This window comes from Salminus brasiliensis, chromosome 8, assembly GCF_030463535.1.
Source record: "Salminus brasiliensis chromosome 8, fSalBra1.hap2, whole genome shotgun sequence".
Taxonomy (NCBI): Eukaryota; Metazoa; Chordata; class Actinopteri; order Characiformes; family Bryconidae; genus Salminus; species Salminus brasiliensis.
The window spans coordinates 27,717,393-27,789,481 of NC_132885.1; the positions used below are offsets into that span (position 1 = coordinate 27,717,393).

The 72,089-nt window shown below is 40.1% G+C and overlaps 4 protein-coding genes across 5 annotated transcripts; 1 reads left to right on the plus strand and 3 right to left on the minus strand.

The window, feature by feature from the left end:
• Nucleotides 1-1,651: 1,651 nt before the first annotated feature.
• casq2 (calsequestrin 2) lies at nt 1,652-10,204 on the minus strand. Its single transcript, XM_072685223.1, has 11 exons — nt 9,754-10,204; nt 7,052-7,136; nt 6,764-6,864; nt 6,576-6,687; nt 4,345-4,418; nt 3,510-3,640; nt 3,350-3,395; nt 2,667-2,721; nt 2,479-2,579; nt 2,290-2,364; nt 1,652-2,138 (listed from the first exon to the last, which is right to left on the minus strand). The coding sequence occupies exons 1-11, from the start codon at nt 9,988-9,990 to the stop codon at nt 1,899-1,901; spliced, it is 1,257 nt and encodes a 418-aa protein (XP_072541324.1). The 5' UTR covers nt 9,991-10,204; the 3' UTR covers nt 1,652-1,898.
• An 8,429-nt stretch (nt 10,205-18,633) lies between these two features.
• LOC140560711 (potassium voltage-gated channel subfamily E member 2-like) lies at nt 18,634-51,367 on the minus strand. 2 transcript variants are annotated; one of them, XM_072685225.1, is made up of 3 exons: nt 51,280-51,367; nt 49,159-49,193; nt 18,634-19,142 (listed from the first exon to the last, which is right to left on the minus strand). In XM_072685225.1, the coding sequence occupies exon 3, from the start codon at nt 19,140-19,142 to the stop codon at nt 18,768-18,770; it is 375 nt and encodes a 124-aa protein (XP_072541326.1). In that variant the 5' UTR covers nt 49,159-49,193; nt 51,280-51,367; the 3' UTR covers nt 18,634-18,767. The 2 variants fall into 2 exon arrangements, with proteins under 2 accessions (XP_072541326.1, XP_072541325.1); XM_072685224.1 differs by lacking the exons at nt 49,159-49,193; nt 51,280-51,367 and adding an exon at nt 20,264-20,284.
• A 3,009-nt stretch (nt 51,368-54,376) lies between these two features.
• Nucleotides 54,377-64,033, minus strand: slc5a3b (solute carrier family 5 member 3b). The gene is made up of 2 exons (XM_072686373.1): nt 63,707-64,033; nt 54,377-59,275 (listed from the first exon to the last, which is right to left on the minus strand). Exon 2 carries the CDS (start codon nt 58,988-58,990, stop codon nt 56,849-56,851), a length of 2,142 nt encoding a protein of 713 aa, XP_072542474.1. The 5' UTR covers nt 58,991-59,275; nt 63,707-64,033; the 3' UTR covers nt 54,377-56,848.
• A 797-nt stretch (nt 64,034-64,830) lies between these two features.
• On the plus strand, nt 64,831-69,030 carry atp5po (ATP synthase peripheral stalk subunit OSCP). The gene is made up of 7 exons (XM_072686377.1): nt 64,831-64,914; nt 66,017-66,067; nt 66,261-66,371; nt 66,592-66,721; nt 68,234-68,346; nt 68,433-68,519; nt 68,791-69,030. The coding sequence occupies exons 1-7, from the start codon at nt 64,891-64,893 to the stop codon at nt 68,899-68,901; spliced, it is 627 nt and encodes a 208-aa protein (XP_072542478.1). The 5' UTR covers nt 64,831-64,890; the 3' UTR covers nt 68,902-69,030.
• Nucleotides 69,031-72,089: the final 3,059 nt, after the last annotated feature.

A 72,089-nucleotide genomic window follows, 5' to 3' on the forward strand; every position in this document is an offset into this window, starting at 1 on the left:
TTTACAGGTGAGGGCAGCTGTCTATGATTTCAGGCTGAAAACATTATGATGATTTAACGCTTACAAATAAATCAACTAAAGAATTTGTGTTTTGGAGAAGTCAAGTTCAACCTTAACAATGTTGATGATGCTACAAAAAATGCTTTTCCTTGAACATAGTAATACTGAAAAATACATTTTAGGCTTGTAACATTAGTGTAAGAATTTCTCAAGCTTCAGGCAGTGTACTTTGTGTAATAACATTTTGTTATGTAACTTTTAAAGGCATGAATGCTTCAGATGTCTGGTTCATATCAGCATCACTGTTAACAATTCTGACTTGGCAAAATTCTCTCCACACTGAAATAAGAGATGAAGAAGCAATGGATGTTATATGTGTTCCTCAGATGTCTTTCTTATCTGGTGTGGTGTTTTTTCTATTGGTACATGTCATGCCTAAGAAATGCATGAAAAAGTGAAAAGAAGTAACTTATTTTAGATGGCATGAAAACAGATTTGAGGATCGAGGACAGACTATGAATATAACATTTTAGAAAAAATATCTATTCTTCCTCTTTTTCTCTTTCTTTCTGCTTTTCAGGTGACAATGGAGTTTACCTTAAAAATGAATTCACCTCATACATTTAATCAGAATGTAACAGTTTAAAAACATTAACAGTGTACAGTGCTTCTTGAATGGGTCCTTTAGCACCTGTGCAGTGTTTCAGACCGTTTGGTACTTGTTTACAAGACTCAAATATCAAATTGAATGATGGCTCTCTATGCTCTCATTCAGGAGGTTATAAAAACAGACAGTCTGTAGCATTACTGTGGTAACAGGAAACAAAACAGGGGAAACCAGGGATATGCCCACCATTAGCAGGATTAGCAGGAAGAGATTAACACAGTTAATTATAGAATGACAGGTGCCCTGTTTATCATTAACATCATATTCATTTATAATAAATAAATACATAATAATTCCCTTAATAATAAAAATGTATCATTACTAATACTTATTTATATATATTAATTATAATATAAATTATAAATGATTTTGTGAAATATTATGTATTTATTTATTATAAATTAATTTAAGAAATGAATCAGTTAGGTGGAGAACAGAAAGCAGATTGACCCCATGTGTTTTAAATGCAGAGCCGAGCTATTATTCTTCATTGATGTCATTACAATTTCTTGTTAACCAGTTTTCGTGTCATAATAAATGTCATAATTGTCATAAATCAATAATACATTCAGAATCATCTTATGTCATGGATATTGGCACAGGTGTGATAATCTTCGGCAATCAGCCTTCAGCCTCATGCCTTCAACCACAGTACAATCATGCGAATTTCTCACGATATAGGATGACTTTTTGGGGTGTTTTTGTGTAATTATACTGCATGTCCACATTGTATATTTTCATTATTAATAATAAATACAACAATGGCCAAATCAAAATGCAAATGTAACAATTCAACTACATTACAATTATTATAATTAGATCATGGAGTCTTTCTACTTTGCCAAAGATCTAACACGATTGCAACTGTAACAACTGCAATTTCCCCTCCTGGGATTAATAAAGTATTTCTGATTCTTATTCTGAAATCCATAAGATGTTTAGATATGAATTGTAGACTGGTTGCAAAAACATTTTGTGTAATAATGTTTAATTTGAGATGATTTTCACAATGTTCATACAGTTTGACTGAGCAGTAAATAAAATAGAGTTGTCTGTTTGTAGTCTCAAAATCAGCTCCGTATCAGAATGATGAATATGAAAGTTTGTCATTTGTCAAAGATGACCAGATATAGATGAACATACAAAATGACTTTAGTGTTATGGAGTTCATTCAGGATCTAGTTATCCATTTAAGAGTCTGTTTGGTTTCCACAGAATTCATATATATTAATTACTCATCATCATCGTCATCATCATCGTCATCTTCATCATCATCGTCATCATCATCATCATCATCGTCATCGTCATCATCATCATTTTCATCATCATCGTCATCATCATCATCATCATCATCGTCATCGTCGTCCTCTGTGTTGACCTTTCCAGAGAGCACATCTTCTATCCAGTCCTCCAGCTCCTCAGCAGAGGGCAGGTCCTCATCGTCATCCATTTCCAGCCACACGCTGTCCGCCTAGCAAAAGATCAGTCAGAAGTCAAAAAACAAAACCACACTCAAACTAAGTAATAACTAATTAAGTAATAATGTTTTTAAGTCCACTCCAAGTTTAAACACTTGAATCAGCACTGGTAGTGGACCTAAAAAAGGATGATGTTACACTTACATCTGTGACATTAACTATTCCAATCTGAGGCCTGAAGAGGTCAACCTTAAAGGTCTTCTCCCAGTAAGGAATTAGCTGAGAAAATAAAAAGAAATAGGAAAAAAAGAAATGAAGGAACAGAACTGTCTCTTCATTTTGAACAGGTATAGCACATTAGAAAGCGATCATTGTTCCTAATCAGGTGCTTACCAGTGGGAAATCATCAGGATCAATCCAGACGATACTCAGCTCAGGGTTTTCAGTGTTGTCCCTGGCAACTTCTTTCAGAATCTCTAAAAACTCAAAGCCATCTGAAAACAACATAGAGAGATTTGGCACACATGTAGTTAAATGTTTACCAGCCTACATGCTTTAAGCTTTACTTCTTTGACAGGTACCTGGGTCCTCCTCTTCTGCAAAGGCAACAATGTGAATTCCATTCAAATCATCCTCCTGAAGAGAGAGGAGATGAGAGAGAGGAGAAGAGAAGGGAGGAAATGTGAGAAGAGAAGAGAAAGGAGAGAAGAAAAGAGAAGAGATGAGAAATTGTGAAAAGAGAAGAGAAGAGAGGAAAGGTGAGGACAGAAGAGAAGAGAAGAGAAGAGAAGAGAAGAGAAGAGAAGAGAAGAGAAGAGAAGAGAAGAGAAGAGAAGATAGAAATTGTGAGAAGAGAGGAAAGGTGAGGAGAGAAGATAAAAGGAGAGAAGAAAAGAGAAGAGATGAGAAATTGTGAAAAGAGAAGAGGAGAGAGGAAAGGTGAGGACAGAAGAGAAGAGAAGAGAAGAGGAGAGAGGAAAGGTGAGGACAGAAGAGAAGCGAAGAGAAGAGAAGAGAAGAGAAGAGAAGAGAAGAGAAGAGAAGCGAAGAGAAGAGAGAAAATGTGAGGAGAGAGGAGAAGAGAAGAGAAGAGAAGAGAAGAGAAGAGCAATTACTTCAATGGGATACATTTTGAACAGGGTATAAGTACATATTACACATATTATTACAACACTTGTGATGATTATGCTGGTCAGTGGCCAATAAAACATATAGAGTGTTGCCAGGAAAGGTTCAAATATTGCAACTTTCAAACATTTCTCACCCAGGTTTCAAACATATCCTCAGCCCTCAGTTTTCTCAGTGTTGGCCTATAAAAACATGATGAGAAGATGGATATGTAGAAGGCTGCACAATTTATGGTAATGAATTGATCCAACACAAATATCCATTCATCCATCCGTCTATCCAGCCACTGCAGTTACCTCCTGTGCTCAGTGATAAAAGCCACAAGCTCCTCCTCAGTATGGGGCTTGTCTGGAATGGTGACTGGTTCCTCCATGAAGGGCTCGTAGAAGTCTACCTCATTCATCTTCAGAGTTAGCTCCTTAGCAACCTGAAACATAAAAAAATTAAAAATATTATTAAGAAAACAGAAGTAGTATTAAAGTGCCTATACAGTGCCTCAGTCAGAAATGCTCTTATAGCCATTAATGTTCATGAATGCCTCAAGGACTCTCAAGAAGGTGCCTCTTTTTTCATCTATCTCTCTATATATCGTCATTGTCATACCAAAACCATTTATCTCCAAAATGACAACTTTCTTAACCTTCAGTGGAAGCCAATATAAAACAATTTTATTTAAATAAGTAATTTTGGAGCATTTTTATTGGTCGTTTCAATTCCAACCGTGTAAAAAAATGACAAAAATGGATTTACAAGGTTTTTCTGTAACAGCAAAGATATACACTGTAGGCCAGTTCCACAGACTTAGATAATTCTTTTTAGTCTGCACTTAGGCTTGATCTGGGTCTGGGTAATTGGTACCTTCCTGGGTAGACACCTTCCAATCCAGTGTTTTTTTAACTAAGTTTTAAGACTAAATTGTACATAAAAATAATATGTTTTTGGTAAAAGAGATGTGTGTGTAAAGGAACTTTTAAAGGTTTAAAGAAGTTGATGTAAAAGTTCTTAACCAATTTCAAACTTCTTTACACTAACAGCTCTTACAAAAATGGTTCATTTTGGACCCTAGGATAGTTCTTCTAAGGTATGTGCGTGTGTTTGCTGTACATCCTCACAGCTTAATGTGGAACTCACAGATTTCTCAAAAGTGGCAAAAAATTTGATAAAGGGTTGGAACTGTTCAGCCGCTTCCTGAAAAGCCAGGAAATCTGAGAAGAGCAGAGAAAAGAAGAGATAAGAAGAGAGGAAGAAAAATATAACAGAAAATATATTTATTAGACAAGAAAATTCACCATTAGACAGATTTTGGCCTCCGCCTTTAACCCATCCATGCAGTGAACACTCACATACACACTAGTGATCCAACACACACAGTGACAGTGAGCACACGTGCCTGCTCAAGGGTCCAACAGTGGCAGCTTGCAGAGTCCAGGTATTGAACCCATAACCCTGCCACCAGTGCTCTAACCACTGAGCCACCACTGCCCCAAACAAAGTGGTCCATTCATGGAAATGAACCTGGGTCTCCCGCATGGCAGGCGAGAATTATACCACTGATCCACCAATGTACTGTTACACTGTTAGAACTCATTGCTAATATATTATAATATATTATAACTGAGTGGATCAAAGGTACAATACTGTGTTTGCATAGTTGCATACAACCAGTTCACATAAATTAGGATTGTCATAATAGTATGAGATTATGAATATCAAATTAGTTATGAATATCAAATAACTATAAATATATGTAACAAGCTCCAGCTCATCAACAATAAAGTGTGTCACTAAATAAGCAGTTTTAATTTGAAATTTTAATAGAAGCTTCAATCAAAGCTCATGTTACAATTAAGCAACTAATGGCTATTAATAACCCTTTAGACAAAGCCTGCTATTTATTATAAAGTATAAAGAATTTGAATCAGATTTATTGGCCAAATATGTTCACACACACAAGAAATTTGTTTCCGGCTGTTAGTGAATCTCTAGTATTAACAATATACAGCTACTCTACACATCATTCACAGACAATACACAATATTCAGAGAACAATAGTATACACAGTATACACAGACTTCACGAGGACATTTCTATACAGTGTGCTTTACAGTGTTATTCGCAACAATGTACAGATTTAATATGTATATAAATATATATATGTAATAATAATGGAGTAATTGTAGGATAAGAGTGATAATAGCTGATCAGTAATATCTATGGCCTATAGCTGATGATGATGATCAGCTGTTGATGAAGGTGATGGCCTAAGAGTAAAAACTGTTCTTGTGTCTGATAGTGGACATAGTTATGTAGCGTCTGCCAGATGGGGGCAGCTGAAAGAGGTTGTTATTAAAATATGCATACATTGTTTACAATAAAGGTGCTACCTAGAATTCTTTTTAGCATCTTTTAGGGAACACTGACAGTGCATGCATGTGTTAAAGTGCATATGCATTTATGTATGTGTACATATGCCTTACTTAATGTAATAGTAAATGGCAAATGGCTAATGAGAGTTTGCTTTCTGCTCTGTTTGCTGACAGTCTAAAAGAGTAAAGACTTAAATAGCTGACCTCTGCACCCTGGCTCTTTGCTATATATATTCATATACACATGTAAGCAATAGAGTAACAGAAGTGTGTACACCCCCACTTCTTCCATAAAACTTCAATTAAGTAGATATATTGTGCATTATAATTAGGTAACATCTACATGAAATCTACTTATAAACAAACTGTCTGGTGAAATAATTGATTCTGTTGGGGCCAGTGTTAAATTTGGACTAGGATTAGGGTCATGTTTTGACCTGCGGGCCTACATGTAATCTACTGTATATAAGGCTATCCAAACAATTGTAAATAAATATTTAATACGTAAAAATGTCCGTTATTGCAACAAGCAATAACCTTAAAAGTTATTGCAACAACAAGCTTAAACCTTATGTTAAAATCCAGTTACTGAATGTTGTCAGTATCGTTGAGTGTCTTATCTTATGACTTGTGTTACCCTTTTTACATGTTCAGTAACTTTTCGAGTAAACATGTAAACTTGGAGGCTCCAAAATAAAGTTAGAAATGGGTATATTTGGTAGACTATAAACATAAGTCTGTTTATAATCTACTGAATTTAAGCATCACTGAAAGTCTATCAGTAACATTAGAAAAGGACGACATAGTGCTAACTGAATTTCTATTAATATAGCATAACCTACATCAGTAAAACAGCTAGCTAATATTAACAAATATTAACCCTTTAAGTTGTAGCTAAATGTAGTGCAGGGCCTCAGTACATTGTTACACCCCTGTGTCACTAAACACAGTAATTATAGCTGACTACCGCTAGTTTGGTAGTTAGCACACACTCACATTCTGACTCCGGATTCTTGAAGTAGCCAACGAGTCTGATGTCCTCATCCATGCGGTCAAAGGCCTGGAGCTCCAGAGCATTATCAAGGACCTCAACTGGATCCTCCAACAACTACAAAGGTACACAGTTCAGTACTGTTGTAAAAAATAGAGCACAGATATGGGACAGTATATAGAAAAAGTCTTACATCCAGCAGGAACTCCACAAGCGTGTCTGCAGAAAGTAACCCATCAAACTCGATCACACGTTCGTCTTTAAAGACATACACACTGCCTTCTTCTTGTAGACCTAAAAGAATACATACACATCTACATTAGTCAGCACTGCTGCTGCTAATACAACACGGTGGAGGCATCAAACATCACAATTAGTAAAGTAATCAGTCATTTAATGTAGACGTGGCAGATTAAGTAGACTATGCTAATGCTAATGAGCCCATTATAATGCAGTCACCTAAAGGTTCTCTCAGTCTTACCTAATTTCTTAGCGACTTTGGCATCCTTCTCAGAGTCCACCATCCCAAAACCAATGTCCTTCTCTTCCAAAACCTGAGCAGCTAGCTGCAGATACACACACAATGGAAATGTCATTTTAAAAAATTCACACAGTTTATACTATTAGATGCCTATTAGATGACTATTTAGATGCCGACATTTAGCGATTTTTTCCATTATTATAAGAGCATCGCTGCAAACAATTCTGCTGTTGAAAAGCAAGCACATCATGAATCTGATGTAGACTTTTAGTTAGGAGTTTTCTAAAGAACTCATTTTAAGGAAATTCTTTGGAAGATATTGGTGAATGATGCCCATTGCTTTTTTTTATTGCAGAGTTTAGATAAGCTACAGTGCACCAGTGTCATAAATAATAAATAATTAATAATGTGCATATAATAAATAAATAAATAAACCCACTATGCTACTGCTAACTGCTAACCATAAGTGTCAATATGTTGACATGAATTATGAAAAATAGTCTGTTTATGGAGATCAAATCATTAATGGCATTACTGTGCCCACAGTCAAAAGGTCAAGTGTGCTCAAGTCCATTTTATAAGCCCATCAATAAACTTGCTGTTTCCTCATAAGCATCATCCATCATCAATTATGTTTTTGTCACATTCTATTAGGTGAAGGATAAAACTCAGAAAATCCTGTCAAAACACATACACTATACGTCCAAATGTTTGTGGACACCCCAAATGCAGATCCAGTTCTGCTGATCCTGTAATATAGCTCCAGTTGCCAAATACATCTGTCAGTTTCTGACCTCTCAAAGTCACAGTCTCAGAGTTACAGAACTGTCTACACACTATTCCTAAATCAGCACTCCAGTGGAGACCTGTTTTTATTTCAAAGACTACCTGAATTCAAGATTTAGTTGGTATTCAAGTTTCAAGATTCAAGTTTAAGATGGTATACCTTAGGGGGACATCTCTATTTGCACCCATTGCTGACATAGATGTGTAAAAGCACACACACACAAATCTTGTCCAGTCCCTACTGTATACACCTTAACCCATTGCCACCATGCCAATGGTGCAGCCTATAGTGTATATAGGGGAAGCTTGTGTATCCTCAGGGGGCAGTCCATACAATCCATATATAGAAATGAATCTGCTAAAACAGCAAAGTTTGAATTCATAGTTTATGTGAAGTCAAGAAAACAAATGCATTTGCATATCGGCCTATTTGGTCTATAGCAGTTTAGCTCCACCCATTAATGCTGAAGTTATAAGGAGTGTTTCAGCCCAGACCGCTTTTTAAACGAGGTACAATATACATACAGTAGCCAATCAGAACATGTACATAAGTATTAAATACACAGAAACAGACTAATTAGTTTCAAGAGTAACCAGCATGCTGTGAAAAGGTTGTATATACATTCATTAGGATTGTTTTGGGAGCATACATCCATACCAATATCATTTGTGGATCTCAGGGGAACAAATACAAGACAAATAGTCTGAATAATTGGTCTGAAGTTGGGCACACTGTCACTAAAGAATCCCCACTGAAACATACGCTCAGCTTAATCTGCATCTGGAAAGAGAGAAAGTGTTGTCCACTGTAATTACATTGATAGGGTGACACTAAAGGATGTCCCTTTGTGTTGGTCTATTGCTTTACTCCATGGGCATACATTAGAACAGCAGATAGTTGAGAGGTACGATCTCTACCAATTTAGGGTGTCCTAAGGATAAAAACAGGTCTCAATTGCTCCAGTGCAAGTGATCAAGAATAGAAGAGAACTATGTATGTAGCCAGGTCTGTAGCTCCAAGACAAATGACTTTGAAAGGTCAGAAACTGATGGCCGTTTTTGGCGTTATCTTGCAGGCTCAGCAGAGCTGGGTCTCTTTGTACTAACTAGGCTTCAGGTTTGCAGTGTTTCAGTAATAGGAAGGAGTTTTAGTGTAAAGCAGCATTATCTAGACTGACTATGTGAAGGTACTGGGGTATGAAAAACACACTAACCACCAACCACAATATTTTCAATTTGAGCTGCTGGAAGACCAAGTCAACTGAGACTTGAACTAGAGAACATCTTAAACCCAAATACAAATCCCAAATCCCATCCATATGATGAATGCTAAAGCAGCCTGAGAAAATTGAGACTCTTACATAGTGTCATGACCGAAGAAAAACAAAGAACACAAATACCCTCCACATTGCCTGGGGGCTGCAAAGTTTGTAACGGTGCAACCTCTGATCTGAGTGTCATTTCCATAGTGGATGAGATACCTTACTACTGGACATTGAATAATATGAATATTATGAACCTGCAGAACTGGACCCCTGATAGTGACCTTCACACACAATAAGCACAATTAACAAAATAAGCACTTTTAATTGCTTATTTCAGCTTCAACAAGATTATTTTTTAATAACGCTAAGCAATTTCCTAAGAAAAGTTTGTTAAAATTGCATTAGATCGAGGGTTGAGCCCTTTGAGCTTAGGTCATAGCGGTCCTGCATGATCTGTAAAATTGTCTTTACAGTCATTTTCAGTGATTTCAATCGGTCTGTTTATCATGAAATGTTCACACACTGGTCAAACTGCTGTCTAAGTGCCTCAGTTTTGCTCAAAATCACTCCATCTACTCCATCCACTCTCAATCAATCTCCACCTCTCCTTCTCTCTCTCTCTCTCTCTCTCTCTCTCTCTCTTTCTCTCACCTCCAGCACCAGCTCAGTCATTTGGAACTGTTTCTCCAGCTCTTTGCTGGCTGGTGCAGGTGGGTGGTAGAGCAGGCACAGCATGCGGTGGTTCTTCAGAGCCTTGCGGTAGTTCTTCCCATCGATGTCCAGTACGCGGTCCTTGCCGTCATAGCGGGGAAACTCCAGGCCTTTCTCTGCCCAGGCCAGGGCCGCCAAACTCAGACATACCAGCGCCAAGAACCAAGGGCTCCTCATGGCTCCCGACACTGACACAAACACACTGCTAAAACTCACACACACTCTGGCCTGTCTCCAGCCACTCTTCTGTGAAGCGCCACACGAGCCAGAGAACAAGTCTGACAGAAAAAAATCCTTCAAAAAGAAAAGCAAAGAGGTCAGAAGAATATAACTGAGGAGGACAAAAGATCAAGCCCTCCTTCGTCCATGAACATATACGAGGAAAAGATCCCTCTAGCCACACTTTCTCTTTCTCTCTCTCTCTCCTAGTCTCCCTTTCTGTCTCTCACCCTTGCTCTCTCACAACTTGTTGGAGACAAAGCCCAGGGCTAACGGTTGGTGCTGTAGTTAGGATGAGGGAAGGAGAGAGAGAGAGGGATACCTTACATAGCAGTGGCCTTCTCTCTGTCTCTGTGGGCCTTTTTTAGGAACCCAGTTGTTTCAGGGCTAAAAATACTCTAGTTAAACAGCAAGGGGGCAGGAACAGTGTGGAGGACTGAACACAGTTTGGTTACACAAATTTATCATTTGTGGAACAAGAGGGAGATTGATAAGGTTAACGTGTCCCGGGTCTAGTGCCCCATGAAGTAGCACTGGAAAAGAGAGAGAGATGTGCATACACTATTTTTTTAAAGTGTTTTTTTAAGCTATTAAAAGTAGTTTTTTCATGTTTTTATAAATATTATTATTTACATTTGAAAAAGTCACTTTGATCAGAGAATCACTGGTTCGAATCCTGGTCATGCTGCTAGCCATCGGCAGCCGAGACCCTGAGAGAGCACAGTTGGCCTTGCTCTCTCCAGGGTGGGCTTTGCTAAGGTGCTAGCCAGGTATGCTGCGTTTCCCTCCAGGTGCGCTGGTTGTCCGGTGTTGGGGTTGGGTATTCGGCGTGTCAAATTTGGGAGAAAATGGGTGAAAAATCAGATAACATTTTATATTATTTTATTTTGAAACCTACCTACTTTGTTGTAAATTGCTCTTGGCCCACCACATACATTACACATACAAGAGTTTGGGCACTGTTCTGTAGCACATTAGGAATGTAGGTGTAATAAAATTTCTATTAAGAATATATGTCAAAATTGTGTTATATTGTGTTATAATGTGTAATATTAACAGTACATGTTATTATTACATATTAAACATTAAAAATAGTTTTAGAATAAAAAGAAATCTTTGTTCATCTGGGGCTCCTGATACTGTATTTGCCTTTATAAAACTCATTGTAATCAAACCCATTGTCCGATCACCAAGACACATTCAGGAAGTGGGTTCAAACATTTTGAAGCTGTTACACTGAAGGTCCTGCCACCAACAGAGGACAATCTGAAACAGGGCACCCCAAGCAGACCACTGCCAGAGCACCTTAGTGTGTGGGCTGGTGTGTGTGTGTGTGTGTGTGTGCAGCATAAAAGACATTGTGTGTGCATGCATACTGTACTGTAACCAGACACTTGTGTAATGGAATTGAGCAAGGAGGGGGCAGTGTGGCCTTTGGCTTGCCACCACCATTTACACGAATGCAGCTTTTCTCCACTAATCATCCCATATCTTACATATTCAAACTGTTTGCAACATGATTCTGCTAAAGCGGAAACATCATTATCAGTTTGCTGTTTCGAGCAGCATGTGTGTGTGTGTGTGTCTGAGTGGAGTAGTCCTGTAGTCCTGGAATATCAAAACGAGTTTATCATCATCCATGCATGCATGTGTGTCCGTGTAGACAGACAAAAGCAATGCCTTCTCTATAAATAACCACGTCCACAGGACAGCTGGCCAATTAGCTCCTTAATTGGGAGGTGTAGAAGGAGGAGGCATAGATACGGTCATTCCCCCAGCAGCCTGCCGCCCTGACCCTTGCCTATGACCCTCCTGCCTGGAAAAACTTGGAGCCCTTCTGAACTGAGACTGGCTCCCAGCAGTCAGACAGCTGCAACTGAATAAAATATTATTAGTACTACAGTAGAGAGAAGGTACAGTACTTGCGTGTCTTCTACAAGGTTCATTCATTATTTATTATTCATAGTTTATTGTCATCATTGGCTGCCATCACAACTACTAGTTACTTGATCTATCTTTTCATCTTTTTTTTTACTGTTGAGGTGAATGACGTGCAGTAATCCTGACAAATACCTCCGCTGTTATTTGTGGCTTAGCACGCAAAGGAAACCCGACGCCCAATGCTAGTAATTGTCACTTAGCTACTACTGATGGACTGTTTGTGCATGATCCATTCTTTCAATGCACATAAAATAATATCTAATAGCCATTTAAAAACACTTAAATGTTATATTTATTCACTGATGATATGAGAGTAAAAGTCATTTTTGTATTCTTGGGTTTCAGCTAGTATGCCGGTTTGTATTAGATATATATTACATTATATATATATATATATATCATATTTTAGCCACACCTTGCCTTTTTGTATTGCAATATGTATCAAAATCGAAATTAAGACATCAGTGTATTGTATTAAACTGAATTATCAATTTTGCACATTTCCATTATTCACCACACAATTGTTCTAAATTTAGCCATGTCACTCCACTGTTGCATTCTCTTCACTGGCTTCCTGTAGCTGATGCTGAGATTCAAAACCCTGACGCTGGCCTACAAAGCCAAGAACAGACCAGCCCCTCCATACTTGATGGCAATGGTCAAAAGCCAATCTGCACTAAGAGCCCTTCGAGCTTTAATTACGGCTCGGCCTGACCCACCATCCCTCAAAATCCACGGAAGACAAGCGTCCAGGCTTTTTCTGTCCTGCACCAAAGTGGTGGAACGAACTTCCCCTGGGTGTCCAAACAGCAGAGTCTCTCACTGCCTTCAAACAGAAATAGACCCACAGAATAGACCCACCTCTTCAGAGAATACTTGGGCGAATAGCAGAGTGGTCACCTTACTGACTTGTGTTTAGTAGTGTCTAAACTTAGAGGTATTTTTGAATTCAGAATCAGAATCTCTTTATTTCACCAAGTATGTTACCCATACAAGGAATTTGTCTTGGTGAGAGCAACACGTATGACAAGTAACAAAGAAACACAGAACACAGTCTTAAACTAAAGGAAAATGACACTAAACAATAAATAGGGTAGGGGATAAATTAAAAAAAGTAGAAAGTACTAAAGGTAATAAAGGTAATAAAGAGCTGAAAAATATATTTACAGAAAAGAAAAGAATTATTAGTATATTCAGACTAGCTGAGGTTTTTCTTAAGTAAATAGCAAAGCACTTTTGTAAGTCGCTCTGGATAAAAGCGTCTGCTAAATGCCTTTAATGTAAATGTAAAATTGTGTATATTATAAAAATATGCACAAAAAAATAATATTTTTTCTCTGCTAACACTAGTTTGAGCCTGTCATTTTGGGCTGTTTCATTAAGAAAGAGCACTGGTGGACCTCTGGACCTAAATCTATGAAGTAAAATCACTTCAAATAAGTTCACTGGGGCATAAATTAACAGCATCCTTTTCCCTCCATGTCTAATTTGCCCTGTTCAGAAAGGCTGCTTTGAGTGCCTGTGCCTGTAAATAACTAGGGTGACCATGCATCTTCTTCTTTTCAGACATGTCCTCTTTTTTGGATGTGAAAAATGTGCCGGTCAGGAATTTCTAAATTGCCTAAGATTCGGCCAATAAAAGGCCGTAAATAATCACAAATCAGTTTGACTTTACATGTCTATTTTATTAATGTATTTATTAATAATTTTTACACAGGCATGAAAATAAAACCATGTTGTAAAAGGTGCTTTTTATTTATTTTTACTTGTCTGATATTCAAGCTGACATGAATGCCCTCACGCACACACACATACACACACACATTGCCATGTTCCTACAACTCAGGTCTATTTTAAGCCCCCCAGCCACAACATCCTAACCACAATGGATGGCTGTGTCCACTGTGGCGCTAGATAAATTCATAGACTTCAATTATTCTCACTTTTCCTTTTTTGCACTAGCTAGCAAATATTTACTTTACCTTGAGTTCACATATCTTTTGCTTGCTCCCACACACACATTCTCTTTCTCTACCAGCTCTCCGGAGAGTGCATCATCTGGACCAAGCTCCCTGGCCTGCAGATCTACCAATGCCAGGAAGACTGTGAAGGACCTCACAACAGACCTTCTCATCCTCTGATCCTCATCAACACTGCACACTAAACTGTGCACTTTAGTGCTTAAATTCTTAAATTCTTCATATTTTATTATTCATTTTTATGGATTTGAGCTTTTCACATGGCCAGACAGTCATCAAAGCACTGATCTGATTTGACTGATATGCTTACAACATGGACACAGCCAGATACAGTGCCCTCCATAATTATTGGCACCCCTGGTTAAGATGTGTTCTTTAGCTTCTAATAAATTGAGTTTTTTTCTAAATAATAGAGGACCACGATGGAAAAAAGAGTAAAATCCAACCTTTAACTCAAGTGAATTTATTCAGTAGGAAAAAAATCCCACATTAAGAAATAATTGTTTAACATCAAATCATGTGTGCCACAATTATTGGCACCCTTGATGTTAGTACTTTGTACAACCCCCTTTTGCCAACAAAACAGCACCTAATCTTCTCTTATAATGTTTTACAAGATGGGAGAATACAGATAGAGGGATCTTTGACCATTCCTCTTTGCACAATCTCTCTAAATCATCCAGCGACCTGGGTCCTCTCCTCTGCACTCTCCTCTTCAGCTCACCCCACAGGTTTTCAATAGGGTTGAGGTCTGGGGACTGAGATGGCCATGGGAGGAGCTTGATTCTGTGTGTGGTGAACCATTTCTGTGTAGATTTGGCCATATGTTTTGGGTCATTATCTTGCTGAAAAACCCAGTGACGACCCATCTTCAGCTTTTGGGCAGAAGCTTTCAAAGCATTCATGATGCCACACACCCTAACAAGGTTCCCAGGGCCTTTGGAAGAGAAACAGGCCCACAGCATCACTGATCCTCCCCCATATTTCACAGTGAGCATGAGGTGCTTTTCTGCATACTCAGCTCTTGTGTTACGCCAGACCCACTTAGAGCATTTGTTGCCAAAAAGCTCTATTTTAGTTTCATCTGACCAAAGCACACAGTCCCAGTTGAAGTTCCAGTACTGCTTAGCAAACTCCAAAGGTTTGCGTTTATGATTGTGAGTGAGAAAAGTTTTTTTTCTGTGCATGCCTCCCAAACAGCTTGTTGGCATGCAGATAGCGCCTGATGGTTGTTTTGGAGACTTTGTGACCCCAAGAAGCTACCATTTGTTGCAATTCTGTAACAGTGAGCTTTGGAGACCTTTTTATTTCTCTTATCATCCTCCTCACTGTGCATGGTGGCAAAATAAACTACGGGTCAGTTGGCCCGTCTCTACTCAGTACCTTAAGTGTGTGCAGAGATTCTTTAAGGCCACTGTGACATTTTCACCCAGCTAGCTGGCAGAGATACAACTTACAGCTAAGAGTGAGCCACGCACACACATATATCAGAGGGTGGGCTGACACAGCTCACACTTAGAGAGAGGTCAAGTAAGTACAGGTGAAGTCTATTATACTGAAGACATTTGTGTTATTAAATAGGAATGTTTGGTGATTAATTGCAAAATCTATCAATAATTAATAGATGTTACATTTTTGCAGCCATACCAGCGAGATCCTTTTTTCCATTTGTCTTATTAATATGTATTCAAACATATTCTTCATATCTTACTTTTTTAGCATAGCTTTTTCAGTATTCTGACCCATAAAGCAGTGCAATTATTTTAGATCTATTATTTAGATTTTTTCTTAATGCTGTATTTTCTGATATTCTTTTGACTTACTGACTCCAGTCAGCTACTCTCTACAGACCCAACAACTTATAATTTATATAATTTTATATGATCCTTATGTTTTGGGCTTCACTTTGATTTTATTCTACAGTACTTTTATAGTTTTCTGTTCAGAATTCTTACCGTTTGAATAAAGGGAGAATTGTGGTAAAGAGGACTGCTGCAGTGTTACATGTGGCCACAAGATGGCAACATGAACCTTCTTTTGTGACCACGTGGCTCTTATCTATTGTTATTGATGGCTGGCCCACACCACAGGATAATTGGGCCTATTTAGAGTCTGATTTGCTTTTTCTGGACAGTTGCAAAAACTCTCCAATCTACTCCCAGTGCAGTCAGGGCCATCACGATCGTAAATAAGAAGCATTTACGACTTAGTATCCTGAATTGCGAGTCTGAGGTGTATACATACACACATAGCCTACATATAGCCTACATTCTATACACAAATGAGGTGAACAAATACGAAGAAGCATTGCAATTCTTTTAAGCCAGAAGTATAAGGTTTGGTACCAGATTTCTTTTTAATGCTCCCAGCCATAGCATAGCTTTCTTCAGGCCCACCACTGGCACACCTAATTTTATCCATTTAAACAATAGGATAGGATGATAAAGCATAAATAGCACTATGCTTAATTAATTAAGGAGAAGTTTGGAAATAGACAACAATTCAAAATACACAAAAGTATTAGCTTTTGGCGTCATTCATTACTATTTGCATTTTTTGAGCAAATACAAAGTACCTATATTTGTTACTGCCTACTGGCTTTTTCTCTGCAATGTAGCAGTTTGCCACTACATTTCCTGCAGTGTGGGCCAGGCATTGTAAATTTTGCCCCAATCTGTTTAAACGAGGCCCTCTGTTTGCATGCTCCTGAGAACAAGCCTAAATTTATGGACCTACTCAGATCTATTACAAAAGTGATGCTGAGTTGGCTTTCTTCTTGCTGAACAGATAAGAAACTATATTTGTTTAAGATCAGCTACTAAAACATGCAGTCAGGCTATCATTGTGGATTTTGTGCATACCTGTGTTACTTTGTAGTACAGTACAGCTGTATTACCAGTTTAGCAACATTGCCAGTTAGCTTGCTAAGGCATGTTTTTGCTTCTGTTGTTTGAAAACATTTTCCATTCCCTTAAAAAGTCATTATTCTCAGACAATTTCAAGTACTACCCTTGCTGACGATTTATAAACACAACCTATAGGACCACGTAAATAGACACCTGACTGAGTGGATGCCTTATATAGCTACTGGGCTCTAGCTACTAGCTGTATCTAGTCTTATAGCCAGTGATTTACCTCAATGAACATGGCTGTTTATTTCCATATCAATGCACCTCAAAGAAAAGGCCTCAAGACTCAATAAATAGGGGATTTTCCTCTTCATTTTTCAGTTTTCTATGTTTGTTGGACGTAATTGCTTTCTACATTGTGACAGAATACAATTTCACATGCCAATTTCTTTATTACTTAATCAGCATTAAAAGTTAAAAATGCTTTTTAGCTTCGACTAAAACATGTAGACAGTGACAGTATTTATGAGCATTTAAATAGTTACAATTTTTATATTGTATTGTATTTAAAATACTATTATTATGCTAATTAGAATGGCAACCGTATGTAATTTGCTTACATCCACTAAAGACCACTATTTCCTTCGCCAAGTGTTGACTCCACTCTGAAATACTTAGCTGACTGAATAAATGAATGTCATTTGACACTCATCTGCCTGCTCGGTGCAATTCTATATTCCCCCAAATTATAGACAACTCGCTAATCAGTGGCTAATCAGTGGCTTCATGCAGAGATTTTTTGACTTAAGAATTAAGAATAAGAAACTTAAGTATTTTTTCTTAAGAAATAGATGTGCTGCTGAGAGGAGATGTATTCTCAGGTTAGATGATGTTGCGTCGCCTTGCTTGAAATATTACTACCTAGTAAAGGGAAGTGGTGCAAAGACATACCGTGGCATTAATGTGTGTGTGTCAGTACTTATAGCACGCTGGCTAGGGGCCTTGTCCAACATCACTAGTATGATGACGGTGAGCTTTCTAGCGGCCTCATCTAACCTTGCTTCCACAATGATAGCATGGTGGCCAGTGGCCTTGTTCAGCATTGCTATTGTGGCGACTACACACTGTTTATCGGTTTTGACCAACATTAGTGCCACAGTGATGGCACGCCAGCAGGTGGCCTCATTCAACATCACTACTGCGGTCATAGCACGGCAGCTACATTGCTACTACGATGATAGCACAGTGGTTAGTGGCCTTGTTCAACATCATTGTCACAGTGATAGCACATTGGATATTGGCCTCAACTCTGCTAGCATGGCTTGCTTAGTGGAAAGTAGAGTTACTTAAAAAAGTGATAAACAAGGTTTCTGTATTAAAAGGTTATGGGTATATGTTCATGGGTTTGTGAGTGCATATCGTCTTTTATGCCAGGATAAGATTATATGATGTTTTTGTCTTTTACAGTGGTCACTATGTCAGATTAGACAGTGATCAGTACGAGTTTTTGCCATCCAACCATGTCTTGGTTGGAAGACTGATAGCACTTATACGGTTTAAAGCTGATCAATCATCGTTCATGTCCTTATGTGAGTTTGTGGGTCCTTAGGGACAAGGGTTAAGGAATTCGGTCATGGGCAACACACAGGGATTCTTTAAATTGTCATGTTTCTTTATAGGACCACTGAAGAACCCTCTGTTTTCCCATATTTTGTCATTTTGATTACATTTCAGACATTTCTCACTGATTGTCAGTTGGAATGTCATGAATTATTTCAGTGGTTAATTCCAAGACCAGATTAAAAAAGAACTGTCACAACCACAACCAACAATTTATGGCATTTATTTTATTGTAGTCATTAAGATTGCAACAAATTGCATTTGTTTGCATTTTTAATATGTTTTAAAGATCTGGATTGGTTGGCATTACTTGAAGTTTGCCTTGCATCCAATTGGCAGGGTCGTGTCAGGGCGAGCCAGGCCCATCGAAAGTCCTGGCGCTGGAATTGGAGATGATGTACGTCTGGTTGTATGCTTGGATCTGAGGTTGAGTGCTCCAGTCACCTTCTATGTATTTGTGGTACGGGTCATCGGAGTGCTCTCTCCTCTTGGACTTCACTGTGCTCACCAATATGGCCACCACGATAAAGGCAAACATGCCAATCATCACCACCAGGTACCAGATGACATTCTGGAAGTTTTCCTCAGCCAGCCGGGCGTCCAGTGTGCGTTCAGCCTGTGTGATGTTCCATTCCCATTGCTTCAGAAAGCCACCTATCGCACTTGTTAACGAATCCTGCAGGTGCAAGGTCAGGTTGGACCAGTCAGATGGAACTGTCATCTGTTTAGCAAGCAAGATAGAGGATAAGAAAAAAGAGCACCCTGTGTGGCCGGAGCAGGAATTGCAATATGTCTGTAGTGGTTTTACATAGTTTCCGCTAACAGGGTTTAAGGCAGGTGTGATGATTTAGGCATGTGTTTACATTAAGCTAAAGGATGGTTATAAGCTACCTTTACTTGTTAGCTATATTTAGACTCACAGTACAAAACTAAAGAAGCAAATTATGGCAAACAAAAATCAAGCAAACATATAATCTAATAATTATATAAGGATCAGTAGTATCAGTACTTCAGCAAACACAGACTATAATGTGCCATCATATTAAAAGAAGATCTACTGTACATTACTTTGATGCAGTCTAAAACTTTTAACTTTTTCTCATTGACTCAGTTATGAACCATCATACTGTAGGTTTCGTCTCTTCAACTACATTAGTTACAGTTGATGACTAGAATAACATTATTAGTGGTTTATTATTAGAGGCTCATTCTTCCCACATTTAACATAAAAGTTGTCACCCAGCAGACACAAATGTTGTGTTATTGTAATATATGACTATATACTATTATTATTATATACATTGTATTACATTATATACATTATTATTAAATTATTAAACATTAAACATTACTGACACTTCCTGATCACAATTCAACCAAGCAGTCAGGTGTCATATTAGCACTCTAAAGTGTGGCAGGTTTAGCTACAGTAGTTTACATTGTATCAGTAAATAACTGCTGGCTGATTTTCAGTGTGGAAATTGTCATCAAATATTGTTATGATTTATAATATTTTTCCGGTTTGAGATTATGTTGCATTAAGGCACCTGAATCTGCCTTCTTCCAATCAGTCCAATCACATTTCACTTAGAGAGCTCTACAGCTGTGTTCAACATACACATGGATAGGTTAAGTTGTACACCAAATAGTAACCCTTAACCTCTATGAAGATCTCATAATACATTTCATATATTTACTGGAGTTTACAGATGGTTAATGCTACACTTAACAAGGTCATTCTTCAGCATGGTCTCATTTTAACAGCAGCAAAGATACTAAAAGCCTTTTCCTTCACAGGGAAGATCGTCAGTGCTATTATAAAGAAAGTAGCATTACACTTACGTTGGTTTTAGTTCCTGCACTGCTGCTGTGAAGAAAAGAGTACCAGGCACTACTTCTCTCATACTATTTATCTAAATCAGGGTGTGTGTGTGTGTGTGTGTTCTGCTCCCACTCTCCATATCACCTTTTTCTTCAGTGTAACTAATCTCTTTCCTCAAGGACATCTGCATTTTCTCTCCAAACACATCAACCCCAGCTCACTAATGTAAAAGTTTAATATATATGTATATTTATTCTTTAAAGACAAAAAACAACTTGTCCAGATCCAAATACTGGGCTTTAGGTGTGTGTGTGGTGGGGGGGTCTGTGTGACGAATTGGGTCTGTGTTTTTACAACCTGTAGCACTTTGTCAAGGACGAAAGGTCCAGACACAAGAATAGAAATGCTCAATTTTCTGTTCACCAGCAGGTGGCCCCGCTTCCAGTACTTATGAATGTACTGCGTTCAGAGTAGCAGGGAAAGAATACATTTGGGAAGATAATAATAAAGACGTGCATCTAACAGAGAATACAAGTACATTTCTTAAGAAAATATTGCTGCTCTACATTGAAAACCATGTATTTATGTCTGCTTTTAGTTTTTCTTTATCATTTGAACCATGTAGCTGCTCTGTGTGAAGTAATTCTGGATGAATGGACCAATAGAAATGCTCTGAATTACTTGGAGTAAATTCTTATTTTACATTGACTTCCATTCAAAGTTAGGAAACATTTATACCTTCACCTGTAATGTCAAGATTTTGGAGATATTATGATATATTTGGATTGATATGGAGGTTTGTAAAACGTGATACCTGCTTCTCCTGTTATTGTATGTTTGTATTGTATGTATGTAATATTACAAATATCTTTTGTTTAAGTTTAAGTGTTTCATGTTTCTTAATTTGCTAAATTAAGATAATCTTAACCCTAACTCTAAACTTGTAAACTTGTAAAGAATGTTAAATTCTTACAATTTCTGCAAGAGTTTCCGGCCATTTATTAATTTTTTTGTAAGCTCCATAACAGAAAAGCAGAATGCTGTGCCGCCTGTTGCTACCTGATTCACATCCGCTGCCTGATTTGTGCTAAGCATGAGCATGCATGTGCATTGCTAACTACACAGGGGACGTGGACCAGGTAGCCAGTACACTGCTACAGTATATATAATATATAATACAATATATAGGTCTGGAAAACATTAAGAGACCACTCAACATTATTAGGTTTTCTGGTTTTCCTATTTATAGGCAATGTGTTTATTTGCAGAAATGACAACTGCTCAAAACAACTGCTCAAATAATGCAAAGAAAGTATTATAATAATTATAATGCAAAGAAGTTATTATTCAAATTTAAACAACACAGTACTAATATTTGAACTTTGAGAGCATCCAAAAATCACTATGGTGAAATAACCTTGACTGCCAGTCACATCTCTCATGTCTTGGCAGGCTCTCCATTAGTCTTTCACACTGCTGTTGGGACTTTCTGCCATTCATATTCTGCAAATTCAGGTAACTCAGCTTTGTTTGATGAGATACCTGGTGTAAAATGGCTGCCGTACATGTAGAGATGCAAATTAAAATAAAAAAATTGCACAAAGTGGTCTCTTCATGTTTACAGAGCTGTATATTCTATAAATTGTCTTATATGTTATAAGGATGTCTTAATGCTGGTTGATGCCGCTGGCCTAGTTTTGAGGCAGATAATCAAACGGCATGCTAAAATCTGATCACATCTTAATCTTTTTGAGATCAGACTTGAGAAACATTAAGTTTGGGTTAAATCCAGATGATACAAGAATTATAATGATGTCAGACCAAGATCAGAATCAAATAAATGAGATAAACAAGATAAGATTATGATACTAAGATCAGACACTAATATTGAGATCCTATCGAGATCAGATCAAAGCTGGCTAAAGTCATGCACGCGTACATGTAAGTTACATTTCACGACCCATCCAATTTGGACTGCCCATGTGTGTCAACAATGTTAGTTTAAAAAGTAAAAGTCATAGCAGGTTTTTTTTTATGTGCCCTTTCAAGACATGTTTAATTATAGACATAAAGGGAGACGAAAGAAGAGGAAAAGCTGAAGAAGAAAGAAACAATAAAATAAAAGAATAATCATTCTAATAATTATATATATATATATATATATATATATATATATATATATATATATATATATAGGCTTAAGTATCTTTATAAATTCAGTAATTCAGTTAGAGTTTTTTGTGGATTCTGACAATGATTTCCATTGAAATAAAGTCCATTAGTAGAGTTTTTTTAGTAGAGTGATATACATTTGTTTGACTTGTAGTTCATGAGGATGGTCTATTTTTGATGATTAGCACTATATATAGTATTTTGTTGGCATCTTGTCAGATTGATAGTTGTTGATAGGTCTCCTACAGGCAGAGTGAAGTTAATGGCTGGGTAGAGCTGGTTAAGGCACGAGAAAAGAGGGTGCCAATGCTTTCTCAAAACCTGTTGACTGCTGTGCAGTGCCACATGGCATGGTTATATTTTCCATATCTTACTATGAGAATTGGGCCTCTATTCACGAACCCTCTCAGGACTAGAAGTGCGTATCTAGAATTAGTTTTCGTGATGACTATCATTATTTTAGAGGAATCTGAGCGATCAAAAAAGGAAAAAGATCAGATATCCTAATCTGAATTGCTTTGTTTACATCTCAGTGAGTAAACTATGCAGAAAGGTTTAAATATATGTTTTCCCATAAGTATCATTTTAAATGATTTTTACTTGTAAAATTTAATTCTTGTACTGTTTATCAATTTAATTAAATTTTTACTATTCATATTTTTATAAATGTATGTATTTCAGTTAAGCCAAGAGGGTACTTGCAGCAAATGACTACTCACCAATCATATCGTTGCCACACACCTTTAAATATAAATATTTTTATATAATTATAATTTATACTTTAGTTAAGTAATTTATTTACTAAGTATGTTTTTATATAGATACTTACTTTTACTTTAGTAGCTACTGTATATTTTATGCTGCATTAGATCCTAAGCTTGAGTACATGAGTAAAACTACACATAATACCTATACTTCTGACTGCTATAATAACAAGTTTATATATGCCAAAATGTTCAAGTCTTTTTCCATTTAGTTGGCCTCCTCCTATTCATAGTGTTTCTGAACATGTTCCACTCTTTCATGAAAGAAAAGAAAGTGACTGAGGGTAGGCGATATATTAGCCAATATCTGTTCCTGACAAAAAAAATGTTTAAGCCGCGTACTTTTAAATCATTTTAATTACACCTCTACTTGACTGGTGAGTCATGTTTAGGGTAGTTCTAGATTTAATCAGGTTTGAAACCTGATTTTCCTGAACTGTCTTCTCCCATACATTGTGCTGTGACAAAGTTACACATCATAGTTTTCTGCTGTACTGAATTTCTCATTAGCTTTCACTCTTTACATTTAACTACACTTTTAGTTAAAGGGTTCATATAGTCATGAAAAAACTTATCCAGACCTGGATAAGTTTTGGAAAAATAAATTGTCACTGTCCAATGAAAAACGTGCATTTCCAAAATAGTGACTTTACAGGAGAATTCAAACATAATTGTAACTTTGATGGGAAGTCAATGTAAAATAATCTGGGTTCAAACCATGGAGAAAACTAAAACTGGACAAAAATGGAGATACGTGTTTTTCATTGGACAGCAGCGTACTTTGGAAGAGGAATTTGCTTCACCAATATCTGGATAAAGCATAAGAATCTAAGCCACTCTGACAAGGCCCAAATTGTGATGGCTAGACGACTGGGATAGAACATCCACAAAACATCAGGCAGGTCAAAACATCTGGCATGCTGTGGTCAGTGCCTACCAAAAAGCAGTCCAAGAAACAAGAAAGGTTAACCAGTGAACCGGGTCATGGGCATCCAAGGCTTATTGATGCAAATGAAGGCTCACTATATACAGCAACAGAATCTGCTACTGATGTCTTGGTGCCAGATACCACAGGACACCCTCAGAGGTCTAGTGGAGTTCATGGCTGGAACAGTCAAATCTGTTGGGTGACTCTACAATTAGCAGACGTTAGCTCCACTTCAAGAAGGAACCTTCAGGAAGATTGGGCACACATTTGGTATGTTGGTGTACTGTACTGTTCTCCAGCTGATCTGCAGGGTTTCAACCAATCTAAACAACCCTGATGCATCTTGGAAATTTCCAACCTTTCCCAGTAATGATTAAAGGTATCTTGAGGTGGGATGGGGGATCTGCATTTCATGAAGAGCATGCTTCTCCAACTGTTAAGCACGGGATGAACTGATCACGCTTGGGACTTGTGTTGCAGCCAATGGCACATGGAACGCTTCAGAGAAAAAAATTAAACAATGAAAAAGGGGTCTTCTGAAGTAGTATAATGATCCTAAACACATGAATCATCCAAATCCACAATTGACTACCTCAGGAGTTGCAAGCTAAAGCTTTTGCTATGGCTCTCACTGTCCCCCAAACTTAGACATGATATAAAATCTGTGGATAGACCTTAACAGAGCAGTGTATGCAAAACAGCCCAATAATCTCTATTCACAGTAACAGTCAGCATTGCCTAAACTTTTTTAATGCCACTGTAGGTATTGTGTACATAGAAAAGAACAGCATGCTTTAAACAGTTTTGCATCAGAGTATCTACATTTACATTTATGGCATTTAGCAGTCGCTCTTATCCAGAGCGACTTACAAGGTAACACGTATTACAGAGGTGGGTCAGTGTGGTGTTAGGAGTCTTGCCCAAGGACTCTTATTGGTGTAGCGCAGCACAGTCACCCAGCCACCCAGCCCGGGAATCGAACCCCAGTCTCCCACATGGTGTGGTAGCTCAGTGGCGGGTAGTGGTGTTATCTGTTGCGCCACACCAACCACCAAGAGGTGGTTTAAAGTTCAGGAGACCTGAATTTAGTCAATAACAGAGTTAAAGTTCTAAGATCATTTGCTTGAGCTCACAGTAGACCTTTGGTAGAATAACTGACACTGTTGCACATTGCTGCGACTCTCAGGACAGTTTTTGTCACTGCAGCTGTAGAGGCTTTCAGACAACAGCAATGTCAAAATATCACATCCACTTCACCATGCTCTCAGCCGGTGAAGGACTTTAAAGAGAAATAAATAAACAACAGAAGAAAATGGAACAAAGATGGCAAGTGTTTCAACAGCCTTCAATTGCCCCCTAAAAACTGTAAAAAGGCATTTTTCATTTCACGGGTGACAGAGCTAAGTATTTCTAAATGAACATTTTCATTTCTTCAGCGATGTGATCCTCTGGGTAGAGTTACTACAGAATCTGTGTGGAATACATGTGGCTTTCTATGATAAACAGAAAGACAGGGAAGAGGTCACAGACAATAAGAAAACTGCCACGGCCCACAAAACCCATTGGGAAATCAGACTGCTCCAAAAATCTATTTATACTCAGGCAGGAATGCAGACAGCCTTTTCAGAGTCCATGGGGTCTTGTCCAAAATAACATCCGCAAATACAAACCTGTGCCTAATCTGAAAGCACAGCTTATTTATTATTATTTGGGGAGGTGTGATGTCATGATGTCATGGCTCACAGATTTATTGATTCATTGTCCACTCAGAAAATATACCTAGCCAGTGTAAATAGGCTAGACTCCAAACGTAAGCTCAGATAATGACATACAAGAGCCAGTAAGGATACTAAGGGCCATTATCTTACACCCTGTTGACAGTCTATTTTCCATATCTACACCAATGGGCGTTGTGGTCTGGAAATGAGGGGGGTTCAGGTCAATTTCTCGCATGTTGCTATCTTGGAGTTCTCAAATTTTAAGTCAGACTATTTGGGGTGCTAGAAATTGTAGATTGCTTGTCAGAAGAATCTTATAAGAAAAAGTAAGAGATACTGGTCTACAGTTGTTGATGTCTGAGCTATCTAACGTTGGCCTTTTTAAGATGGGGACTTGAAGGCTGATGGTACATGAATTTGTCTTGAACAGTGAAGATTTACAGTGGTTGGTTTATTAGACAGGATAAAATCTAGAACATCGATGAAAAAAGCAGAAAGACAATTTGGAGAAGTATGAGAATGACAGAAGGTCTGATGGGAGGAGTATAGATACGAGGAAGGGAATGGTGTATCTTGATGTTCTGCTTAAAAAAATGACAGAATCTCATCAAGTCTAGAATCAAGTCTAGTGAAATACCCTTAGCTAGTTTGTATTCAATAGAATAAAGAGAAATTGAGAGAAATTGAACAGTGGTTTGTATACCGTGGCGGAACAAAAATGTTATCCTTTGCCAACCAAATCAATGTATAATATAATCAACCTACTGAATACAAATAAACCTAATCTCCAGAGCGACTTACAAAAGTGCTTCACCGTTTACTCCAGAAAATATCCTTAGCTTAGTTGTACAGACTAGGATCCAAAGACACCTTAGATTAGATACTACTAAATACAAAAGCCAGTATGGAGACCAATAATACTCTACACTACACTTCACCCAAGTACTTTTGGAAGAGGTGGGTCTTCAGTCTGCAGTGTGAGAAACCCAGGGGAAGTTCCTGAGGGGCTGGTCCATTCTTGGCTTTTGTAGACCAGCGTCAGGGTTTTGAATCTGATACGGGCAGCTACAGGAAGTTAGTGAAGAGAACTCAGCAGAGGAGTTACATGGCTGAAGGTGAGTGTTTGAAGGTGAGCTCAAAAGATGATAGCAACAGAAGAAGGTGGGCTGACTACAGATTATAAGATAAAGGTTAAAGTTATGAGAAGTTTTGGTTTGCTGAAGGACCAGGAGAGCAAGAAATACCAATGATATGAGGTGTAGTGGGGAAAGATACTGTGACAACATTGTATTCAAAGAGGAAATGTGAATATATGAAAATGAGAGACCTATGCTGATAAGCAAAATATATTAGAATTATACTTCATCATATGTTAACTGTCCCTGCAGCATACATATTAGCGCACCCATAAGCATGGAGGGTGTGTCAGCAGGTTTGACAGGTCTGTATCCGGCCTTCTGATCTGCCAGTGTTGCCACTTTCGTCTTTACAAATGCTCACGGTAAACAGTAGAACATGAGTCAATTTCCCTGTGCACTATACTGTTACAGACTGGAGATAGGAGATGTTTACAAATGTCTATTCATACAGTTCCTCATGGACGTAAATGTCATGGCAATATTGGCCTTTCAGTGATTTCTTTTGACTGTTCTTTTTTCTTGTGGAGAATGAGTGTACAACATACAGTGACATACAAACTGGTCAAATGTCTTACTGTTACTGTAAATTAATGATGGCCTAATTCACAAAAAGCATAAAGTTAAAGCTGAAAGATTTCTTTTATATTTTTAGCATTATTACTTTTTATTTTTGATATTTTACTGTTTCAAAATAACAGAATGGATAAGGAGCCAAAGCAAAAGTTTGGGCACCCTGCATGGTCAGTACTTGAAAACATAAAAAACACTTTACCAAAGATCACATTAGTTCTTGTTTGGGGGATTTCTACTCATTTTCCCTTGCAAAAAGCTTTTAGTCCTGTGAGATTCTTGGGATGCTCTTTTTTGAAGTCTAGACCACAGATGTTAATGACTTTTTTTCTATTTACAGCTGGTGTGATGTTTGCTTCCAGACTTTGCTGGTGATTACTGAAATCCCCTATTTTCTCTACCAGTAAAATGTTCACCATTCCACTGGCTTCAACCCTTCAGAAATTCCTTGAAAATGCCTAATGCTGAATGTTGTAGAGAGGATGTAAGGAAAGACTGTGCAGGTGTTGCTGGACGGTAAAATTCTGCACCACCATTCCACAGTCTGCTAAATCTTCCTGAAGGTCTTTTACAGTCAAACAGTGGTTTTAATTAGCCTTTCTAGCAATCCTACAAGCAGTTCTGGAAAATGTCCTTGGTCTTTTAGGCCTCAACTTTCTTGTTCACCATTCTTACTAACTATAGCTAACTGCTATATCTACATTACAAACTGAGGAAACTGCTTCCTGCTAATGTTTTATATTATTCTACTGCTTTGTGGGCATCAATTATTGTCATGTTTAAAGTGCTGAGCAGCTGCAAAGACAACCCAATGGCTGTTAATGGTTTAAGGAATCTGTATTTAGAAAGCCTGGGAATTTGCATCACCAGGCTCTTTGGTTGATTGTAAATACTTCATAGCCCTAAGAAGATCATTCAAATCTGAGCCCTTGGTAGAAGTTGTCTGAGAGCTCAAATCTCTTGTGGTGCCCAAACATGCTTTTGGTAACCATCAACAAGCTTCTGTGCAAATTCTAGTTGGAAATTGGCACAGATCTGCGTTTTAAGCAATGGCCACATAAATGTTATAGGATTAGGGTCCATTTCAAAAAGCTTAATGTTAGCCTGCTCTGGCCATTCCACAACCACCAGTGATGCGTGTTTGGGGTACATTGTCTTTTTGAAACACCCAATTGTGTTCAAGTTTCAACTGCCTAGCTGAGGGGTACAGTTATACTGAAATATTCTAAGGTAGTCCTCATTTTTAATTTTCATTTCACTGTGTAAGGTACTAGTTCCAACGGTCCAAGAGTACGGTTCTACCACCCCCATCATGGTTAACAATACGTACAGTGTTCTTGGGGCTGAATGTCTGCCTTTTGCTCCTCCAAACATACATCTGGTCATTGTGGCCAAACAATCAATCTTTGTCTTGTCTGACCATAAAACATCCTTCTAAGATCTGCAGTGAGCTTCTTGGACTTTCCCTTTGTACTGTGTGTTGGTCAACCCGATATATGTTGTTTGAACCCTTTTAAAATACATTTTGGAACTGTCAGCACCACTGAATTAATGAAGTGTACACATGGATGTCTTTGACCTTGTATCATTTTGTTAGTTATAAAGAAATATTGATTTTGGAAAACCTCAAAGAAGTTAAAATGTCAGCATTGAATTCTGTTAAAGATGTATTCTGCCCCAGAGAAAGAACAGCTCAAAGAAAATCTAGAATTGAAAGCCTACTTTTGGCATGACAGTCCTGTTTAACACAAACATATGTCTTTATAAATTAAGACGAGACAATTGGCATGCTACACTGTTACATACTGGAAGTGATTTTAGGCCTTTCCAAACACAATGGAAAGGCTGAAAGGGCTGGCGTTTGCCCAGGGGATTTGCTGGATTTATAAATAGAGATTTTTAGGCTAGTCCAACCTAATTCTTTCACTAACAGATACAGATCTGGGGTACAGATGTATCTCACTTTAGTCCATTATATTTGACAAGTCCTGTGCATGATATAGATTATCAGTTTAGTAATTCATGGAAACTAAATTTGGACAAAGGCACACATTTACAAATGTAATTAAAAAGAAATTCAGAAATACTTACTGGAGTAATTATTTTTCATCTTATTTCTACTTCTTACATTTTCCTACTCCTTACTATTTAAAAATAGCCTCGTTACTCCTATTTCATTTCAGTTTGTTTTCATTTTGGCTTGTCATTGTTCAAAAAATAAAAAAAATAAATAAAAAACCCTGTCCAGATAAATTGCTCCACCCGGAAACCTACCATTCATACCATTCTGACACCCTGTTGGTTTGTAAGCGATCTGTCATACCTGCACATGTCACGTCACTCTACCAGCAAGCACATAGAAGACGTATGTAGCCTAGTATGAAGATGTCCGTGGCAGAGACTCAAGAAAACTCCAGTTAAATGTCCCAACTAAGCCCCACATTTTACATTCCAATAAAGGAATGCCTCTGAAGTTTGACTTTTGCACCATTACAATATTTATGCACAACACATTAATGCTCAGTAGTGCACATAGATGCTCCTTTAATATATTTGATATTACTAAAATGCATTCATTTTCAATGGGCAGATATGCATCTGAAACAGGAAGCCCAGTGCAGCCCAACATTTCTTAACATGAAGATTTTAATAGAACATTATAGTTATTATGACTATAAATTTTTTGGGGAGGTCGGGTAGTGCACTATAGGCCCCTGTGGTGCGGCCTAAGCTTTTGGCCTTTGTTTTCCTTGCATTACTTTTACTTTTGTACTTTAAGTAGTTTTGAAAACAGTTCTTTTACACTTTTACCCCCATTATCTACACTTCTACCTGAGTAATAAACGTCAATACTTTTGACACCTTTGCTACTCTTACAGTCAGTTACATCATTCCATGGATTAGGGGACTGTCCAGGCATCCTAGTTTCTTTCAATAGTATAACGATCATCAGCCTGAAGGCATCAGCTGCACCATGTTCACTGTAATAAATTCAGGGCAGAGGTTGATTTCTACTTGTCTGATTTTATTTTAATCGAACAACGTATTTGACCTGATTAAAACTACCAGTTATCATATTAAGTTCAATCTTAAGGATGAATTACAATGTTTTACCACTTTATGAAGTTGAACTGCACCAGTATGTAAATTCAGCTGCACAATATATGATGGTCCGGCGCACTATGGATAAAAGTCAGCTGTGTAATGGCTAAAATTCCACTTTCTTGATCTTTTGACCAACACTTCAGTCTCAGTGTGTGTAGATTTAGCTTCTGAAAACTAAACAGTGCTTCTAAACAAAGGCTAGCTTGGTTAAAGCTACACACACTAATTAGGTTTACTGATTTACTTTAACCAAATCAAATGCAAACTGTGAAGCCATGAAGGGATCACTGGTTGCAGTTCACAAAAATAAATATTCTGTGCAGCTGATGTTATACCTGTTTAACAGAGTAGGACCAAAAAATATAATTTAGACCTAATTATTTCATTAAAATGTCAAGTTGAATGAATGAATCAGGAAGCACAAACAACCAGTAGTAGTGTGTAGAGTGGGAGTAACTAATGAACATTTTGTGAGTACATTTTGTGTATGAAATACACCAAGCATTACTAATTGTGAAGGATTATTAGTAATATTATTCAAAATTAATTTAATAAATATATTAAACTATGCCATTTTATTTACTTTACTTAACTTTATTATTATAGTATGGTAATGACATACCTTGTGTGTCAATGGGTAATTCTTCATCCACCACCTGCATGTTAAAAAAGTCCAATAGTCACACCTCTTTTTGTGTGGTGTACTTTACAGTCTAGCAGATGCAAGGCATCTTACAAAAATACCGACCCCCCGTTAAAACCACATAAAGGAAGATGTGTTAATAGAAATAGCTACATATTTCCTTCAGGACCAAGTGGCTACTTCCAAAGGCTCCAGCCTTATGATTCTTGCAAGCGTTCATTGTAAATTTTGAGATATTTCTTGGACCATTGTCCTGATTGTCAAGCGCTATCACCAAGATTCCAAGATGTCCTAATGTCCTAATGACAATTCCTCATCTGCTTAACTAGTTGTAATGAGTCAGTTAAGGTCAGACAAGGTGGGAGGGCACTCAAACCTTTGTACATGCCACAACTTGTTTTATTTGAGACTATTTAAAGATGTGGACTTCAATATGCCACTGACATCCTTTACTGAGTCAAAGCTTTGCTCTTTGAGCTTTAAGTGACCTTTCATCGGCCAACCATCCGAAAGAGCAGCAGTCACACGTAAGACCGTAGACTGTCTGTCTGCTGAAAGTAACACTGTAATGACCTCACCATGAATGCTTGTGCACTGGGGTCAGAGTTCCCTCTGACATAAGTGCATTTTCACCATAAACACAATGACATCATGGCAGCAACAACACCGTCCATCAGCTCACCTGGACAATCCCACAGTGAGATGTCTTTCTGTACAAAGTTCAACCAACACTCACAACAAACTACACCAGGTATAAACAGCATGTTCGGCTTAGAGAGTACAATGCTATGTTGCATTTCACACATATGTGGCACTACTGGTCACAGGATTTGTATTTTGTGAGAAGCAACGTCACTGACTAAGCAGACTTTCATGAAAATGGGAGGTCCTTGCTTCAACTATTTTAAGAAATATTTGCATACAACAAACACACACACATACACTCTGCCCTCTATAATGTCTGGGAGAAGAACACATTTTTCCTCCAAAATATCAAATCAAACCAATCAGATGTGATTAAAGGACATAGATACATGGTACATTAAAGAAGCCATATTTAGTCATTCTGTGCATTTCATATGCATGCCATGACAGCTTGAAGTCATAGACATCACCATTTGCTGAGTATCTCCCTGTTGGTGCTTTGCCAAGCCTCCTCCTTGTTTCGGGGCCTTGTTTTCTTATGTTTTCTTTTCAGAATATGGAAAACATGCTAAATTGAATTGAGGTTCGACTCCTGTGTTGCCTTGGTATGCAGTATGAAACAAATGAAGAGTCTGTTCTTGAAGTGAGACACTTTGACAGGAGCCAGATTGTGATGACTAGATGACTGGGCCTGAGCATCTTCGAAACATCAGGAAGGTCCTGTGGGTTTTTCCTGGTATGCAGTGCTTAGTACCTATCGGTGAACCATTGACAGGGTTATGGACATCTAAGCTTATTGATACTTTACCTAACTTAACTGAAATGATCTGCTAACTGCTTGGTGCCAGATACCACAGGTCGCCTTCAGGGTCCATTTATTGGGCCTCGAATGGTCAGATCTGTAGTGGGGGCACAAGGGGACCTATTCAATATTAGGCAATATAATATGGCCTATTTGGGTCTGTGTATACATTACACAGAGCATGGTAGGATGTTGTACAGTACAGTACAGTACTCACTTATTTACATATGTCCTAAATATTTGTGTGAGTTGGTGTGTGAAAGAGAATTAAGTGGAATCTTGGTGTGCATTGTTTTACTGTGCAGTGAGGCTCTGCACCTGTGCCAGAAAATATAACCCTTGTTACATTTGGCAAAGCACTGCTCTCATAAGAGACTGCAATAGAGCTATAACCCTGAAACTCTTAAGATACCACCACCTTACACAATACAGACTCTTGAGGTTTTTATAGTTGGACCATGTCAGTGTTTAAACAAGCCGGGCAGACCTGTAAAGTTCCAGGAAACAAAGATATATCTGTTGTCAACCACCCGTGATTCTTCAGAGGCCCCTCCTTTATGCCTCTTATCCAAGGTGACACATATCACTGCAGACACTGTCCCTAGCCTCTTTCACTCACATGATCCTCAAACACATTCATTTAAATTCAAACAGAGGGACTGAAAAGGGTGGAATTTTCCACTTAGAGTAGCAAAGCCAAAACAAACTGTCGCATCACCTCTACCTCCACCACTATCTCTATCTAGCTCTCTTGTGAAGTCAAATGCACCTGTTTGAGAGCCCTTAGCTGTGTGTGTGTGTGTGTGTTTACATAACACATGTTGTGGCCTGAGGCCTGATGGCCAGACTACAAAATTGCATAACAAAAGAGTTCATTATAGGTAGCCCCAAGGCCTTAAGAGGTCTACCCAATTACTGAAGTCAAGAAGATTAAGAAGTGAAGCAGTGACCTGGGGACCTTCTGTTCATTTGGGTACGATTTATTTGGCAGATGCATGCTTAAAAGCCTATTGTGGAAATAACTGGACATCATCATCAGTTATGCAAACAGCGCATGCAGATATACAAACGATGTAACACACATGGACAAACACATATACGCTTACTTGACCTCTGGTATTGCACCTGTGATGTTTCTAGTTGGTCTGTTAAGGGAATCTGAGTGGAAGTAACTGTCTTGGACAGAATTAATGGAACCAGGCATGAAATGTCCAGTTCAATGTGTTTGTTTTAAAAAGGATTTTGCACCATGCTTTGAAAGGTCTGCATGAACTGTATGAATCAGAGAGGTTACATAATGCCACATTCTGGAGTGTACATGCATATTAGCTTGTGCCTGAATTCATCAGCGGGTGTATAGACGGCCTGTGTCTGTTTATGTTCATAACCCTACTAAACCTGAAAGGCAATATGCCCCAAAACCTGCTCTTGTTTGTCAGGCCCTCGTTATCGCGCCCTCCCCTGGGGCGATCCCGGGTTGCTGCTTACAGGCCCATATAAGGACTTCCGCCTTGCTTGTGTTCATTTTGTGTTCATGTATTGCACCAGGGACTGGGAGCATTTAAGGAGCCTTGTTCTAGCCTGTAGTTGCAGTGAATTGAACCTCTGTGTGTTTGTGGTCCTGTAAGTTGGCATCTTGTTGTTGTCAAGATATCTTCAAGTCTGGTTCTCAAGGCAGTTCCCTTGCGTTGCGTCCAGGTCATGCTCCCCAGCAGCTCTAGCTTACGAGGCAGTTCCATGGCACACTCAGGTTGGGCTTGCCCAGATATCTCATTCAGGTAGCCAGTTTTCCAGTTAACCCTGGATTCACGTAGAGCGTTGCTCTAGTACCCCCCCCCCTCCCCAGCTCCTCCCAGTCCCAGGTCTGTTGTGTTTGCCTGAGTTGTCACGTTCTGTGTCAGGTACGAAGTGTCAGGTAGCACAGCATCACATCACATAGCAGCACAGATACAGTCACTTGAAAAATTATAAAATATTTAGTTCTTTATAAAGAAATATGGACATAGCAATATTTGATCTTCCTTCAAACAGTATCGATAAATAAAGGTGTAAACATTCGAAATTGACTATTAATTATTTGACAAAAACATTGACGTTTGCTAGAATCATCTAGCAGTCTCTAAACTTGACTGGAAAACAGTTTTTCCCACTCCTCCATGCAGAATTCCTTCAGCTATGTGATGTTTGAGGGGTTTCTTGCACATACAGCCTGTTTCAAGTCACCTAAATCAAATCACCCCACAGCATATCAATAGGATAAAGATCCAGGCTTTGACTTGGCCATATCAGACCTCTCAATTTTTCTTTTGAGCCATAGTTCACCTCCGCTTCAGGATTTGGAAACACAGTCATGGTTTTCTTAAGCACCCCCTGATTCAGTGAAAAATTTATAGTGGATTCTATGATGGAGAGTTTCCCAGGCCCAGCAGCAGCAAAGCAGCCCCAACCCAAGACATTGCCACCTTCATGCTCCACAGTTGGTATTAGGTATTGACCTTAAATGCTGTGTTTGGTTTGTGCCAAACATGCCTCAATAGAATAAAATAGAATAGAAATTGAATCCTTAAATACTTCAAATTATCAATCTACTGAATTAAAACAAACCCAAAAAAGTATAAAACATTTTACATTTGAGGAATTTAGTAGACGCTCCAGAGTGACTTACAAAAGTGCTTCACTGTTTACTCAGAAAATACCCTTAGCTAGTTGTATGGACTAGGATTCAAAAGATACCTCTAAGCTTGATACCTCTGTAGACCACAATACTCAACACTACACTTCAATCAAGTACGCCTGAAAGAGGTGGGTCTTTAGTCTGTGGAGTTCAGAGGTAGCACTTCAACCTACTTAATTAGGCACATGAATTCATTTTATCTATTCTAATTTGATGACATTAGCAACTGACATCTGGCATGGTAAATGTTTTTTTTCCACAACAAATGAGAGGTAGAAGCATAGCAACTAAATGATACTGAAAAATAGAAATAAAAGAAGAATAAATAGAATGGTATATCATGCAAATCAGGCAGTGTGTAATCAGGGCATGTGCCTCAAGTTACTATACTAACAATAAAATGGAATAAATATGTAAACCAGCAATGTGTTGTGCATGTTAATGGAAGAGTAAAACAGACGTTTAGTCAGGAGTGTATGGTGAAGTAGACCACTCTGGTATTATAGCAGCATCACATACACTATATAATCAAAAACATTCACTCACCCATCCAAATCATTGAATTCCTGTGTTCCAATTAATTCCATGGCCACATGTGTATAAAAAGAGCTTCTAGGCACCAGACTGCTTCTACAAACATTTGTAAAAGAATAGGTCACTCTCAGGAGCTCAGTGAATTCCAGCATGGTCCAGTAATAGGACGCCACTTGTTCAACAAGTCCGGACATGAAATTTCCTCACTACTAAATATTCCACAGTCAACTGTCAGTAGTATTATAACAAAGTGGAAGCAACTGTGAACAACAGCAACTTAGCAACTAAAATGACAGAGCGGGATCAGCGGATGCTGAGGTGCATTGTGTGCAGATGTCGCCAATTTTCTGCAGAGTCAATCACTACAGACCTCTAAACTTCATGTGGCCTTCAGATTAGCTCGGGAACAGTGTGTAGAGAGCTTCATGGAATGGGTTTCCATGGCCGAGCAGCTGCATCTATACCTTACATCACCAAGCGCAATGCAAAGCGTTGGATGCAGTGGTGTAAAACAAGCCGCCACTGGACTCTAGAGCAGTGGAGACGTGTTCTCTGGAGTGACAAATCATGCTTCTCCATCTGGCAATCTGATGGATGAGTCTGGGTTTGGCGGTTGCCAGGAGAACGGGACCTGTCTGACTGCACTGTGCCAAGTGTAAAGTTTGGTGGAGGGGGGATAATGGTGTGGGCTTGTTTTTCAGCAGTTGGGTTCAGCCCCTTAGTTCCAGTGAAAATAACTCTTAATGCTTCAGCAAACCAAGTGATTTTGATCAATCTCATGCTCCCAACTTTGCAGGAACAGTTTGGGGACGGCCCCTTCCTGTTCCAACATGACTGCGCACCAACGCACAAAGCAAGGTCCATAAAAACATAGATGAGCGGGTTTGGTGTAGAAGAACTTGACTGGCCTCAACCCAGATAGAACACTTTTAGGCTGTATTAGAGCGAAGGAGACTGCGAGTCAGGCCTTCTCGCCCAACATCAGTGTCTGCTTCTGGAAGGATGGTCAAAAAAGTCCCATAAACACACTCCTAAACCTTGTGGAAAGCCTTCCCAGAAGAGTTGAAGCTGTTATATTTGTAAAAGGTGGCCCAACATCATATTAAACCCTATGAATTAAGAATGGGATATCACTCAAGTTCATATGCGTGCAAAGGCAGGCAAGGGAATCCTTTTGCCAATATAGTGCATGTAAACAAGTGTACAGTACAGGAATGCATAGTGTTTAGGTAGAGAGAACAGTACACAGCTTTATGTACAGAGAGAGGGAGTTCCAGTTAAAGTGCAATGTGCAAACAGTCCCTGAGCTAGTGGAGCTCAGTGTGGGAATGAACTGGTGAGTGAACTGGAAACATCAGAGTAATTAGTAGCAGTCTATATGTGTGTAAACTGATGAGATCAGTTTACACACAAGGTGAATGGGGTCAGAGGAGATGTTGTTGGCTTTCTGACATATCTTACATTTACATTTACATTTACATTGATGGCATTTATCGGATGCTCTTTTCCAGAGCGACTTACAAAAGTGCTCTGCTATTTACCCAAGAAAAACCTCAGCTAGTTTGAATAGACTGAAATTCAAAGATACCTCTAAGTTTAGACATTACTAAACACAAGTCAGTAAGGTGACCACTCTGCTATTCGCCCAAGTCCTCTCAGAAGAGGAGGGTCTTCAGTCTGGGTTTGAAGAAGTTCATTCCACCAATTTGGTGCAGGACAGAAAAAAGCCTGGACGCTTGTCTTTTCTGTAGATTTTAAGGGATGGTGGGTCGAGCTGAGCCGCACTTGAAGCTCATAGGGCTCCTGGTGCAGATCGGCTTTTGCCCATTGCCATTAAGTATGGAGAGGCTGGTCCAGTCTTGTCTTTGAAGGCCAGCGTCAAGGTTTTGAATTAGATGCGGGCAGCTACAGGAAGCCAGTGAAGAGAACGCAGCAGTGAAGTGACATGGCTGAATTTAGAAACGTAAAGACGCCCCGTGCTGCTGCATTCTGGATAAGTTGCAGGGACCTGATGGTGCGATCTTGCTGGTCATGTGTGGGTTGGAGGGCAGCTGCAGAACATCAGAAGCATTTTCCTAGCTTCATTAGATATTATATACAAACAGATAGATAGATAGATAGATAGATAGATAGATAGATAGATAGATAGATAGACAAACAGATAGACAGATTGGATTGGAGTCTGATTGGAGTCTGATGATACAGTAGGCATTTACACAGATGACATGGAAGAGACTGGAGACTTTCCATAGACAAGAAAGTAATAAGGGAGGTGTTTCTGCACAGTCAGATGTCAGTTTGACCCTCAAGCCAGCCACTCATTAAAACTTTCAGTAAACAAAACAATAAACAGTAAAGGAGATAGTAATTAAGCAATTAGCTACAAATAATTGATCATGCATGTCTCTACTTTACAAGGCACACACATACATACATGTCCATCTACTTCTATACAATTTAACATTTCCAATTCACCTACAATGTGTGTTTTTGGGAGATGGGAGGACCCACAGACAGGCAGAAAACATCAACCTCCCAACAGTGTGACCTGAGCAAGGATCTAACCCACAACTCCAGGCCGCTGAAGCTGTACAGCATGCACACTACAGCCATAACAAAGTGAGCTCTATTCATATGCATTAACTCTTAAAAATAACAAAACCTTTACATGATGTGGAGGTTCTTTAAGCTGCATTTTCATACCCATACAACTTGTTTACCAGAATAAATGTATTAATATTCATTTAAACATTCTTCAAGGTACCAAAAGTGGTTGTTCTATGGTATTAGCCTTTCTGGGTGCTTGTTTTTCTTACTGTATAGAACCTGTAGCTCTAAAAATGCATTAACATGTGTTAACACAATATATACAAAATATATAATAACACAAACTGTCATAGGAAACATACATAAGAAACTTTTATTAACATTTATTAGAGAAAAACGGACAATTGCACCTCTGTCTCCGTGTGATATGACAGGCCAAGCATTCTAACAAAGAAAAAGACAACAATGTATTGTAACAAGGGCCTCATAGACGACTGGTGCTGCCCTCTCTTCAGTGGAAACATCCATCATACCACCAAGCGCACCAATAGGATTGTGGCAGACCTGTCACTCCCTTAATAACCAGTGTTTGTTTGTTTGTTTGTTTTTTGTAAATTGTAAAACAATGCTCGCCGGCCTTGTCACATGGCAATATGGTATTCCAATCCAATCAAATTTTTAAATGTGAATAACACACAATATTATGTAAAAGACTATCATGGCCATATAGTACTTTTCCACCAAACACTCTCCCATATCTCTCTCTCTCTCTCTCTCTCTCTCACCTCCCTCCCCTCTTAAGAGATATTGTGAGATAAGTCAGCAATGTTGTGGCTACACAGTTTCCAGTATCTTTCCAACAACAAAATGACCAGCCATGCACAACAGAGACACTCTGTAGAGATAAGGCATCTGTAATATTTTCTGTTTTTCTCGTGGCTGGTAACATTTTAACTATGTTAATCCACATGATTAAGCTGACAAACTGACATCTTGTGACAGAAGATCTGCATTTTGAGATAATGTAATACATTTGGAATGGCTTTGAAATGCTTGCTATTTGATCATGCCAGAGGATTTTTGGATTACCCTGAAGTCATTTGATAAAAAAAGGTGGTGTTGGGGGAAGGGGGGTTGTTTTTGCATGAGAGGTTGCTAAATTTATGACATCAGACCAATGAAATGATGGCCAAACTGAAGATTTCCTAACTTTGTCTAAATTTAGTGCAGTGACAGTCTTAAACTATGCTCTCAATACTAGCAATGTCTGCAAAGCATCTCTTGTTGCTGATGAGAACATGTGCGGGTCAGATGTGATAAATGTCCCTGGATAAGAGTGCTGATATAGGGTCGTTTTTTGTATATTGACAAAATATGGACAAGGGAGAGAAAATCATAATTGTTACACATAGTTATTAAGTCTAAAAAAACATGTAACATTCAATAAACAAACATACACAAGGTGTATTGTTTATCAGAGACAAGTGAGGGTAGACTGTTTCCAAAATCTCATTACACCAGAAATGAAAATTACAGTCTCTAGTAATGATAAGGGTAATAATAACAGCCAGTGCATATCTGCAGAGATACCCTTGCTGAGATGTGTATCTTGTGTTCATTACACTCAATAATATTTATCATTATTGCTAAAAACCCATTCAATTCTCTGAGCGCTGCACAGATAATAAAAGCTGTCAGTACATTACATTAAACTGTCATTCTCATTCTGGATCTATTCCGGTATTGTTTTACAGTGAAGGAAAATATAAACTAAAATATTATTAACATTTATTGTTGTATAAAATAAAAAATAAATAAATGCAATTTTCTTTTGATTAAAAAGTTAGAGTGAATGTATTACAACTTAAAATGCCAAATAATTTGAGTCAGGTGTAGCACATCAGCTGCTAATGATTAGGACATTGTCAGAGAAGCTTTCGGAGAACGCTGTCTTGTTTAAACCTCAGACATTTGGTTTGATTCGCTCTTGTTTGTTGATGCATATGAGTTTAGGAAATTAAAAAAATGCATTCCACTGTCTTCAAAATAACCAGGTCAGACCAGCCAGGTCAGCAAGTTTAGCCCAAGAGCAAACCGCAAGATGCATGAAGAAGTATCCAACAAAACGGAAATGTCGTCTCAGGATCTCAGGTACATCTATCATCAGAAAAAGCTGTGTGATTTTAATGGAAGGTGTGCAAGGACGAAGCCCTTGTCATTTTAGGACTGTTGGAGACTTCTTTACACATCTTCTGGTCTGCTGTTGGGCTGAGCTTGTTAGGATGGCCTGATCTGGCCATGTTGGCAATTGTCTCATTTCTAATCCCACAGGAATACAAATTACAATAAAGGGGGTGGATAATATTTAAAGTGGGAACTCATTCTCTGTAAAATTTATCATGTGTAATGAAAATTGTTCATAACAGTGGGAATGCCATTTTCAATAACTGTAATATGATTATAAAAAATCAAATTTGTAATACTTCATACTACTTCACAGATACAAAGTTCAAAAAACACACCAACATGTCTAGACAACCTCAGGGAAGACCTCCAGATTGGTTCTGGGAACATGTTTATGGGAAAGATTTGAGTCACTATATACGCTGTGTCAATTAGCAACATTCGACTTGTAGCTGAAGAGCTAAAATAGCAGTTCTTCAAAGTGTATGAACCCCACCTAATGCTCTGTGGTGACCTATGAACGCACAGTCCTGCCGTTGACCTCAATGGGTTCAAAACAGAACAGCAGTACCCTACGACGGTGTCTGGCTCCACTGTCCCCAGAGCTTTATCCTAAACACATCTCCAAAGCCAGCTCTATTCTCCTAGCACTCGTAAATATTTCCTTTTCCCATTCAGATGATTTTCCGTGGAATGATTCCATTAGGATGGGAATCTCCGTCCCGTCGGAGTGCAGATTTACCAGCTGCCCATATGGAATTCTGGGAATGAGTGGAATCCATGTTTGGGTTCTTCGGGCGGGGCATAATTGGGCAGTAGTGTAAGTCACCGTATGTGACCAACAGGGCTGGTCCACCAACCATGCTGTTTTCCTAATGTCTCTGCAGTCAAGTGTGCCTGGACCTGACAGGTTTACATTACTTCATGACTAAACAATAACTGGTGGACAAAGGAGGAAGGGCCTTTAAATATCTTTGGTGTCATAATGAAGGCTTGTATCTCCACAAAAATACAGTATATTAAGGTAACAAGGTTTTAATCCAAGTGGTGATGGATCATAAAGGGCAGATGGTGTTTTTTTGGTGTTTGAATACTTTATTAGCCTACTGACCAGTCCATAAGTGTCACTGGCATGGATTCTGCTGGTTTAAGTTGCATTACTCTGACAATCTTTTTTGCAATTGCTTCACTGAGCTGCAATCTTTCCTTATTAGTTATAAGATATAAATAGCATACAGCACTGTGAATAATACTGTGACAAATTATGCATCACAAATCTCTTATGGATATGATAGAGAATGACTGTTGATATCTGATATCTGAGCTCAACAGAATACCAAATACACCCCTTCCTTCAGTGCTCCGCACATTGCCAAAGTGGGCTTGCGTCCCAACACACCCAAACACATTGGCTAGCCATGGTGGTAACACACCAGCTACCGTCCCCGTCCAACATTGCCACCTACTCCAACTGATGTTACCTATGCATAGCATGCATAGCATTTTGAAATATGCATGGATACATAGAATTCCACTGTTCTAGCAGACATCTTTTTAGATCTCTGTGGCCATAAAACCCTTTGCAAATGTTGTATGATCAAAATTACTTGTCAATGTCATTGCAAGTAATTAGCTTGAGCTACATTACACACACCAGCTGTGGTTATATATCACAAACATTCTCAAACAGGACAAAACAATTATGACCGATTTCTGAAACAGCAAAAATAAGTCAGTTACCAGCCTATTGAGCAGAAATAGAGAAGCATTCTCATCCCTTTTTATGCCTTTCAACATTCAACAATCTTTAAGTCTCTCCACTGTCCAAACACCACACCAGCCTTTACACATGTATAAGCCCTGTGCAGCTGTGTTGTGTGGCTCAACCCGAACCAGGGCCAAGTACCAACACCTGACTTTTTTCCAGCATGCAAATGAAGAGCTAGCACCTTTAATACCAGAATTCAGAACCATCATTAATAAATTACACTTTCTGACTGCAGAAAAATGCCAATAAATTAAAAATCTTTAAATAAAGCACAGCAAAGAAGTAAAGAGCATGGAAGAGGCCAACTATAGCTTATGTAGTCTTGATGATTCTCTGTATTCTGTAAGCACTCTGTAAGTGCTTGAAATGATCAGTTCTCCCTCCTGCCATCAGGAAGAAGGTACCGCAGCATCCGGTCCAACATGACCAGACTCTGCAATAGCTTCTTCCCCCAAGCCATCAGACTTCTCAACTCCAGAGACTGAACTGATGGTTTTTCTGTTCCATGCACACACACACTCTCTCTCTCTCTCTCTCTCATTCACCAACCATTTACCCCAGACAATATGGAAAGCATTTTGCACTAGTAACTTTACTACCTAACTGGACTCAATATTTATTGCACACTGCATAATTTGCACACTACCACCAATTATTTATTATTCTCTGTCTGTACTGTGTTGTATTGTCTGTCTGCACTTGTACTGTGTTGGACTTGTGTTCTGTATGCACTGTGCCTATGTTGCACCATGGTCCTGGAGGAATGTTGTTTCGTTTCACTGTGTACTCTGTATGTAGTTAAAATAACAATAAAAACCCACTTGACCACTTGACTTGACTTGTGTGTGTTTACGTGCTTCTTCCACATCTCCACAAAGCCAGACCATAACCCTTCATGGCATTCCTCAATCATGTAAGCAAAATAAGAGCCCAAGGGACAAGCCAGCACTCATCTGAGTGTCTGTGTTTATGTGTGTTGGTTTTGAGTGACAGCACAGCTATGTTTTTGTCCAAAGCACAAGTAGGATTTGGGATGGACAGTGTAGTGTTTACGACAACAAAAAATGGAATTTATTTTTATAAAAGTGAAAATTGTATTGACATTAGAATTGCTGTTCATTTTACTGCCCAGGACCTCCGGTCCTACGGTGGACTATTTAAATTGATAGACCAGTTAGACAATTGTGAGGGGGCTGACAAATTGTGCAGTGACAGATGAACTACAGTCATTAACACTACATGGGGGATAGGCTGCACATAATAAATTGGAAACATGTATGCATGGTATCCCCATAACTAATGACTAACACTGCCTAGGCACTAAAAAACAACTCTGCATCCCAGATAAAACTCCATTTACCTATACCTATAATATATATTGTAGGTACAACATACCTACAGCCTACGGTCACCAGGCCCAATACAATGGGCGGTTTGAAGCATTCTAGCAATAAGCTGCGGATCAGTTGAGCTGTATTCTCTTGAGTGATGAAGCTCCATCCAGAACCTTTAGGGTGAGATGGAGCAGCATTTCTGATCCAGAACTAATCATCCAACATCAGTACCTGACTGCACAAATGCTCTGGTGACTAATCACATCCTTATGTTCCAACAGCTAGTAAGTAAAGTAAAAGCCATTACTGCAGTAATAGAGGACAAATTCCTTATTAGCTCTATGAAAGGCCCTTAAGGCCAACCACCATACCCTCACACTCACTATCAAGCGTCTCACACACACCTTCATACTCTCTCACACTAGCTATCGGGCCTCTAACACACACCGTCAACCTAGTAAAGACAAATGCACCTAATTGTATTTAAAAGAGATTTGAAGTATGTTGTAAATATACTAGGAAATGAATGTACTTATTTAAAATATGATAAAATTACATTATTATGCTTTGAATATTAAACTTTGACCACATTTTAAAAAAAAAATACAGTACATTTTTGATTTCATATATTTCATAAATACCTGAAATAGATATTTGTACATTTTTGCTAAGTGTATTAAGAACAACTACTGCAGTAATTCACTTAAAGCACACTTGGGGCCCTATTTTAGCGATCTTTGCACAGTGCATCTTGATTTAGGGGGGGTCAGTGTCTCTTTGCTATGGTAACAACAGGAAAACTATGCTTTGCGTGGGTCAAAACGCAAAAGTTTAATACTACATCTAACTGTACTAGGTCTGACTTTGGCGGATTGCTATTTCAGTGGTGTAAAGCAGGGGTGTACGAGCGTTGGGCACACGCCTATGTTGACAATTCACTGCCTGGATAGCAATGAACACCTGACTGTTGACGTCTGCCTAGGTTGTTTTCCATCAGCGTCAGACTGTTGGCAGGATGTAAGACAGCAATGAGCATTGCGAAGCGCCTTGCGCATGGCTCTGGTTAGTGTTTGGACTCTTTTGACAACTGTGGTTTATCAGTGCCAGCCTGCAAGCCTGATGATTAAAGAAGGAAGCATGTCCAAGTGGGCTCCAGCCACAGTGTGGTGCGAAGCTATGTAATTAGCATTGTGTGCCCTGGAAAATAACATTCTATTTAAAATGGTGCACTGACTGCAGTTCAGTGGTGCAACATGGCTGGAGGGGGCTGAATGATGGTTAGGTCTTTTTTGTCTGTTTGATTCCTCAGCAGGCACCAGGAATGTTAGAGGGCTTTAAGTTCAAGTGTCCTCCCTCTGACATGAATCCTTGTGGACAGCATAAAACCCAATCCTGCTCAAAGGATGTTGAAACACCCTGCTTCTGCGAAAACAGTGGTCCTGCAGGCAGTAGTTTGGCTTCCTTAAGCTTTACAGGAACCAAATGTAAGGAGGGGTAGAATTAATGTAAAGACAGAAGAACAAAGACCAGGACTTCTGGAAAAATGTGCTTTAGACAAATGAATCTTCAGTCTTAACCTGATGGTTTTTCAGCGGCAAGGGTTTCCTTGTCGCACACCCCTAATTAAAATTATTCTGTGCAGGTAGATGCAGTACTTTGACAGCAACTGTGGCCTAGACCTACCTGAAGGTCCCTTCGACGACCATTTAGGATTGTTGGAGACTTCTTGGCGCATCTTACGGTCTGCTCTTGGGCTAAGCTTGCTGGGACAGCCTAACCTGACCATGTTGGCAGTTGATTCACTAGCAACAGCTAGTTTCTAATTCAACTTCTCATCTGCATCTACAACCTTGGGGTGTCCTAATTGTTTCACACAACCATATGTCTATAATTATATAAATATGCATGACCTGATCGGTTGATGGGCTTCAAGTGCTCAAGCTAATCATTTATAGCTCTCCACATTAGCAAGTTGCCCATTAATAATAATCCAGGAATTCCTTTCCTTTTCACCCAAATGAGCTGCTCTGTGACTTTCAATTGCCATATTCAACCTCTGTGAAAGAGGTTACACACATCATCTTCCAGCCCAGCTTGTTTACTCTTTGGACATTAAAATGCATGGAGTGCATTCTGTCGTAACGTGCTGTATAATCAGCGTAGATTTAAAATCAGTGTAAAAATAATAATAGGCGTGTGTGTGTAACTTCAGGTCCACATAGATTGATTATGCATGGCGAAATAGAGCAGTTGCTGTTGCTCGCTGGAGCTCCAAGGCCACAATGAACAAAGGGCAGCCCACTGCATCATTCTAACTGCCAGTACTTTTCCACTGTCTGAAATAGCAGCACCCGCCCATGAAGACGAGGCGAGAGCGACAGAGAGAGAGAGAGAGAGAGGGGAAGAGAATAGGTCGGAGAAACCTGAGCTAAATTAAAAACGGCATTCAGTGCAACTAAACAAAAGGCAATAAGCAGAATTGCATCAGGGCTCAATATAGAATTACAGCACAAGTCCTCTATTTGATGAGCTGCTGCTGGCCTGAACTCTACCAGGGGATTTAGAGGAACCAGTGCAAAGCATCTGCCAATTTAGGCTTGTGTTACTGGCAGGAGATTGGCACCTGGCACATGAACAGACCTCACAGACCTCAAAACAGTGTTTATCAGCATGTGCCAATAAAACTGTGTTGATTTTTGACTCCTTGTGATTGCGTAAGAAAAGGAACTGCAGCGTGTGCAGCAATCCACTGGGTGATGAGGGAGCTGTATTTACTGATATGCCAGCTACTGTTGTAAACATGATGAACCATGAACAATGAGTCATTGCACTTTTCCAGACAAAGCTACTTACCAGCAACTCAGATCATAGCATCAATACAATGCAATTAGATACCTAGTGTGAGTTTGCATGCTGTTTGACATGCCATGGATATCCATTTTCAAAATGATGCACTATAGGATTACTCAAGCTGTTTTTCTTAAATATTTGCACAGAGGTTGCACACATTTCCCTATTTACAGATCCTACATCAGTCCTCGGGATTCACTTGTTTGTTTTGGGTGCCGCATATGGAGTGAGCTTCTGGTTACACACCTCTTTCATTCAGGATTCTTGAAAAGCCACTCTTATGACTCATTTCGTGCTCTCACCCTCACACACCTTTCTCTGAGAAAAGCTCAACACTGCATTAGTAACACTAAAGGTATCAAGAACGGTGTTTTGGAGAGATGTCATAGAACAGGGTCCATTCGATTGGACCCTAACCCTATATTCTCACCCAAGGAAACATTATTTGATTGTTTACATATGGATATACATAAGGCAATTCAACATATACATCATGTATGTAATGCTTAGACCTTTTGGCCATTGACCCTCCACAGACATTGCCAAGTGTGGGCTGTTCCCTGCCATGAAAATGGCAAAATATCTTTTGAATAGGTAGGTCTTTAAAGAAATGGGGAAAACACTGAATTGAAGGAAAGATCCTTAAGTAGTACCTTTTTTTCATCTTTATTTTTGAGTGTGTGTGTGAACAGTATGGACTCTCCAGTATGGACCTTAGTTTAATCCACAACACAAGTTGGACGGTCTGAGTATAATGCTATAATTAATTTTGCTGTTCCATTTAAGAAAAAAGGCCTTCTACCAAGTCTGGCTTGCCTTGTCCTCTTTCATCATTAAGACATGTGCAAGTTATCAGTGGAAAAGTACTGGAGACGACCGGAGAGATTGACTGGCAGGGAGCAACAAAGAACGAGAGTGGGTGTGACACGAAAAAATGTAGGGTGAAGGGAAAGAGAGACACTGGGGTTGAGAGATACAATGTGTTAGACAGAAAAAAAATTCAAGAGCAGATACTCTCTCTTCTCTTGCAATCACAATGAGTCAACTGTCATTGCACGTTAGATTTGTAAGCAAAAATGGACAAACTCTTAAGCAAAAAACAAACAAGAACAATTTTATAGCTTCAGTAGCTCAGCACAATGAATAAAACAAGTGCTTAACACAAGTTCAACACAAAATGACACTTTTAAGGATGACTGTAGTCTTCGAATTATTCAACCCTTTCATCACAAGCATCTTTAGTACTTAGTAGAGCAGCCTTTTGCTGTTATGACCTGCTGCAAACGTGATGCATAGCCCAGACCCCAGCTTCTGACAGCGTTCCTGTTAAATCTTACTTCATTCCTTATGAGCAATGGCCTCAAGTTTACTAATATTCCTAGGTTTGATGATGCAACCGCCTTCGTCACATAACACCAAAGATTTTTAATGGGCTTCAAGTCAGACAACTGTGACAGTCATTTCAGGATATTCCAGAACTTCTAAAATCAAGCATTGGTGGGCTTTAAAGGCATGCTTTGGATCACTGTCCTGTTCAAAGGTCCAATGACGCCCAAGCTTTAGCTTCCTCACAGAAGGCAAGATGTTTTCTCATAGGATTTCCTGATACTGGAGTGAATCCATCTTGTCTTCTACATGCTGCAAGTTTCCAGTGCTGGAGGAAGCAAAGCAGCCCCAGAGTGTCACCGAGTCAACATCCTGCTTCACTTTAGGCCGGGTGTTCTTGTCAATGTATGCTTTATTCTTCCTCCTCCAGACATTCCACTGATCCATAGGCCTTAAAAGTTCCAGTTTTGTTCCATTAGAAAAGAATCACAAAACCTGAGGCTTATTTACATGATTTTAAACATATTGGAGCTGACTTTTTGTTCTTTTGGGTCAGTAGAGATGGGGCATGGAGACCTTTGCGACTTACTGAGCAACTGAAACCTCAGGGTCTGCCAGCCAGCCAGAAATACTAGAAATACTCTGAATTTGTGAACTATGTCTTTGCTATCTTTTTGTATCCTTTTCCTTGTTTGTGCAAGGCAGCAATCTCTTCTCTGAACTTTTTGAACGACTCTCTTGACGTCATATTTCTGACATGCATTCAAATGTCACGGTTAGCAAAACCCCTAGCCAGTCCATTTGATGTGTCTTATTTTAAACACACCTGATGCAACTAATGAAGTCTTTGATTTGCCACCGGATTTGCAAATGTTCGCTGTAATGAGGGATTCTATTCAAGGGGTTGAATTCTGAGACTGCAGTCATCATTAAAATTGGCATTTTGTATTAAATATGGAGAAACTACTTGTTATATTAGTTGTGTTGAGCTATTTAAATTGTTTGACTGGTTTATTGCGAACATCTGAAGGTTTGTTACATTTGCTAACAAGCCTAATTTGCAATGGGGATTGAATATATTTGACTGTAACTGTACATACACACCATGTGCTAAAAAGAAATACAAGTATTTCCTGTCCTGGAAGGAACCCAGTTTGTCAGCCACAGCCACTGTGTTTGTTTGGGAGTGATGTGTGGTCAGCTTATATTTACCTCCAACCAGTCACACGAAATGTCCCAAATCTGACCTACAACAAAGACAGCAGAAGAGAACGGATTCAGAGCAATGACCAATGGTCATACATTAACCTGCACCCAATGAACTGGATCTAATGATATCATCACCTCGTACCTGCTCAACCAGCACGGGCAAGTCAACTTAAGCATTATATTCCTGACTGTGGTCTTGGAGGAACATTGCACAACACAGGTTGGTCATTTCTACACCTCAATACACATCCATCCTTCAAATGGACAAGTTTTGGTAGGTGTTTGTGTAGGAGCAAATCTCAGGTCCCAGAACCAGAATGCCATAAGTTTTCAGTCTGACCTCAAAACCAAAGGACAACGTTCCTGGATGACATACAATACTAGTGTGGCTAATTATTTTACTCATATCAGACTAGAGGTCTGCTACATAAACCAAGTCCAAGAGGGCCCGGGTTCAGCATTTAACATCTGGCTTTGGTGAGACCAGTTGGACTGACTGACTGGTCGGGTCAGTGGGAACTGGGTATGGGTCAGGTTTGGGCTTTAGTTCCATACCTGTACAAAACTTTATTTCAGACTAGAAGCCAAGGGTCATCAGCTATTAACTAGGAGGGCACAGTCCAGCACAGTTTGGTGAGTGGCAAATATCTGTTAAGGTTTAAGAACTGTGGACTTAGGCCCAGCAGGGCTGTAAGTAATTTGCTACCTTACTTTAACCTTCCAACAGGTTGTTTTAACATTTTTAGTTTTTTTTTTTCTTTCATGTCATAAAAATTATGTGTATTTGCATTTATTTTTAAGACTAAATACATTATTGCAGGGGAAGGTGTCATCTGATCTGGGATTGGGATTGATCATGGCTCCTCCACACATCAAAATGTTCAAGCGATTGCTGACAAACACTTTAAAGTGGCCCAAGAATGTAAAGCTTTATTTTTCCTTGCCTAGTTGAATAATGAGTGTTCAGCACATGGAACAAGACGGCAAGCCCAGCAAGACGGAGCTGCTGTACATCCCGGGAACTGCTGGACCAAGAAACGATCTTGCCATCACCTTCGAGAACTCAATGGTCACTCCCTCTACTGAAGCCCGCAGCCTTGGTGTAGTGATGGATGATCAGTTATTGTTCTCAAGTCATGTTGCAAACGTAACTCGGTCCTGCAGATTTCTCCTGTACAACATCCGGAGAATTCGACCCTTCCTCTCTAGAGAGGCCACCCAGGTGCTTGTTCAGTCTCTCGTCACTTCCAGACTTGACTACTGCAACTCTCTTCTGGCTGGTCTCCCTCTGCGCACCATCAGGCCCCTGCAACTCATCCAGAATGCAGCGGCACGGGTCGTCTTCAATGTCCCAAAATTTAGCCATGTCACTCCACTGCTGCGTTCTCTCCACTGGCTTCCTGTAGCTGCCCGCATCAGATTTAAAACCCTGACGCTGGCCTACAAAGCCAAGAACGGACCAGCCCCTCCGTATCTAATGGCAATGGTCAAAAGCCGATCCGCACCAAGAGCCCTTCGAGCTTCAAGTACGGCTCGGCTCGACCCACCATCCCTCAAAATCCGCGGAGGACAAGCGTCCAGGCTTTTTTCTGTCCTGGCACCAAAGTGGTGGAACGAGCTGCCCCTGGATGTCCGAACGGCAGAGTCGCTCGCTGTCTTCAAACGCAGACTGAAGACCCACCTCTTCAGAGAGTACTTGGACGAATAGTTCTATGGTCGCCTTATTGTATTGTGTTTAGCAATGTCTAAGCTTGGAGGTATCTTTTGTATTAGTCTATTCTAACTAGCTGAGGTTTTCTTGGGTAAATAGCAAAGCACTTTGTAAGTCGCTCTGGATAAGAGCGTCTGCTAAATGCCGTAAATGTAAATGTAAAATGTAAATGGAACAGTTGAACTGTTGCTTGGTGCTACCTCCCTAAAATGGATTTCTGCTGGGTGGGATATCTGCCATCCCCATATCACAGCCTTACTCCCAACGGAACTGAGAGGTCACCAACACTGACACTGTTAAACAACTTGCCAGTTGGCATAATTGCATCACATCATTATTATTATTATTATTTAAAAAATGTACAATTGTCTTTTCCATACCATGCTACAAAACAGAAGCACAGACCACCTTACCTTTTATGCTGATCTAGTGTTGGTCTAGTGCCGGTATAGCTGGTCATACCCCAGAATGCCAGTGCTGGTTGTCCAGCATAACAGCATCTGAAATATAAAATATGCTTGTTTTGCTGACCAGTCATGTTTTTTTCCAATAGGGCAATTCCCTGTTTTAAAGTGTTTTACAAACTTGTGTTGTGTTTGTTTTTGTGTGTTTTGGTTGTTGTTGTTGTTGTTTTTTTTTTTTTGTATTACAGATACACATGGCATCAAATTTGTGATTTTAGATTAGCTTCGGTATCTTTACATCAGGAGATTAGCATACTAACTTTAGATAGTTGTGAAGCATCTGGCCATTGTTTAATATAGCCAACTGGTTATAAACTAAGTAGCTTGTTGTGGTGGGGCCCAGCATAATATCTTACCTTGCCCTGGAATATGGGTTGTTACATGAGCCAGACCTCGTGACCACAGCCTTTCCTGTGCAAATGGGGATCCGAACTAGTAGGAAAGGTAGAAAGGTAGCGCTGACCGAGTGGCTTTTACCATGTCTTCTCTCCACTGTCCGCTTCCTTGTAAACAAACTGGGCTACTTTAGCTGACTATTAAACTGAAGCTAAACACGCACCAAAACGGCTAGTGCTTGCTTTGTTTTTTTGTTTTTACCGGGAAGAATCGAGAAAACCGAACTCAGGGAAGCCATTAGAGACAACCTACCTCCTCACCACCACAACTGGTCTACTTGTACCTGCATCTACATGCAACCATTGGTCAAACCAGAGATTGACACATGATTGACTGCAGCCTAAAAAGCCTGAACCTAAAAATAAATACACACATCAGCTGTAGAAAAGAGATCCTGTGGTTCTGTCTCAGTGAGACCACTGAATAGCCTGAAAGATGTAAAATTCACAGTTATAGCATAGCTATAGGAGGACCGAATAGTGCACTTTTAATGGCAACTGACTTTATTATATGCGGTGGGGAGCCCAGGGGACAGGGTTTCTTCTAATCACTCTTCCCTGAAGGCCATATTTGTGCAGGTGTTGCTGCACAATCAACCAGTGCACCACCACTCCACAGTCTGCTCATTTTTAACTGAAAGTCATTTGCCGTCAAATGTTTTAGAGAGACTAAATGTTTTAGTCTTTGGATACTGTCATTTTCAGAGTTCTAGACAGCTGCTTAGAAAACCCCATGGTTGCTGGTTGTTGACATAGTGTTTGAGGAGAAATTTGCATCACCTGGCCTTTCTAAGCATTTAACTTTACATTTAAGGCATTTAGCAGATATTGTTCTCCAGAGCTTACAAAAGTGCTTCACTGTTTACTCTGAAAATACCCTTAGATAGTTTTTAAAAACTAGGATCCAAAGACACCTCTAAGCTGAGATACTACTAAACACTACTCAACACTACTCTTCGCCCAAGTACTGTTGGAAGAGGTGGGTCTTCAGTCTGCGTTTAAAGACAGCGAGCGACTCAGGGGAAGTTCGTTCCACCACTTCAATGCAAGGATAAAAAAAAAATCTTAAGGATCTTAAGGGATGGCGGGTCAAGCTGAGCCATACTTGAAGATTCAGAGGGCTCTTGATACAGGTCGGCTTTTGACCACTGCCATCAAGAATGGAGGGGATGGTCCATTCTTGGCTTTGTAGGTCAAGGTCAGGGTCAGGGTTTTGAATCTAATGTGGGAAGCAGCTACAGAAAGCCAGGAAAGAGAACAACACAGCAGAGGAGTTACATGTGAATGACTAAGCCATAGACGCCATAGCCCTAACATACTAATTAAGCTCTAAGACCTTGGCAATAGTCATCAGAGAGCTGATTTCATTGGTGCTGCTTTTCTTTTGTCCAATCTAATAAGTGAAAACAAATCAAATTACGACCTTTCTGTTAGAAAAAATATCCACAAACCTTTGATCTACAATTCTACAATTCTTAATGTAGCACTGAGTGAAAAAACATTAGAAATCAGGATAAACCTTCGTTGTTAATAAACTAAATAAGGCAGTAGTAAACATGGCTAAATGAGAAACAAGAAAAATAGATTACATAGGTTTTTCAGGTTTTCCTTTATTTATTTTATTTTTAAAAGTTCCAAATATTTACATTGCATCTATCAAGCTACATCAACCAGGTCCAGATTTCAGCAACACAAGGGATCTGACATTGTACAACTTAAAGCTGTATACGAGATCTTCACTTTTCTTCTGATCTTTGGTTGTGCTCAGCCAGGTCACTTCTTATGGCTATTATAGCACAAATATTTCAAAATAAGACACATCCGTTTCAGAGAGGCCACTCAGATTACACACAAATTACAGTGCTTTTTGAATTCTTTTAAAAACAAAGAAGAAAGAAGCACACAAATGCAATACATACACCAAATAAATGGTAATGAAAGCACTTGATAATCTCTCTCTTTCTCCCTCTGCAATTTGGATGAGCTATTATGCCCAGGTTTTTTTAGACTGTTACACCAAGTGAGCTATGGAGTGCGCTAATAAATAAAATATTTTCACATATTTCAAGCCCTTCCAAATACAATGCAATACACACAGAACCTTGCTGTGTACTTTCCATGTAAGCAGTGGGTCTCCACCACCTCAAAAAATACATCTCCAGGATTCTGGACCTATATTGGCTTGAACACATACTCAACCACTGTACAAAGTGAAAAAAGAAACTCAGTACAGTGCCAAACATAACCCACTAGTTTTTCCTTTCAACGCTGGAACATGCCAACATCACACCAAATCAATTTGTCACACGCTCTTACAGTCCTGTGCCATGAACCAAAGCAGCCCATTTCGATCCTGGTCTTGCTTCTTTTTTACAAATATGTGCTTATAGACCCTCCCTTATTGGAGGAACACCCCTTTTTTTAAGATTCTACAAAAATGCATATTTTCATATCCCTCAACCTTTGGTGAAGCCCAGCCTCTATCAGTTCATATATCAAATCCCAAAGACCAATTATGATCTGTTGTAGATCCAGAAAAGATCAAAGGCAGCATGAGCCGGTTCTTCTTGAACCTTTACAAGAAATTGAGCCCCTTTTCCCCGTACTTAACTCACCCTTTTACTGTAGAACAATAAAACACAATGAAAGAATTCAATCTGATGTCTTTTATTTTCTATCTTAATACATGTTGAAATCATGTATATAAAACATATAAATATATACAGTCACATTTAGTCACATTTTCCATCATTCGCTAACCTATTTTCTTTCTGGTGGACCACAACCGAGAGAGAAGACGACTCCGAACCCTCACTCAAGCAGGCGGTGCACCACCGAGACCTTTAGGAGCAGTATCTTTTTAATCAGGCCACCCGTTGTAGTTGAGGCCCAAAATGGGACTAGAATCCCCTTCGTTTGCAGTAGCACCTTTGCGACATGAAGTTTACTTTCTTTTAAACAGCACTCCAACTGGATCTGCATGATGTTTACGCCACACATCCTACATCTACTACTTAACTGGCATGTACCGATCTCCAGTCAACATAACCTAGAGACCGAAATGTCTGCAAAGTTCCCAGCTGCGATATGCTAACCAAATCCGAACTCAAAAACAGTCGTCCTTGGTGAATAAACCTTCATGCCTGTGTTTGCCTGTGGCCAACTTCCTCTTTCGCTAAACAAACAGCACATTCAAAACCAGTAAAAACAGACAATGCCTGTTCCTGCAACCACAAATGACATTCTTCCTCTAGAAGAACTAAATACTATTTTGCACAGCAATCAAAATTGGACATCCCAGTCTTAGCCGACCTGATTTGGGATAACATACTTTCACGTGTTACATCACCGTGATTTTTAACCGATGTTTCCAACAGGTGTCTGTCCTGCGGAGGCTAATCAACTGTCCTCCTCGGGGGGGGGGGGGGGGGGGGGGGGAAACAGGATGTGCTTGTACAGCCTTAGTTTTTTTTTTAGTGTTAAAATAGAGGTTTGAGACTTTTTACTGGTCTTCAGGATTTCACCTACAACTTATTTAAACCTCTAAAGAAAGGGTGGGATGTGTCGTCGCCCACCCCCCCCAACGGAATCTCCCAACATGAAAAGAAGGCATTTTGGTGGTTTCTAAATAACGTCTTTGTGCACATTGCTTTTTACAGGGTGATGAATGAAGTACTTTCAATAATACAGCAAAATACATAACCAGGAGGAGTCTGCTATACCTACCATGAATGACTGACTGAACACTCACTTAAAAAGGTATTGTTAAGATAAAATGGTAGTGTTTACATTTAGACAAGACGTCACGACAAGTGTTATGGCATACTGCCCTGCAAAGAATAACTCAGATTATTCATTTGAAAAACAAAATAAATAATAAAAAAAAAGATCCCACCTTTTCTCTGCTATGAATTGCTCAGAATATTTCTTCATTGATTTAAAAGTTTGGACTAAAAAAAATGTAAAAATGGCAGGGGTCACATATTTACCTAGACTGTCATGTTTTAGTAATAATTATTCATGGAATGATAACTATAAATGCAGTTATAAGACACAACCTCTGTTCCTATTTGATGTATTTACTACTGATATTAATGATCCACAAAGAATAAAATAAAAATTGCATGAGGCAGACAACCAGCCATGGTTTTAGCCACAGGAGTGCTTACAATAAATAAGGCCTTCATTGACCGGGATCTACAACGAATATGTAGTTTTGCCTAAACTGATTTATAAAGGCCCACCATGATGTAAGGAACAACCGTTGGAATATTTAGGATCTGATCATTTGAAATGGAGACAATAAAAAGGCCCATTTCAAGCAGAATGAGGAGTATCCCAAGAGTCTGGAAGCTACACAAAAAAACAAAAATCAGTTCATCAGTTTTACAGAAGCTTTCACAATAAACAGATCACATAACATTAGCCAACATTAGGGTTGGGTAGTATGCATTTTTTTTCCCCCCCATACAGTTTTTACATTTGAGCTCAGTAGTATCTAGGGAGACAGGGAGTAGCTATTTACAGATGGTCCTAAGTGCAGTTTGCTCACAGTGTCATCCACTTAAATGAACACCATGTTCAATTTTATGTAAATCCCAGCAAATCAGGATAGAGCAGATTGTTACTACTAGCTTAGTAAGCATGATTACATTTTGCTCACCACAGTCTGGTGTCTGGCTGACCAAAACCCCCCAGTTGACATTTTTGTCTGTGGTGTTTGAGCTAGCGGGTCAAGCACCACAGCCCAAACCATGTTGCGACTAACTGAGGCTCACCCTAGTGTTGGAGAGCTCAGAGTTCAGAGAATGGTTGTAGGAGTCATTTAACAGCCAATATTAAACATGTTCTGGTCTTGCTGATCTGTGGCTCGTAACTTTACTAACGTCTTTTTTTGGTTTTACTTGTTTTCAGCACCCCCACCCTGTGGCTCTATTAAATGTAAAGGGGGTAATTTGGCTGTGAACCTTATAGAAACAGAACCAGGAATGACCCATTACAGACATCACAATTTTCTTTTGGAGATACAGTCATCACTTTTAAATTCCCCAATATAACTTATTGCAGTTATACCACCCAACCCCACTTCACACCGTCCAACGGGCAAAATAAGTAAAAGCACATTACAGGGAGAAGTAGACAAACATGAAGACGCCCAGAGAACACACTATAATCAGGCCAAAGTTTAAGAGAAGCTTGATTTTGGGGGGTTCATAAAGCATCTCCATGACGACACGTTCATCTTCCTCAGTGGTTTTAGGTGTAGTTGGTGCAGCCTGCTCTTTGTAGCCACAGATCAAGTCAACGAGTCCCAGACATATCCCCCTCTCACAACGCCGGCTCCCATCATCCTTCCAGCCCACTAGCTCTGCATGTCCGTTGCCGTATGCCTCCACTGGGGTGGTTGCCTCTGTGCTGGGAGTCACAGGATTTTGGTCACAAGGGGAAGGCATAAGAAGCTTCATGTCAGCCCCATCAAGACATCGCTCTTTCTGGACATCCAGAGGCAAGTCTTTCTGGAGCGTGTTGCTGCCACTGCATTGAACAGGGCTCTGATTGGTCAACTTGTAATGTTCTTCACGATTCGTCACCGGTACCCTTTCTATGTTGCGTAGTCCCCACACTGTGGTGCGCTGGACCTTCTCCTTGGATGGGGGAGGGGTGCAAAGACTGACTCCTACCGCCACCAGCCCAGAAGCCCAGAACAGCCCGGCAGCTATGTACATGTAGTGGACATGCGTGATGAAGGCCGGCCTTTCGTCTGGCTGGTCGCATCTTGGCTCACGATAGACAAAGCCAAGAATAAGACGCGTGGTACCCAGAACGAACCCAGTCATGCCACCCCAGAAGGCGCCGGTCTCGTTGCAACGCTTCCAGAAGACACCCAGGAGGAAGAGAGCAGCAATGGGCGGTGTCAGATATCCTGCCATTTCCTGGATGTACAAGTACATTTGGCCACCTTGCATCTCAATGATGACCGGCACCCAAGCAATGCTGATGGTCACCATGAACAACACAAAGACACGGCCCACTACAACCAACTCGCGGGAGGTGGCGCATGTCCGCACCATCTTGTAGATGTCCAGGGTGAAGATGGTGCTTGCACTGTTGAATATAGAGTCCAGGTCACTCATGAGTGCAGCAATCATAACCGCCATCATCAATCCCCGCAGGCCCACTGGCATTATGCTCATGACTAGTCGAGGGTAGGCAATATTAGAACAGCCCGCCTGGCTGCCACACACAGCCATGCAGTGCTCCGGGCTGATGCAGGCCAGTTCATCTGTAAATATTATCCGCGATATCATTCCTGGAATTACGATGATGAACATTGGTAGAATTTTTAGCATTCCAGCCATGAGGGTGGAGCCCTTTGCATGAGCGAGGTTTTTAGCTGCAAGTACCCTCTGAACTATTACCTGGTCAGCACACCAGTACCAGATGGATGCAGGAGTCTGGCCCAAAATGAACCCTGGCCAGGGGACGTCCTCATCGAGGGGACCCCGTAAAAGCTTGAAGGAATCTGGCTTTGGGTGTATGCGACAGGAATTTGTGTAGGCAAAGCTGTGGTTGTAGCTGGCAAGAATGGCAGTGACATTTGGAACAGCCTCCATGTATTTCTCTCGAACGCCATCCAGGCCACCTACCTTGACTAGGCTAATGATTGTAAGGCTCAAAGCTCCACCAATCATGAGCACTGCCTGAAGAGTGTCAGTGTAGATCACCGCAACTAGTCCACCCGTTACGGTCAGCAGTGCAGTCATGGAGATGAGCAGGATGATTGACAGGTAGAGATTCCAGCCTAAAGACTCCTGAATAAAGAGAGCCCCTGCATACAAGTCCACTGAAAGTTTGGTGAAGATGTACAGCAAAAGAGAGAGCGCAGCAAAGTACACCTTCAGTCTTTTGCCCCCGTAGCGCTTAGAAAGGTACTCTGGCATGGTGTAGACCCCAGAGTGAATATAGACTGGGATGAACACCCAGCCCAGGAGCTGAAGGAGGAGTAGAGCATTGAACTCCCAGGCACCAACGGCAAAACCACTTGCTGCACCAGAGCCGGCCAGACCGATAAAGTGCTCACTCCCAATGTTGCTGACGAACAGAGACGCTCCAATCACAACCCAGTTCATAGATCGTCCAGCCAGGAAGTAGCCACTTACAGTGCTGCGGTTGGCTTTCCACATGGCAAAAAATCCTATGCCGAGCACAAGGATAAAATACAGTGCTACAACAGCAATGTCTGCGATCTCCATTGAGGGACCCATGTTTAAATGCTTATTGGAGTTTAAAATACAAAGATATATGTAAGGAAAGGGTGGTTATTTGGACAATGTTGCGTTATTTGACAGTAACGCCAAAAAAATCTCTTCATCTGTTGGTTTGCTGTCTTTCTGGATGAAAACAAAAGCCATCCACCATCTGTCGGGTGAATTTCTATTTGGTTCATGCATCTAGGTTCAGATAATCCAATGATGTTCTCGTGAAGCCCAGGGGGTACTTTGAAGACGATGCCTCAGGTCTCTGGTCTGGTTAGGCTAGAGTTTACATTCCTGTAAGACAGCAAAGAGGGAGAGATGGAGAGGCAGTCAGTGTGGTCAGCAGAGAAATATAAATATAATATAAAAAAAGAGATCCTTCCTTGATATGTCTCTGCACCAAAGGTTTACATTTCAAATCAAACCAATGAGATGCAATGAAAGTACATATCCCAGATTTTCATTTAAGGGCATTTGCATACATTTCATTTTCACCATGTTTTACACAGTCCCTTCATTTAAGGGCACCATAATGTTTAGGGCATCTTCACAGGTGTGCTCTATTATGCTTCTAAACAAACACCTTCAGAGACATCAGTGAAACCTTGGGAGTAGCAAAAATGTACTGTGTGGAATATCATCAAGAAGAAAGAACACACTGGTGAGCTCATTAATCGCAAAGGGACTGGTAGGCCAAGGGAGACCTCCACTGCTGACGGCAGTAGAACCCTTACTATTGTAAAGAGAAGAGAAAAAATAAATAAATCAGGAACAGGAGGCGGGGTGTATTGGTCAGAGAGTCTACAGAATTCTGGAAAAAGGTCTTATGGACAGATGAGACTAAGATTAACATGCATCAGAGTGATCGCAAGAACAAAGTGTGGGGACAAAAGGACACTGCCCACTAACAAAAGCATACCATCTCTGGTAATGGGAGAGTACAGGTACTGGTACACTTACCTTCATTGAATTCAATGATTCTGATGTGTAAAGAAACCTCATATCTGCTCAAGTTCAAGGAAATGTCTTCAAACTCACTGGATGGTGCTTTAAAAAGACCAAGCCAGTGACACACTAAGCCAAATCCACTAGGGCATGTGTTCCATATGCAGAATATTAAACTTACAACTGCATTAGAGGCCTGGCAAAGCATCACCAGAGAAGATATTCACCACCTGGTGATGTCCATGAATTGCAGACTTCAATCGGTCATACTTTAAACGGGCCCATCCTTGTGCCATTTTGCCAATATTATGGTGCCCTGAATAATACCCTTAAATTAGATTCTGGAGTGTGTTCTTTAATAATGTTTGAATTCCCAAAATATCACCTCAATTATTAAGTTTTATGATTAAGTGCACCCTGTTACTCCTAGATTAATGTTTGTTGGATCATTTAGAATAGTTATTCTAGCGTTTGGAATAGCCATTATATCATTTGGGTGGCGTTATACGAACTGCAGTGAACATAATATTAATACAATGCAAGTGTTTCACACATTTAAGCTTTTAACCGTGGAAAAAAGGAAATAGAGAAAAGGAATAGAGCCAAGAATGCATGATTGAGTCGCTGTCGACCTTTCTCGGCCTCCTGAGCTGATTGACTTCCCACTGCTCATATGTTTGCATAACTTACAGATGCAAATCTGCTTCGCACCACCCCCCCAATGCCATGCCATTTCAGATCCCTCACACACTCAGGGATAGAAATCCCTGTGAGTCAGAGGTCAGCTGATTACGTAAAGGCACATGCATGGTTCTTATCCCCCCCCCCTTTAGGCTCTAGTCTCAGCACTGCAGGTTTCCCATCCCACCTATGATTTAGAAATGACTGAAGCAATTATAACAATATAAGAATGCATGCCACTTACAACAACATGACGGTACAACAGTCATACAACATACATACAACAACCTGACCGTACAACCATCCACAGTATTGCTGTGAATTTATCCACACATATCCATTCGTGTCAAAATTACTGTGCTAACCTCACAACAGCAGGTTTTATGACCACTAAAACAATACCAAAGAAACCACTGAACAGCACAGTGTTGAATCATACCAGAAAACATCTGTACTGCTGCCCTCTTTTGGTGCTCAAGCTCATGATTCAATAGATTTTCAAAAGATATTTGCTTTACTTTAAATAATCTATTTTTATGCAGTTTTTTTATGTTGACCTCTTGCCATGAGCTAGACAGCTGCTGCGAGGAGCCAATAGTATCTCATTGTTGGGAAAAAGTTTGAGGAGTTTAAAACTTGGCCTTTTCTAACTATAAATGTAAAAGCTGTTTCTAACAATTTTGGTTTGAGTGCCTAATTTATTTATTTTTTCAAAGTTTTACCACAACAAAACAATCTTGCTTATAATATTTCTTTTACTATGAAATAAATAAAACAAATTTTTAAAAAAGGTACTCTCTCTAACTGTAACTGATGTCTTTTGGAGAGCTGATTATCTTCTACTAACTAAACTATTTAAAGTAGCAAATTATGATTAGGGGGGTGCCCAAAATTTTGCTCACCACTGTAAATGTGTGCTGGTGGGGTTGTACAGTATACAGAAGTATTTTAAATAGCAATGGCATCTTAAAAAGAGGACTGCATTTTACCATTACAACATTTGACATGTTCTAGTGCACTGCCGAATCAGCTCATTCCCCTAGGTGCGTTTAGAGGGGCCACAAGGCAGGGGGCACTCTGACCTGTTGTCACATGATTGGGAAAGACAGCCCCGTCCAGCTGAGAGTACAGTGAACAGAGTTACTACGGATTAAAGGGAGCTCAAGCAAATCCGGAAGTACCAATCTGCAAGATGCGTCTCAAAACCATCTCAGCCAAAGATCATAATGCATCACAAAGCAATAACTAAAAAATTAAAACACCCTCCAAGTCCACGGTGGTTCCTATGGACGCATTGTGCCGTTTAAGTGTTGAATCACATGCCTGGGATCAGCAACGACCAGCACACATTCGATATCGGCTATTCGGTTGATCATAAGACCATTCACTAGACTTTTGTGCCCTCCGATATGAGTTTATCTAAACGTCATTTTAGCCTCAGTTAGCTGGAGCATGGTCTGTGCTGTGGGGTTTTGCCTGCTAGCTAACTTCTCTAAGCCCCAGTTGCCAGCTATGATTCCCTACACAACCTGTTGCATTCAGCCTTCTTTCAGTCCAGCAGCTGAACATTTAGCCGTTGTTGTGGGACTGATGCTTTAACATTTATTTAATGGTGGGTTTACAATTGTGCACAGTGTTCAAATGCATTGGACCATCTGCAAATTGCTTCTGCCCAGCATCAGTGATACTGTATCCTTCTCTAATATTTGAAGACAGCATGACGAAAGTGGATACTGTGTGTCAGCATCAGGGCATATGCCAGTAAAAATATTCACTGTAATTTCACATCATGCTCTACTCACAGATATCTATCACAATACATGTAATCACAGACTAAATACACCACCAGCGACAGATTCTTAAAAACAAATAGACCCTCAGATACTCTCCCATCCTGAACATCTGCTGCACGTCATCTAATTAAACCAGTCTAATGACACTGTTAGTAATGAAAGTAGCAGCTGATCAGTGTTTATTAGAACAACAACATCCTCAAGATGTTAAATATCAGCATATTGCCCAGCTCCACTTGCAGACGACCTGATTATCAGACGATGCATTCTGTGGCAGATCCAGGCGATGAGGCCAGGCGCATAAGAGACAGACCCAGGGCCTTATTAAAGGTTCCTGAGCTCCTGTAGTTTGACTGGGCTAATCCCTTTTGTACTGCACTCACTGTCAGGCGATTAAAAATAAATAAATAAAAAGGTTAGGTATGCCAGCCAGCTCTCCTTTTACATGTGGCTCAAAGCCCACCACACAGCATGGTACTGGATCTTAATGCCATGGTCTATGCTTCACTTGGACGTGCTCTGGTAACCCCTGGCAACTGATCAGCTGCCTCGCATTCACGCCACCAAGCGCTGAGGAAGGGACTGGACGAGGGCATCAAGAACTCGGTGCTTTATTGATGAGCTTCGGGAATTAAACGAACCCCTGTGACCTTACTGGAAGATTGAGCCCATCAATTTAACCCCCCCCCCAAAAAAAAAAAAACAAAAACAAAAACAAAACACTACAGCTTTATGGTTATTTCAACAAGTGATTCACGTAAAAAAAAAACACACTAATAAACCACCTCTATAAAAATAAAAAATTTAAAAATATATAATTTTTTTTTTTTAAACACGGGATCTAACATATCTGAAGGGGCGTGGCACGTTTTAATCACATTATGCTACGTCACGCTACTGATGAGTACTAGCGGCAGATATAGCGTCGGCAACGTGAATCCAGCGCGTGGAATTTTCTGGAAGTGTGACCTGGCGGAGGGCGCGGATCCCTCCTGATGGAGTTTTACACCTAAATCTGTATTTCAGAGAACAACCATGCGCATTCAATAAACTACAAGAGCTCGTCCTTCTTAAAAATGAGCCTTCCAGCACCTTGCTTCCTAACTACGTCCTAACTCCTTCCCCTCAACCAACATCGGCTCAGTATTTTAAGGCAGGCACATACACAACCCCCTTGACATCGAGCCAAACATGCCTGTGCGTCCAGTTCCGCAAACTACACACACACACACTCACTCACACACACTCACACACGCATCTCATTCACTGCTTGTCAAATGAATGACAACCGCGCGGGACCACTTACCATTTCACAGGTTTAGCCTAAAGCCTGTACAACGCTGCTGTCTGCGAGGGTCCAATGAATGAATTAGCGAGTGCGGAAGGACGAGTAACAGGAGGCTTCTGGCTACATCACTTGGCCACGTCTCCCAAGGTGCCGTGGACGTCGAGCTGCCGGAAAACTCGAACATTTGTCAGAGCATGAGTTAAGAGTAAACAGCCCCTGCTTGTGTTTGTCTTCCGTCCTTTTCCTCTCATAGTCTTCCTCCTGAGCTGCTGGAGGAGGAACAGTAGCGCGGCGCACTCGGGACGCTCTTAAAAACCCACATCCCTTTTGTTCCCGCCCCCTTATGTTTCTGCTGAAGGCGGGGTGGGGGGCAGCAAGGTACTAAACATGTGAGCTAGACACTTCCACTCATGTTCGTTAGCCTCTCTGAATGAGCAATGCAGTATTATATATATTATATATTTTGTTTCTTGCCTTTATTTAATGCTATCAGAAAATACTGGAAACCTGCTGGTGTGTTTTGTGTGTCCGAATTGCAGTTTGGCCACCAAACTTCAGACATAAATCACATGACTTTTCTATTTTGTACACTTCATACTCATCCATCTACCCATCTGTCTATCTACCTACCTACGTACCTACCTATCTAATGATCAATTTGTCTACCTATCTATCTACCTATCTATCTATCTATCTATCTATCTATATACCTTCATATCTATCTATCTATCTATCTATCTATCTACCTTCATATCTATCTATCTATCTATCTATCTATCTATCTATCTATCTATCTATCTGTCTGTCTGTCTGTCTATCTATCTATCTATCTGTCTGTCTATCTATCTATCTATCTATCTATATACCTTCATATCTATCTATCTAAACAATTTACTTCGTTTTTGTAAGGCAAAGAGGTACATAGAACCACAGGAATCTTGGAAATCTAGTTAAAAGTATATATATATATATATATAATAAAATTAGTAAAACTGTGTTTACGTTCAGGTTGGGTCTGTACATTTTCAGCGCCTAATGTCTGATGATCCTCGAGGTGTCGCCCTCTCTCTGTCAGTAGTTTTCCACAAACGCACAAAAAAGCCACTAACTACATTTCCCAGAATGCACCGTAGAAAGCCCCGCGTTTTTAATGCGCCATGGCGCATGCGCAGCTGCTTTGACCTACACAGAGGCAGGAGAAAATGGCAGCGCTTGGACTGGGGCAGGTATGGGTTGCCTAAAAGCGTTTATGTTGTTAATAAAATAAGTCAGTTCTATTAAATATCATGTTTTCCACAGAGCAAACTATTCTGAAGATTTCAACAGCATGGCCGTGCTGGGTGCCCGGCAGCCCGTAGCACTTGCAGTAGCGCTAAACCGAGCCTCGGCCTCTTTATCCGGCTAAGCTCGCAAACGCCTAGCATTTAGTCCTCTACACCTTCACTAACGTCAGCTACGTAGTTACGACTCTTCTTCAGTTAGGCAACTGATTTTAACAGTTTCCCGTTGAGCAATAACGGCCATTTCTCTAATTCCACACAGTCTGTGCTGTGTTGGGCCATTTGTGCTGGCGCTGTGGTAACAGTATGGCGAGCCGCTGCGAGGTGAAGGTTACGTAGTGAGTTGGGCATGCAGCAATCGCCAGGGCTATAATGTGATGTTTGTGATAAATTGTTCATCAGTTTAATATTACTTTACTTTATTGAGAGAAATCTGTGAAGCACAGGCCATGTCTAAAGCGTACAAAGTTTTTGAAGAAATGACCGGGACCTGTCTGTGGTTATGGCTAAGGTGAACTGAAGTTCTCCTATGGATCATGGCGAGCAGTAGTTTGGAGTTTGTAGGACCCTGATCTTTTTCGTGTGACCTTGTGTAGAAATGAAATAGAAAAAACTGTGAACCCCTTTTGAACATGCACTTGCTTTTTAAATGACATTACTGACATTACTAACATTACTGCCCCTGCAATTGGACCAGAATGCAGCGGCACAGGTCATCTTCACTGGCTTCCTGTAGCTGCTGCCTGCATCAGATTCAAAACCCTGACCCTGGCCTACAAAGCCCCTCCGTACTTGATGGCAGTGGTCAAAAGCCGATCTGCACCAAGAGCCCTTCAAGCTTCAGGTGTGGCTTGGCTTGACCCGCCATCCCTTAAGATTCATGGAAGACAAGCATCCAGGCTTTTTTTCTATCCTGGCAGTGAAGTGGTGGAACGAACTTCACCTGGGTGTCCGAACAGAAGTCCTTGATAAAGTGGGGCATCTGATCGACCCAGCTAATTCATCTCTTTTTCTCTGTCTCTCTCTCTCTCTCTCCCCTCTTCTCCAGGTGCGGCAGTTCAGCACGTCGGTGGTTCGACCAGCAGCAAAGCTGATTAAGGTATCATGGATAAGAATGCTGTTCATTTGTATCACGATTGAAATTGGCCGTTTTGGCAGTAAAGAAAGACATGAAGTAGCAAACTTTTCTGACAAGTTTTTAATGCATCAGAATGCCTTTTTATCATTAGACGCATCAGATTATGGTGCCACTGTTTTTTTTTAAAAAGGCTTAACTCCACATGCTTCTACAGCCCCCCATCCAGGTGTATGGAGTAGAAGGACGTTATGCCACTGCTCTCTTTTCTGCTGCCAGTAAGCAGAAGAGTCTGGACAAGGTGGAGCAGGAGCTTGGCCGTGTGGCTGTGAGTTCATCTCTGAATAACTTCTAGCATTGCTCTCCTTTCATCCTTGTAACCTCTTATGTAAACTCACAATTCAGCACTCATAAATACATTACTGTCATAAGTAACATCAGTTTCATAGATCCCTGTGGGGTTCCACTGGGTTAAAATCTAAATAATAAATTTAAGGAACAAGGTGTTAAACTGTGTGTCCTTCATTGTTGAATATCTCTGCTTTCAGAGCCTTATCAAGGACCCCAAATTGTCAAGCATTGTGATGAATCCTCATGTCAAGCGCAGTCTCAAACAGAAGACTTTCAGCGATGCTTTGAGCAAGGCCAAGCTCTCCCCCATTACAGTCAACCTAATCAGTAAGTCCCCCAACATATACGAAGTCTACAGTTGCGGCAAAATGACAGGAAAACCATACATTCAGTTCCGGCAGCACAAGTGTACTCTTATTGCTTGGTTTCTTTTATGAATGGCGTCATGGACAACATAATTTGGATTTTTTGAGACAAGATCTTTAATGCCAAAATGAACAGATTTCTGCAATGTAATATCAGATAAATAAAAAATATATATAATGTGAAGTAAGTGATTGCATAAATATTCACCCTCTTTAAAGTGACTGACAGAATTCAACAGAGGTCTAGGTAGTTGGTACTTCTCCCCTCACTGTTAAAGACCCCTGGCCAGAAGGTCCAGTCACCAATCAGCATTCGTGACAAATATACCCTGAAGACAAAAGAACACTTCATGCATCTCTGCGAGCATCCCTTATCTATCTGGATGGATAGGAAAAAAATATTCCAAGTCTTCCCCTGGAGGTTAAGTTGTTGCCGTTAAATCCATTATTTAAGAAATGGAAGAAATAATAAAAAATAAAAAAATCTGATTGTGCAAGAAGGAGACCAGGAGTGAGGAAGCCCACAGAGACATCTTTAGTAGCTGTGATTAGAGAAAGTCTTCATATGCAACTGCTGCCAAGGTTCTTTACCAGTCAGAGCTTTATGGCAGAAAATAATTAAATCTCGACCACAGTTTGCCCAAAGGCATGTGGTAGACTCAAGGGTTAAAGATTTTTGGCATCAGAATAGCAGCTTTGTTTGGTAAAGGCGAACGCCACACATCACCACAAACGCACCCTCCCTACTGTGACGTAGGTGGTGGCAGCAGCATACTGTAAGGATGCTTTTTGTCTGCAGGCCCTGGTAGGCTTGTGATAGTAGGTGGTAAAGTGAATGCAGCAAAATATAGGGAATTCTTAGAGGACAATCTGATTCAGTCTGGAAGAGAACACCGAAGAACAAGACAAGACAACCATATTGACCATTTGTGACGGACACAGATGGAGTTTGGCTTCCGCTTTTATCCCGTATGTGCAGTGAACACACACATACACACCAGTAAAACACACACACACAGTGGACAGTGAGCACACATGTCCGGAATGGACATGTGGAATGGAGTTAAATTGCCAGATGCGAAAGCCTGATTGAGACCCATCCACACAGCCAAAGGTGCATCTACTAAGCACTGATTTGAAGACGGGTGAATATTCATGCAATGACACATTTTTATTTACTTGTCATTACTTTGTAGAAATCCATCCAGCTTTTTGGTAAATTGTTGTCTGAAATGCCGAATTATATTAACCCTGTTTCCATTTATAAAAGCAATAAAAAAGGGCAAAACATTCAAGGGGGTGGGTATGTTTTATAGGCACTGTAGTTTTTGACCTTGAAAAGTAAGCGTGACTATGATGAATGGTGTTTGCCTGCATATAGAGTTGTAGTGACCTTAAACGTTAGTTAATGGGTTATTTTAGTAAGGCTCTGATTTGGATTTGTTGCAGTAATGTTTTTTTCCCCCCATTACAGACGTACTGGCTGAAAATGGCAGGCTTACAATGACCCCTGATGTCATAACTGCTTTTGGCAAAATGATGAGCGCCCACAGAGGAGAGGTCACCTGCTCGGTCACCACTGCCCAGGTAGGACTCAATCTTTTATAGAAGGGAAGTTATAAAATGCTTGGCTCCTATGTCTCACGTTTTCCTGTGCTGTGTGTTGAATGCAGCCCCTGGATGAGGCAAACCTTGCAGAGCTGAAAGTGGCACTTAATGGGTTCTTGGCAAAGGGAGAGTCTATTAAGCTGGAGACCAAGGTGGGTTTTGGTGCCATGTTACAACGTGATTGTTTGTAAATCATCCTGTGTTTTATGAAACCTCAAAATTGCAGTGTTCAGCATTTGTGGAACCATAAATTCTTTAGTATTGTTAGTTCTATAGTCCTATAGTGACCTGCAGAGTACTATGTTTGATGGCAAGACCGTTTCATGCTAAAGGCGAGAACCTTTTAAGGGTTAAAAGTTAAAACTATAAAGTTAAAAATATAGCTTAATAGTTAAGCGCTCTCCTTTCTTTTCCTGTTCACAGAGTGATCCTTCCATCCTTGGTGGTATGATCGTCAGTATTGGTGATAAGTACGTGGACATGTCCACCAAGTCAAAGATCCAGAAGCTCACCAAACTGATCAGGGAGACTTAAGTCCTGTGGACTGACCAGACCCAGTCAAACAGATAAAAATTTTGGGGTGGATGGGTGGACTGTCCAACTTCCTCCTAAAAGGAGTATTCTGTCCTCTTGTGTTGTTGATAAATATTCTTTAACATGTAACCTGGTGTCCAGTTTTTTTTGTTGTTGTGTTTGTTGTTTTGTTTTTGAGAAAGGATGACTATTAGCTAATTAATTATTATGGTAAGGGTTGAAAAGAATTCCTCTCAAATCCTGCTTTGGGTCTCAGAGTAAATTAATGAATGGATGGATGGTGTACAACTTTTGTAATTGAAGTGACTTTCATTTAATGCGAGCTACAGATTCAGCTCTACTGTTTAAATATCTAAAGTGTATTGTGTGTCTTTCAAAGATGAGGACAACCACATTCACAAATTGTGTTGGACACAGATGGAATTTGGCTCTGCCTGTAAACCATCTATGCAATGAATATGCTCATACGCTGGTGAGTACACACAGTGATTGGGCAGCCACTGCTGCAACGCCTGGGGAGCAGAGAGAGGGTAAATGATTCGGACACGTTACGTGTGTAAGCTCTCTACTGTGCGACAGTGGAGCGTGCGGAGACGGTGGTTTCCAGCAAAACCTTTCTAACCCAACCAAAATTCATGAAAAACCCACCGAAAGTAAATGTCAAAAACAGCTGATGTTCAGCTTTTCCAGAACACTAAACCAAACCAATATGGCCTGATTAACTGTTGAAGACAACAAAAATTGCAGCATCACTGATCTTTCATTTTCCCAGCAGCAGAAATATGAACAGGTATTTTGACTGAACCTTTCCCATAACTTTAGGCACTTTAAACCTAGACTTTGCTTGGTGTGCATTTTTGGGATTTTTTAGGACCTAACTAGTACAAAAGCTAAACTTTGTCTATGTACAGGAAGTCATTTTTGCAAAAACCTATTCTCAAATGAGGCCAAATGTTTTAAAAAGTTTAAGTATCATGGTGCTATTACAGCTTCAAGGCGGCTATTACAGCTTCAAGGCGGCTATTACAGCTTCAAGGCGTCTTGGGAAAGAAGCCACAAGCTTGGCACACTTGTTTCTGGACATTTTTGCCCATTCCTCTTAGCATATCCTTGTAAGCTCCGTCAGGTTGGATGAGGAGCGTCTGTACGGAGCCTATTTCAGCACCTTCCACAGAAGTTCAATTGGATTCAGGTCTGGCCACTGAAGGACATTAACAGACTTTCTCTGAAGCCACTCCTTTGTTGTCTTGGCTGTGCGCTTTGGGTCATTTTCATGTTGGAAAAGGTAAGCCTTCACCCCAGTCCGAGGTCCAGATCGCTCTGGAGCAGGGTTCTGTTAAAGATCTCTGTGTACTTCACTGCATTCATCTTTCCCTCTATCAGGACTAGTTACCCTGATCCTGCTGCTGAAAAACATCCCCACATTATGATGCTGCCACTGCCATGCTTCACTGTAGGGATGGCATTAGCCAGGTGATGAGCCGTACCTGGTTTCCTACACATGATGCTTGGTATTCAGGCCAAAAAGTTCAATTTTGGTTTTCTCAGATTAGAGAATCTTGTTTCTCATGGTTTGACAGTCCTCTAGGTGCCTTTAGGCACACTCCAAATGGGGTGCTATGTGCCTTGTACTAAGGCGTGGCTTCCATCTGGCTACTCTACCAAAGAGGCAGAGTGGACCTCTGTCAGAGTGACCCTCAGGTTCCTGCTCACCTCCCTGGCCGAGGCCAGTCCTCCCTGATCGCTCTGTTTGGCTGGGCAGCCAGATCTATGAAGATTCTTGGTGGTTCCAAACTTCTTCCATTTATGAATGATGGTGGCCACTGTGCTCTTTGGGACCTGTAAAACTGCAGCAATGTCACTGCACCCCTCTCCAGATCTATGCCTTGACAGTCCTGTTTCTGAGGTCTGCAGATAATTCCTTTGACCACATGGCTTGGAGTTTGCTCTGACTGGACATGCACAGTCAACTGTGGGTCAACCTTATATAAGCAGGTGTTGGCAAACCCCAATTTTCAATTGAATTTACCACAGGTGGACTTCTATTAAGTCGCAGAAACATCTCAAGCAGTATCAGTGGACACAAAATGCACCTCAGCTCACTTATTGGCACACTTTTGCTGGGTACCATTTTTGAGAAATTAAACTTCATATTTTATGACCTGAAGGCCCCCCATCAGCTGCCAAATCACACCACGGTGGGCCCGTTCCTTAGTGCTGATTAGTGGCATTAAAGGAACAGTCAACAAATCCTTTAGCCAGTCCAGGTATATGATGTGTTTTATCTCTAGCACACCTGATGCAACTAATGATCCCTTGAATTTGAGCCCTGTTGAATTCGGAGAGACCGCTTGTTCTATTAGTTGGGCTATTTTATTTGCTGTTGTTTGATAGGTGTATTGCAAACAGTTAAAGGTTTGTCCATTTTTCTAATAAACCCAATTTGCTATTCATTTTGATTGCAACTATACGACTGACCAGGAGTTATTGATGAATATGAGTTATTAAGGATGTCAAAATCTGTCACCGTATATTTAATTTTTTGCTGAATATCATATCTTTCTGTAATGTATGATCCTGTTGGTCTAGGGGTTAGGATTTGGCGCCACAGCCCGGGTTTGATTCCCAGTCAGGGAATGACCATTTTGGGGCCAGTGGTAGCTCAGTGATTAGCACTCTGGCCTATTGATGACATTGTTGTGGGTTCGATACCCAGGCTTGGCAAGCTGCCACTGTTGGGCCCTTGAGCAAGGCCCCGCAGCAATAGCTGCCCACCGCCCCGGGCACGTGTGTTCACTGTCGACTGTGTGTGTGTGTTCACTGCACGGATTGTTATAAAGCAATTTGGAAGGAAACTTCAGAGGTATTGTCTCCTCCTGCTGGTGAGTAACAGGCATCACTTTAATTAACGTGTCCACTCTGCTGCAGGAACAGCCTCTCTTCTGGGAAAACTCTACAAGTTTGAACATTGCTGTTTGTATTTTTTGTTGTATTGCATTCAACCACAAGATAAATAGTGAAGTTTGGTCCTGGCTGAAGGATGATGGTTTAATACAACGTGGTGTCGTAATACAGTATTTATACTATACAGTTGTGTGCACAATTTGGGGCATACCTGGCCAAATTGCATATTTTATATTAGACAGAAAAGAAATAACTTCTGCAACAAACAAAATATAATAAAAATA

What these genes read in the sequence shown, in the direction of transcription:
- casq2 (XM_072685223.1), bottom strand. Translation starts at nt 9,990, where the DNA reads ATGAGGAGCCCTTGGTTCTTGGCGCTGGTATGTCTGAGTTTGGCGGCC. An exon ending in TTGCCACTTTTGAGAAATCT is followed by an intron (nt 3,641 to 4,344) that starts GTGAGTTCCACA and finishes TTTATGTTTCAG; the next exon opens with GTTGCTAAGGAGCTAACTCT. An exon ending in AGGATATGTTTGAAACCTGG is followed by an intron (nt 2,722 to 3,349) that starts GTGAGAAATGTT and finishes CTCTCTCTTCAG; the next exon opens with GAGGATGATTTGAATGGAAT.
- LOC140560711 (XM_072685225.1), bottom strand. Translation starts at nt 19,142, where the DNA reads ATGACAGTTCCATCTGACTGGTCCAACCTGACCTTGCACCTGCAGGAT.
- slc5a3b (XM_072686373.1), bottom strand. Translation starts at nt 58,990, where the DNA reads ATGGGTCCCTCAATGGAGATCGCAGACATTGCTGTTGTAGCACTGTAT.
- atp5po (XM_072686377.1), top strand. Translation starts at nt 64,891, where the DNA reads ATGGCAGCGCTTGGACTGGGGCAG. An exon ending in GCTCGGTCACCACTGCCCAG is followed by an intron (nt 68,347 to 68,432) that starts GTAGGACTCAAT and finishes TGTTGAATGCAG; the next exon opens with CCCCTGGATGAGGCAAACCT. An exon ending in CTATTAAGCTGGAGACCAAG is followed by an intron (nt 68,520 to 68,790) that starts GTGGGTTTTGGT and finishes TCCTGTTCACAG; the next exon opens with AGTGATCCTTCCATCCTTGG.